Consider the following 60,948-nt stretch of genomic DNA (forward strand, 5'->3'; position numbering starts at 1 on the left):
GGATGGAGATGTGTGACAAAAACGCGTAGGCAGGTGCCTATTTAAGAGTTGCAACTTCATCTATCCATTCCCTGAAGTGAACTGAAGGCAAGTGTCCATTTAGGAGCTGCAACTCCTCTATCCATTTCTTGAAGTAAATTGCTAGCAGTGTATGCAAAAAAGTGAAAGGATGGTGCTGATCAAAGTAAAGTAGGAAGACTAGATTTTAATAGTTTGGCCCTTACGGTTCAGCTAGGAAAACAACTGGCGAGGAGTACTTCTCAAGGGCAAACAAAAGCTTGGGTAAAACATTCGCGTGACAGATATATGATTTATAGATATCAAAAGTAACTATGGGCCAAAAAAGGAATGAAATTGCGGTTAAAAAAAGATCAATTATTGTGCCATAGCTTTGTTAGTTCTAATGAGCTTAACGATTCCTAAGAAGGAAAATGAGCTGGACACAACACATGGTATTATGAAGTTCTGTACACAAACTCAATTGACACGACACAAATGGATTGATCATTGCTTATGAAGCACGTAAAGAATTCAAAAATACTGAACATGAAGATCCATTCTCTACTGAAGAGAGATGAGATACCCAGCATGCCCCATGCTGCTTGCTTCAATTTGTATAGTCGCTGCATCAAATGAATCTGAGAAACCTTCTCAACAGCTTGTGTGAAACAACTCTGGTGAACATGGCAATGACACTTGATGTAGCTCACCTGTCATAACAAACAGACAATCCAAATACTTTTATGAGCATCTGAAATGAACTTCACAAAAGGCATCAGGAAAATTCATACATAAATAAAAAAAATATCCACCTGTACTACATGCTTTTCTTCCTGACAGAGAACTGCATACAAAAATAATGACAATATGTTACCGACAATATATATATGTATGCTTACCATGTCACTGACGATATATTTACCTATGCTCAACACGAAAACGGAACACTGCAATGGAATTTACACGTGCTTTGGTGTCCAAGGAAATACTGATCGAAACCAACATATGAACACATATGGCTTATTTTCCAAGGAATTTACGCATGCTCAACAGCGTATGCAGCTTTTGCCTACGCATGGTTGGTTCTAGGAAAAATAAGTATATCTTGGTCAGGCTGCTAAATTTATAACTCTTTTCCTGCAGTTAAATGTAAATAGTATTACCCATGAGGCCATGACCGAAAAATTAAAATTGCTAAGAAGAGCTTATTGCAAGTCTGAGCCCGAAAAAAAAATCCTGCTTGGTGATACAAATACTCCCTAGAATGTTTTCTTTACAGACATATATGGCTCATGCTTCCGTAGTATCAATTCAGAAATGTCTTGCCCGTTTTCAGCTCAATGTAACTTAGGGAAAAAATATAGAACTCCAACAGTGATAGGAGACCCCAACAATGCTAGCATGCCCCTTACTTTCCCTCTTAAAGTCCGAGCATTAAACTCTTCAAACTATAATCCAGAAGCGCAATTAACTCTTGGTCCTCTTGATGTTAATAAAATGCTGGTTGCAGAACATGATTCCATTAGTTTGGCAGGTTCAGAACCCGAGCGAAAATACCTGACATAATGCATAATTACAATGCCAATGACAGAAAAGAATAAACTTGACAGCAGAACACACGCCCGACGTACAGATGTCTTGCACCTCTTTCAGATTAGTATGTACTACCTCCGAACGTAAATAATTGACGCACCCACCCGCTAATAACATGCATGCGCAGGTCTACCTTCGCGTCGATTAAATCCGACCAGATGGAGCATATCTATAGCAGAATGGTTGGTGGCAAGATGTAGGTAAAGATAAATTCATCAAAGGGAACTGGAGCAGCAGTCACGTAATGATAGCATTGTCTCACAGTTAACCCATGGAAATACCAATGAAACTAAGAGCTAAAATGATTTCTGCAAACAACACAATGTTATGAGGAAAGCATGCATATATGAAAACTTCTGCCCCAACAAAAATATGATTGAAATATAAAACACAAGGATAGCAAAAAGACTATATTTGACGGTCATATATACATTAGTTCGCGACACATTAATACCTAGCAAAAGAAGGAAGTGTAACTCCAGAACAGAAAGACAAAAAAAAGGTAGGTTAATCTTCACACAGAACAGCAGAATTCAATTTATCATGAAAATAAAAGAGAATATCATACTTATTTAGAGGCCCCAGTCAGAAAAATCTTTGAATTGGAACATGTAGCTAGACGACCCATTAAACCATATATTGAATATATATAAATTCTATAGTTATCTGCTAATTTTGCAGAAGTTGGTACCAACCTTTTGCTTATATCCACCACTACTTGGATTTTGTACAATACTTGGAAGCTTATACACAATTTAGCATGAGTTTTTATCATTTTCATGAAACTCATAAATGTTTATGCGGGGCACAGAGGTATGATACAACACATGCATAAGAATTTTGGCTAGAAAAGAAAGAATACCAAGAGTTCACTGGCAGAGGGTAAACGCTGGAGTGTATGTTGTTCTGGCATTCTTGTACCACTAAGAAAGGAAATGCATTGTAGGCAAACATAAGAAGTTTCGATTAATTAAGACGAAGCAAGTAAATGCAATCCTTACTCCAAAGGCATTGTATATCAATACATCTGGACTGGCAATGTTCTAAATATCAAATTATTTTATATGAGATAACAAATACAAAATACTTACTATTTCCTTTGTGTCATATCTAGCAATAAACCAACACCTGAATTTCTTTGTTGTCCAAGCCAGAAAACTTCAGTTCTCAAGGAGAGGTTCCTCGTGACACTCTGGAATGCACTGAACAGAAACAGATTCATCCTGTATACCAAGTATCTCAGTTTCTTTTCAAAGTTTAAACTCTTTAGTTGCATGTTAAATTAAATACAACATGACAAAAAAAACTCTTCTCTATACAATTGTCCCATCATCCAGACTATTCAACAAATTATTAGGTAAAGCACTTACCCATTTACTGCCTAGCTAAATACTGGATGATAGTTCCATGATTAGTGTACAAATCTTAGTTTGCATTTGGCATCAAAAACATTTTAAATTCTGCTTAATACGAATATCCAGCTTTTCTGCACAGCTAAATTTCGAGCAGACTGAAAATATCTAATATCTTTATTTTCTATTCTACGGGTCTTGAGTTCTGCAGAAGAGGAACACTAAGAATCCTCTGAATTCAGCCTGTATGCACATTGGGCAGCCTAATGGTGCAAATAAGAGCAGGCCGATATAGTACATCAACACCATGCCAGCCTACCACGCCACCATCTTTATTCTCTCCAGAATACAAAAACAACTGATTCAATACAACAACTGTACATCGGAGTTATGCAGCAAGAGAGGGAGGTGAGGGTGGAGAGCCTACCTGAGGCAGCAAGTTAGAGCTAGTGTGTTGCAGTGGGTAGCCTCATGCACATCTGTTGACAGGCATGGATGATGTAGCAAAAAAATTATAGCTCGCCAATCCTGAGAAATGTGATGTCCTGATGGAGATCAGAGTGAAGATAACCTGGTGTCATGGTTTATCTGTTGCAACAAATAGAAACAAAATTAACAACTCAAAGACAATTAGCAAAATGAAATCACCGTGTAGACCAAAACATTGGAGACTATTAGGCAATCACCAGCATCAACACACCGTTTCTCCTCCTGTGGAAGAGAAAAACTTACTGTATATTGATCTACATGAACAAATTAACACAAATGAAACAATTTGCAAGAACAACATGCCGTTCTAACTATACAGACACACCGATCAGCCATAGCAAAAAGAACAACCAGGACGGACCTAGAATAAGGATCGCGGAAAACTAAAAGTTCTCCGTAAGACCATAAGAAAACTGAAGTTAGTCAGTTACAGGATGGTGATAAAACATGATCGCCACACGAACAAATACGCCTCCAAACCACCCCTAGCAAAGGAAAAGAGAAACAAACCATGTGGATGCAATCAATAGATGGGATCGATAGGTCCTCAACAACAGAGCCGTCGTATGCACTATCATGGTGCAGCTAGTAGAAACAACAATCAAAAGCCTTTCAGGTATTTCTCTTACTGACTTGACCGATCTTATTCTCAGCAGCAGCAACAGTTTCTCCTCTTGACTTTTGTTATTAGGGGCAGAGATTGATCCAAGAAATTAAACCTTGTCCTGCGATGTTCCAAATCTATTATCAAGTTAAGCTGCTTCAAGAGTTGAAAAATATACAACGAAAAAAGAAAGCACTCTTAGAGCCCACACCAAGAAAGCAACCATGAGAACACTCCAAATCGCAACCTCTATGAGCATTATTGACCCATAATGTTGAGAAATACACTAGTAGAAAATGAGGCTTTAATCCCGGTTGGCAACAGCCATTAATTCCGGTTGCACAACTGGGATTAAATATGCGCGACTAAAGCCCCCCCCCACCCCCCCCCCCCCCACCCCCTTTAGTCGCGGTTGCTTACGAACCGTGACTAAACGCCCGTCCACGTGGCCGCCAGCAGTCCGTCGGGGCGGAGGACCTTTAGTCGCGGTTCTCCTGGCCAACCGCAACTAAAGGCCCCCTCCCCCCATAATAATGGGATATTTTATGATTTGCCACGCTTTTCTTTAAAGTTTCTATTATTTGCCACATGACCACCACCTGTCAGTGACACATAAAATGGCAAATAATAGAAGTGCAAAGAAAAGTGTGGCAAATTATAAAATCCCGCAATAATATGTACAGAAGCTTGATTAAGCCTTGCTAATTAGTGAAAGCTACCTGCCACTCGAGAACCGCGTGCGGAGGCATCTCCAGGCCGAAGTCGACGCGCGGGGCTGAGGCAAGGAGGGGCTTAGGCAGGGGAAGGCCTGTGCAAGAGCACGTCGAGGACCACCTGCCTGTTTCTCCCCGCCGGCGTCGCGCCTTTCCCACAGCTCTCCTCGCTGATATTAATCCCCTCTACTCCGGCGGCATGAGAAATTGAGGAGGCCGACTTCGTCGAAGTGCCCCGAGGCGCGTGGAAGCCCGAGCGACCGCCAAACCCTCCAAGGTGGATGGATCACTCGAGTGGAGGTGAGGCCCCGCCGCCTCCCTTGCCGCTGGTGGACGCCATGGTCTCCACCACCTGTCTGCCTCCCTTCCGTGCTCTCGCACGCTTGGTCGCTCTGGAGCCGCAATGCCTAGGGTCTCCCCGCCCCCGCCGCTGTCGGACCCTCTATACCCTGCCTCCACAGGCCGCCGCCAGCCGCCCCTCCGCGCCTCCAGTCGGCTTAGGATGGAGAATAGCTCCCCTCCCTGCTGCCAGCCACCATGGGAGGGAGAGGAGGGGCGTGCCACACCGATGGTAGCCTTGGTAGGAGGCACGGACGCACGGTGGCCAGGTGGAAGAGGAGGACGCCAGTAATGGGAAGAGCAGATGACCCAAAGAGCATCCCAAATCGTTCCCCAAACGACGGATTTGAGGCGCGGTAAATACAACGAGCGGACCTTATGGCGCCCGTCCCTAATCTAGACCGATCAAACTGCTGGAGATTCACGCATGCGGGCCCACGTGCGCGGCCGGTTGAACCCTACCTCCAGATAGATACGCCTAGGCCAAATATCGATACGGTAGCTCTGCCTTCTTCCGCGTCGGCGAGATACACGGCGATGGGGTTGTCCTTGACGTCCTTGCTCTCTGTCGCGAGTACGACGGCGTCATGGACCTGCCCGGGACCCCCTCACCGTCCCCTACCGAGCCCAGACCTCTCCTCTCCCACTACTCCTGTTTTCCCTTCTCTTCTCCTTCCTGCCAAGGTGAGATCTAGCCTATCCCGGAGCTCGCCTCCTCGTCCCCGCCCCTTTCCACTCCGGGACGCCTCCTCTCGTTCCAGATCCGGCATCGGGGGCTATCGAGGCGCCCTCGCCCATGTTCGTGCCGCTGCGTACCAGCGCCTCCGACATGGACGAGTCATCAGACGTCGAGGTCTGAAGCGGCAGGTACTCTGTCGACTCCTCGCCGGCCCGCTGCGGCGACCTCCCCCACGGTATCGCCATGCCCCTCTTCCCCAATATGCCGGGGCAGCAGCATAGCTACTAATCCAGCGGACGGATGCTAGGCTCTGAGCTCCTTTTAGGGAGACGGCGCTGTGAGGGCCAAGCCGCGGCCGCAGCAGGCGCCCTGTGCAGCGTACCGCGTACGTGGAGGAGGAGTACTCCGACTCTGCTGCCAGCTCCGAGTTCTCGATCCAGGCGGCGCGGGGGAGCAATGGTGTGGCCTCCAAGTGGGTGCGCATCTGAGTATTTAGGAGCTGGCCCAGCCAGAAGAGAGGTAAACAATGCTGGAACCAATATCAAATCCTCTCCTAAATTGGTTCGTTTTCTTCTGTGCCCAATTGATAAACCGTTCTCAATTTGTTTACCCCTGCTTCATTCTCTGCCATATAAAATTAGATAGGACCGTGTCCTACTCTGTTCCAATCCTTTGTTGCATATGAAAGCTCCAACGTTTTCTCTGGCTAAGCATTTGCAGGTGTGGTGTTTGCTTTCTGTGCTTCCTCCTAAGTGGCGCAGATGGTCATAAAAATATCTGTACTCATATTGTTGGGTAGATTGTGATATCCTGTAAAAAACAACTGAAAACATGACTTATATCAGCGAATTTACCTTTTTTGTTTTCCATGCATAGATAGATATAAATTAAATATTAAAAATTACAAATGGCCAGTACTTGATGATACTACTGTACTGGCCATTTTTATAACCATTTGCGTCATACTTTAAGAGTCAAGCACTAGAAATGTGAAAGTACTGCATGTGTCCTTTGTCATACTCACCTTATGTTAAAAGAATGTTAAGGTTATTCTGCCCAGCTTGCATGTAATTATAGTGTTACCTGATACTCTTATTGGCTCAGTTATCTCTAAATAATCCAAGCATCGCGACTATTGATTACTTTGGCTTTATTGATGTCTCCCCCATAGTTGCAGGGTTCGGGATCGGTGGCGCGTTCCGCGGCCCTGGATCGATCGATCCGGATCGCGGGCCGGGAACGCGAGTGGATCGACGCGATTCGTCCGTGGGTCGCGATCCCGTTCGAGCATTTTCTGTTCCCATATTAGCGCCCCTGAAATATATGGTAAGACCATTAAAAATAACGCATAAAACTGGTAATTCCCTTGATTCAGCGCCTCTTTTTTCCCTCCGTATCTTCATTCCTCGGCTCTTCGTCTGATCGTCTCTTGTCTCTGGAAGTCTGGAACTCTGGATCCAAGGATCTCATCGGTCCAAGTCTTCAAGATCATCAGGTACAAAACTACGAACTATCAAACCGTGTCATCTTGTTTGATCTGTAGATTCTATACTCCGATCAATAGCTAGCACTTACCAGTTCTTGTTTGCTTTGCAGTTTCCACTTCACTGAGATTAGATTAGAAGATACCGTTTGCGCCTAAACTGACCCGAGATGATGGCGGTTCTGGAGAAGAATATGAACATGCGGGGTCATCGATCCAAACTAAAGTGGATCGCGATCCACGATCCAACTTAGCGTACCAGAGATGTGTACCCCTGACCGATCCTTGTTCGCTGACATGTCGAACCTCGTTCCCCGATCCCGTTCCTCGATCCGAGCGATCCGGTTCGCTGGCAACTATGGTCTCCCCTAGATATACAAGTAGTAAATGAACTGATTTTTGGGCATTGGATTAGTTCTTGGGCTCCTTCTGTGGGTTCATACATACTTCAACTTTGAAGGGGCAATCCAATATTTAAAAGATACCTTTAGGCTAGTGGACAGACTGAATTTACCTTATGATTTCTAATGATGAAACTGGTTTAACGTATTGTAGGGCACACGTCTTTCAACTTCATTTTTTTATTAGATAGCATGATTTAAAACCTCGCGCTGTAACGCACTACACATTTGACCTTCTATTCTCTTGATTTTTTGATGAATTTGATGTCAATCTGATAGAAACTGCAGGGGCAGTCATTCACTAAATTTTACCTTTCCATTGCAGGACTCCTCGTATTTTATGGCATACAACATTACTCCTTTCATGTGGCAGGTGGACACATCAACAGTCATGTCCACCATGTTCATGATGCGAGGTGCGCTTCGTCCCGGTGGCCACCGCTGGACCGAACCTAGAATTTGGTACCAATAGGGTAACGGATCGACCCACAAAAATTTAGGCCGAAACGGAACCTCGTCCTTTCGGCCCTAGGGTAGAACCTCACCCAACTCTCTCGTCTCCACAGAGCAGACACACCGTGCCGCCGCAGAGCACGTTGGGATATAGCACGCCACCCCCTGCCTGCTCTCTCGCTGCCACTCCCTGATAGCCCCCCCCCCCCTAACGTGCCTCTGGAGTATCAAGACTAGACAACTTGTAGAATAATTAGCTATTGTAGTTTGCACATGGGTTGGAGGATACTTTTTTAGCTAGCTAGTCAACAGATTGCTTCGTCTCTGGTTTCAACTCTACTTGCTGAATTCAAATTGGAGTAAATTGCACGAGGTTGCATCCTGTGATTTTTTTTGCAGCTGTACAGCATATTTCTTTTCTGCATCTGCATAGATCCTGTATTTGGTGTATGTGTCAGTGGTTGCAAGCTTGATGTCGAACTTGCTCTTGTTTACAGTATGTAATGGTTCTTCAGTTCAGTATCAAAAATATACGTTCGTACTAGCCTCTGATTTCATTCAGTTACTTTACTCGTGTGAAGGCAAATAAAATTATGCCATTATTTAGAGTCCAGATAGAATGTTATTGCTTATTTAATTCTGTAGTTCTTTTCTTACATCTTTAAAGTGGGATAAGTTGCATAGTTGTTTGATAACCATTTTTATCCGGGTCTGATAATTTTGAGCTATTCTTATTTTTCTGGGATAAGTTGCATAGTTGTTTGATAACCATTTTTTTCTGGGTCTGATAATTTTGAGCTATACTTATTTTTCTGGAAACATACGTGGGCTATAATCAGTAAACACAGTATATATAATGTTGTATTCTGGAATTAATCTTGAATATTGAAAGTGTAGATGACAAGCCAAGAGCAAGGGTAGCAACATGTGCAAGAAGATGCCACCATCGGAGGCAAAGAAAGGGGTTGTCTCTAGTTTCAAGGCACCATGTGGTGGAGCCTCCCCTAGTGTTTAATTCCACAAATTTGCCTCTTCTCAGCAAAAGCTTCACATATAATTTATTTTTTAGAGAAATCATTTGCTCCACTTGATTATTCATTATTTTATAATACTTAATAGTGAATCTATGCAAGAACTTACCGCTTCATGAATGACCTTAATGTTATGAGAGTTTTTCATTATATCTCTTTCAGTATCATGCTTAAAATCGCTTTTATGATAGGTACAGTCATCCCAACGATCAACATAAGATATCTCATTAGTAGGTGATACCTTTCCATTACCTTCAGCAGAACATATAACATGTAATTGGATATAAAAACATGGTTCATCAATAGGGAGCTTAACACTCATTTTAGAAAGTTCCTTTAAATGGGAAGTTTTAATACCTTTTTCTTTGATAGACATAACTAACCCGGCAGCTTTACACCACAGCCATAATGAGTATATATGACGATGCTATATATGATTTGAAGGACTTTACCATTGAACGCAATGCCTTACAGTTTATCTGCCTCACAGTTACATATGTGTTCCACATCGAGGTGGTTACCTATATTAAAACTTTAGGATAGCGTCGCCAACATTAGAAGGACGTCATCGCGCAACTATAAGATATCAATGCATTGGGTTCATCTAATATGTGGATAAACAATGATATTAAAATGATATTACTACTGAATCATAGTTAATGATATACACCACCAATGGTTAGTTTGAGGCACATGCTTGGATGTCTTAGTAGCTCGAAAAGGAACTTCTCGGGCTCAAGATTAGGATACATATGTGTTCCATGTCGAGGTGGTTACCTACATTACAACTTTAGGATATGTTCGTCAACATTAGAATAACTTCACCGGGCAACTATAAGGTATCTGCATTGGGTTCATCTATCACATAGTTAGTTATGAGTACATAGTTAGTTATGAGTCGGTGCCCACGGTTACCTATGATACAACAATAGGATCCCTTTTTCACATATGTGGAAATGACCGAATGCATATCCACGTCAAGGTGGATATCTACACTAAAGCTTTAGGATGCCCTCACCAAATATCAAGGGGCCTAACTAACCTGGCAGCCTTACGCCACAACCATAGTAAGCATACATGGCGATGTTAAATATGTTTTGGAGGACCTCACCAATGAACACTGCGATATCAATGCCTTAGAGTTTATCTAACACACGGTTACATATGTGTTCCACATCAAGGTAGTTAACTAAATTACAACTTTAGGATACCTTCACAGACATCAGAATGACTTCATCGGGCAACCATAAGATATCAATGCATTGGATTCATTTATTACATGGATTTAACTACGATATTACTATTGAAACAATGGTTAGATATACACCACCATAGTGAGCATCTATGGCGATGTTATATATGATTTGAAGGACCTCACCATTGAACACTGTGATATCAATGCCTTAGATTTTATCTACCACATGGTTACATATGTGTTCCACATTGAGGTACTTAACTATATTACAACTTTAGGATACCTTCACAGACATCAGAATGACTTCATCGGGCAACCATAAGATATCAATGCAATGGGTTCATTTATAACATGGATTTAACAGCGATATTACTATTGAAACAATGGTTAGAGATACACAACCAACGGTTAGTTTGAGACACACGCTTCGATGTCTTATGACCTCTAAAAAGAACTGCTCGGGCTCAATATTAGGATACCAATGTGTTCCACGTCGAGGAGGTTACCTACATTACAACTTTAGGATACCCTTGCCAACATTAGAAGGACTTCACTCGGCATTTATAAGGTATCACTTCATTTGGTTCATCTGTCACGCGGTTACTTATGAGTCGGTGCCTACGGTTACCTATGATACAAAGGTAGGATCCCTTTTTCACACAAGTAGAAACGATCTTACTTGGCGCGCACGACGAATGCATATCCACGTATCTACACTAAATCTTTAGGATGCCTTGGACAAAGATCAAAGGGCCTAACTAACCGAGCAGCCTTACACCACAACCATAGTGAGCATCTATGGCGATGTTATATATGATTTGAAGGACCTCACCATTGAATACAACGATATCAATTCCTTAGAGTTTATCTACCACACGGTTACACATCGAGGTAGTTAACTATGTTACAACTTTAGGATACCTTCACAGAGATCAAAATGACTTCATCGGGAAACCATAAGATATCAACGCATTGGATTCATTTATTACATGGATTTAACTACGCTATTACTATTGAAATAATGGTTAGAAATACACCACCAATGGTTAGTTTGAGACACATGCTTCGATGTCTTATTACCTCGAAAAAGAACTTCTCGGACTCAATATTAGGATACCAATATGTTCCACGTCGAGGTAGTTACCTAAATTACAACTTTAGGATACCTTAGCCCACATTAGAAGGACTTCATCGGGCAACTATGAGATATCTCTTTCAGTATCATGCTTAAAATCGCTTTTATGATAGGTACAGTCATCCCAACGATCAACATAAGATATCTCATTAGTAGGTGATACCTTTCCATTACCTTCAGCAGAACATATAACATGTAATTGGATATAAAAACATGGTTCATCAGTAGGGAGCTTAACACTCATTTTAGAAAGTTCCTTTAAATGGGAAGTTTTAATACCTTTTTCTTTGATAGACATAACTAACCCGGCAGCTTTACACCACAGCCATAATGAGTATATATGACGATGCTATATATGATTTGAAGGACTTCACCATTGAACACAATGCCTTACAGTTTATCTGCCTCACAGTTACATATGTGTTCCACATCGAGGTGGTTACCTATATTAAAACTTTAGGATAGCGTCGCCAACATTAGAAGGACGTCATCGCGCAACTATAAGATATCAATGCATTGGGTTCATCTAATATGTGGATAAACAATGATATTAAAATGATATTACTACTGAATCATAGTTAATGATATACACCACCAACGGTTAGTTTGAGGCACATGCTTGGATGTCTTATTAGCTCGAAAAGGAACTTCTCGGGCTCAAGATTAGGATACATATGTGTTCCATGTCGAGGTGGTTACCTACATTACAACTTTAGGATATGTTCGTCAACATTAGAATAACTTCACCGGGCAACTATAAGGTATCTTCATTGGGTTCATCTATCACATAGTTAGTTATGAGTACATAGTTAGTTGTGAGTCGGTGCCCACGGTTACCTATGATACAACAATAGGATACCTTTTTCACATATGTGAAAATGACCGAATGCATATCCACGTCAAGGTGGATATCTACACTAAAGCATTAGGATGCCCTCACCAAATATCAAGGGGCCTAACTAACCTGGCAGCCTTACGCCACAACCATAGTAAGCATACATGGCGATGTTAAATATGTTTTGGAGGACCTCACCAATGAACACTGCGATATCAATGCCTTATAGTTTATCTAACACACGGTTACATATGTGTTCCACATCAAGGTAGTTAACTAAATTACAACTTTAGGATACCTTCACAGACATCAGAATGACTTCATCGGGCAACCATAAGATATCAATGCATTGGATTCATTTATTACATGGATTTAACTACGATATTACTATTGAAACAATGGTTAGATATACACCACCATAGTGAGCATCTATGGCGATGTTATATATGATTTGAAGGACCTCACCATTGAACACTATGATATCAATGCCTTAGATTTTAGCTACCACATGGTTACATATGTGTTCCACATCGAGGTACTTAACTATATTACAACTTTAGGATACCTTCACAGACATCAGAATGACTTCATCGGGCAACCATAAGATATCAATGCAATGGGTTCATTTATAACATGGATTTAACAGCGATATTACTATTGAAACAATGGTTAGAGATACACAACCAACGGTTAGTTTGAGACACACGCTTCGATGTCTTATGACCTCTAAAAAGAACTGCTCGGGCTCAATATTAGGATACCAATGTGTTCCACGTCGAGGAGGTTACCTACATTACAACTTTAGGATACCCTTGCCAACATTAGAAGGACTTCACTCGGCATTTATAAGGTATCACTGCATTTGGTTCATCTATCACGCGGTTACTTATGAGTCGGTGCCTACGGTTACCTATGATACAAAGGTAGGATCCCTTGTTCACACAAGTAGAAACGATCTTACTTGGCGCGCACGACGAATGCATATCCACGTATCTACACTAAATCTTTAGGATTCCTTGGCCAAAGATCAAAGGGCCTAACTAACCGGGCAGCCTTACACCACAACCATAGTGAGCATTTATGGCGATGTTATATATGATTTGAAGGACCTCACCATTGAATACAACGATATCAATGCCTTAGAGTTTATCTACCACACGGTTACACATCGAGGTAGTTAACTATGTTACAACTTTAGGATACCTTCACAGACATCAAAATGACTTCATCGGGCAACCATAAGATATCAACGCATTGGATTCATTTATTACATGGATTTAACTACGCTATTACTATTGAAATAATGGTTAGAAATACACCACCAATGGTTAGTTTGAGACACATGCTTCGATGTCTTATTACCTCGAAAAAGAACTTCTCGGACTCAATATTAGGATACCAATATGTTCCACGTCGAGGTAGTTACCTAAATTACAACTTTAGGATACCTTAGCCCACATTAGAAGGACTTCATCGGGCAACTATGAGATATCTCTTTCAGTATCATGCTTAAAATCGCTTTTATGATAGGTACAGTCATCCCAACGATCAACATAAGATATCTCATTAGTAGGTGATACCTTTCCATTACCTTCAGCAGAACATATAACATGTAATTGGATATAAAAACATGGTTCATCAATAGGGAGCTTAACACTCATTTTAGAAAGTTCCTTTAAATGGGAAGTTTTAATACCTTTTTCTTTGATAGACATAACTAACCCGGCAGCTTTACACCACAGCCATAATGAGTATATATGACGATGCTATATATGATTTGAAGGACTTCACCATTGAACGCAATGCCTTACAGTTTATCTGCCTCACAGTTACATATGTGTTCCACATCGAGGTGGTTACCTATATTAAAACTTTAGGATAGCGTCGCCAACATTAGAAGGACGTCATCGCGCAACTATAAGATATCAATGCATTGGGTTCATCTAATATGTGGATAAACAATGATATTAAAATGATATTACTACTGAATCATAGTTAATGATATACACCACCAATGGTTAGTTTGAGGCACATGCTTGGATGTCTTATTAGCTCGAAAAGGAACTTCTCGGGCTCAAGATTAGGATACATATGTGTTCCATGTCGAGGTGGTTACCTACATTACAACTTTAGGATATGTTCGTCAACATTAGAATAACTTCACCGGGCAACTATAAGGTATCTGCATTGGGTTCATCTATCACATAGTTAGTTATGAGTACATAGTTAGTTATGAGTCGGTGCCCACGGTTACCTATGATACAACAATAGGATCCCTTTTTCACATATGTGGAAATGACCGAATGCATATCCACGTCAAGGTGGATATCTACACTAAAGCTTTAGGATGCCCTCACCAAATATCAAGGGGCCTAACTAACCTGGCAGCCTTACGCCACAACCATAGTAAGCATACATGGCGATGTTAAATATGTTTTGGAGGACCTCACCAATGAACACTGCGATATCAATGCCTTAGAGTTTATCTAACATACGGTTACATATGTGTTCCACATCAAGGTAGTTAACTAAATTACAACTTTAGGATACCTTCACAGACATCAGAATGACTTCATCGGGCAACCATAAGATATCAATGCATTGGATTCATTTATTACATGGATTTAACTACGATATTACTATTGAAACAATGGTTAGATATACACCACCATAGTGAGCATCTATGGTGATGTTATATATGATTTGAAGGACCTCACCATTGAACACTGTGATATCAATGCCTTAGATTTTATCTACCACATGGTTACATATGTGTTCCACATCGAGGTACTTAACTATATTACAACTTTAGGATACCTTCACAGACATCAGAATGACTTCATCGGGCAACCATAAGATATCAATGCAATGGGTTCATTTATAACATGGATTTAACAACGATATTACTATTGAAACAATGGTTAGAGATACACAACCAACGGTTAGTTTGAGACACACGCTTCGATGTCTTATGACCTCTAAAAAGAACTGCTCGGGCTCAATATTAGGATACCAATGTGTTCCACATCGAGGAGGTTACCTACATTACAACTTTAGGATACCCTTGCCAACATTAGAAGGACTTCACTCGGCATTTATAAGGTATCACTGCATTTGGTTCATCTGTCACGCGGTTACTTATGAGTCGGTGCCTACGGTTACCTATGATACAAAGGTAGGATCCCTTTTTCACACAAGTAGAAACGATCTTACTTGGCGCGCACGACGAATGCATATCCACGTATCTACACTAAATCTTTAGGATGCCTTGGCCAAAGATCAAATGGCCTAACTAACCGGGCAGCCTTACACCACAACCATAGTGAGCATCTATGGCGATGTTACATATGATTTGAAGGACCTCACCATTGAATACAACGATATCAATGCCTTAGAGTTTATCTACCACACGGTTACACATCGAGGTAGTTAACTATGTTACAACTTTAGGATACCTTCACAGACATCAAAATGACTTCATCGGGCAATCATAAGATATCAACGCACTGGATTCATTTATTACATGGATTAACTACGCTATTACTATTGAAATAATGGTTAGAAATACACAACCAATGGTTAGTTTGAGACACATGCTTCGATGTCTTATTACCTTTAAAAAGAACTTCTCGGACTCAATATTAGGATACCAATATGTTCCACGTCGAGGTAGTTACCTAAATTACAACTTTAGGATACCTTAGCCCACATTAGAAGGTCTTCGTCGGGCAACTATGAGATATCACTGCATTGGGTTCATCTATCACGCGGTTACTCATGAGTCGGTGCCCACGGTTACCTATGATACAGCGGTAGGATCCTTTTTTCACACATGTAGAAATGATCTTAGTTGGCGTGCACGACGAATGCATATCCACGTCAAGGAGGATATCTACACTAAAGCTTTATGATGCCTTCGCCAAAGATCAATGGGCCTAACTAACCCGGCAGCCTTATACCACAACCATAGTGAGCATCTATGGCGATGTTATATATGATTTGAAGTACCTCACCATTGAACACCGTGATATCAATGCCTTAGATTTTATCTACCACATGGTTACATATGTGTTCCACATCGAAGTAGTTAACTATATTTCAACTTTAGGATACCTTCACACACATCAGAATGACTTCATCGGGCAACCATAAGATATCAATGCATTGGCTTCATTTATTACATGGATTTAACTACGATATTACTATTGAAACAATGGTTAGAGATACACAACCAATGGTTAGTTTGAGACACACGCTTCAATGTCTTATTACCTCTAAAAAGAACTTCTCGGTCTCATTATTAGGATACCAATGTGTTCCACATCGAGGTGGTTACCTACATTACAACTTTAGGATACCTTCACCAACATTAAAAGGACTTCACTCGGCATTTATAAGGTATCACTGCATTTGGTTCATCTATCACACGGTTACTTATGAGTCGGTTCCCACGGTTACCTATGATACAACGGTAGGATCCTTTTTTCACACAAGTAGAAATGATCTTAGTTGGCGCGCACGACGAATGCATATCCACGTCAAGAGGATATCTACACTAAAGCTTTAGGATGCCTTCGCCAAAGATCAAAGGGCCTAACTAACCCGGCAGCCTTACACCACAACAATAGTGAGCATCTATGGCGATGTTATATATGATTTGAAGGACCTAACCATTGAACACTGCGATATCAATGCCTTAGATTTTATCTACCACATGCTTACATATGTGTTCCACATCGAGGTAGTTAAACAGACATCAGAATAACTTCATCGGGAAACTATAATATATCAATGGATTGGATTCATTTATAACATGTATTTAACTACGATATTACTATTGATATAATGGTTGGAGATACAACACCAATGGTTAGTGTGAGACACATGCTTCAATGTCTTCTTACTTCAAAAAAGAACTTCTCGGGCTCAATATTAGGATACCAATGTGTTCCACGTCGAGGTAGTTATCTACATTACAACTTTATGATACGTTCGCGAACATTAGAAGGACTTCATCGGGAAACTACAAGATATCACTGCATTGGGTTCATCTATCACACGGTTACTTATGAGTCAGTGCCCACGGTTACCTATGATACAACGATAGGATCCCTTTTTCACACATGTAGAAATGATCTTAGTTGGCGCGCACGACGAATGCATATCCACGTCAAGGAGGATATCTACCCTAAAGCTTTAGGATGCCTTGGCCAAAGATCTGCGATATCAATGCCTTAGATTTTATCTACCACATGGTTACATATGTGTTCCACATTGAGGTAGTTCACTATATTACATCTTTAGGATACCTTCACAGACATCAGAATGACTTCATCGGGCAACCATAAGATATCAATGCATTGTTCATTTATTACATGGATTTAACTGCGATATTACTATTGAAACAATGGTTAGAGATACACAACCAACGGTTAGTTTGAGACATACGCTTCGATGTCTTATTACCTCTAACAAGAACTTCTCGGGCTCAATATTAGGATACTAATGTGTTCCACGTCGAGGTGGTTACCTACATTACAACTTTAGGATACCTTCGCCAACATTAGAAGGACTTCAGTGGGCATTTATAAGGTATCACTTCATTTGGTTCATCTATCACGCGGTTACTTATGAGTCGGTTCCCACAGTTACCTATGATACAATGGTAGGATCCCATTTTCACATAAGGAGAAATGATCTTAGTTGGCGCGCATGACGAATGCATATCCACATCAAGGGGGATATCTACACTAAAGCTTTAGGATGCCTTCGCCAAAATCAAAGGGCCTAACTAACCTGGCAGTCTTACACCACAACCATAGTGAGCATCGATGGCGATGGTATATATGATTTGAGGGACCTCACCATTGAACACTGCGATATCAATGCCTTAGATTTTATCTACCACACGGTTACATAAGTATTCCACATCGAGGTAGGTAAACAGACATCAGAATGACTTCATTGGGCAACCATAATATAACAATGCATTGGATTCATTTATTACATGTATTTAACTACGATATACTATTGAAATAATGGTTGGAGATACACCACCAATGGTTAGTTTGAGACACATGCTTCGATGTCTTATTACCTCGAAAAGAACTTCTCGGGCTCAATATTAGGATACTAATGTGTTGCACGTCGAGGTAGTTACCTACATTACAACTTTAGGGTACCTTCGCGAACATTACAAGGACTTCACCGGGCAACTATGAGATATCACTGCATTGGGTTCATTTATCACGCGGTTACTTATGAGTCGGTGCCCACGGTTACCCATGATACAATGGTACGATCCTTTTTTCATACATGTAGAAATGATCTTAGTTGGCTCGCACGACGAATGAATATCCACACATCAATGGAGATATCTACATTAAAGCTTTAGGATGCCTTCGCCAAAGATCAAACGGCCTAACTAACCCGGCAGCCTTACACCACAACCATAGTGAGCATATATGGCGATGATATATATGATATGAAGGACCTCACCATTGAACACTGTGATAGCAATGCCTTAGAGTTTATTAACCACACGGTTACATATGTGTTCCACATCGAGGTAGTTAACTATATTACAACTTTAGGATACGTTCACAGACATCAGAATGACTTCATCGGGAAACCATAAGATATCAATGCATTGGATTCATTTATTACATGAATTTAACTACGATATTACTATTGAAACAATGGTTAGAGATACAAAACCAACGGTTAGTTTGAGACACATGCTTCGATGTCTTATTACCTCGAAAAAGAACTTCTCGGGCTCAATATTAGGATAGCAATGTGTTCCACGTCGAGGTGGCTACCTATATTACAACTTGAGGATACCTTCGCCAACATTAGAAGGACTTCACCAGGGAACTATAGATATCATTGCATTGGGTTCATCTATCACGCGGTTACTTATGAGATGGTGCCCACGGTTACCTATGATACAACGTTAGGATCCCTTTTCACAAATATAGAAATGAACTTAGTTGGCGCGCACGAGGAATGCATATCCACGTCAAGGTGGATATCTACACTAAACCTTTAAGATGCCTTCGCAAAAATCAAAGGGCCTAACTAACCCGGCAGCGTTACACCACAACCATAATGAGCATCTATGGCGATGTTACATATGATTTGAAGGACCTCACCATTGAACACTGCGATATCAATGCCTTAGAGTCTATCTACCACACTGTTAAATATATACTCCACGTCGAGGTGGTTACCTATATACAGCTTGGGGATACCTTCACAAACATCAGAATGACTTCATAGGGTAACCATAACATATCAATGCATTGGATTCATTTATTACGTGGATTTAACTATGATATTACTATTGAAATAATGGTTAGAGATACACCACCAACGGATAGTTTGAGTAGTTTGAGACACATGCTTCGATGTCTTATTACCTGGAAAAAGAACTTCTCGGGCTCAATATTAGGATACCAATGTGTTCCACGTCGAGGTGGTTACCTACATTACAACTTTAGGATACCTTCGCTAACATTAGAAGGACTTCACCGGGCAACTATGAGATATCACTGCATTTGGTTCATATATCACGCGGTTACTTATGAGTCGGTGCCCACGGTTATTTATGATACAATGGCACATGTATAACTGATCTGCTCGCATCGTTCGAGAGCCTACCTGTGGGACGCCGGTCGCCGTCAGGCTCTGGCAGCGGAGGATGAAGCTTGCAGCAATGCGCTCACCATGAGTCTGGCGTACATGTGCTCCAAACTGGATTCAGTCATGCGGAAAGGACCGGAGTACGCGCGGGTCGACCGGGAGAACCGCGAGCTGAAAGACGCTATCACCGCTAGGGATGAAGCGGTTGCAGCATCAGCTAGGGACAGGGCCTGCTACCACTCCGACATGGCGGCGGCGGAGGTGGCGACGAAGAGAGTCCACTAGGACTCCTCTCCGGCCGAGGCCGTCGAACGCTGCAGGCGGCAGGACGAGGATTCCGATCGGCGGTGTGCGCGGCGCAAGGAGTGCGTCAGGCGGACACGCTTCAACGACGACGCCGGCCCCTCAGGCGGCCAGTAGTAGGCTGCACGACTGTGAGTAACCCCGGCAGCTGTTGGTCGCGCGACGCGAGTAGGTACGACCGTTGTAGTTTTAGGTTAACTCGACTAACCATCTCTGTAAAGATGGTCTTTTAGCCAAGTAATAGTAATAAAGAACTATTTTGCTTACCTAGTCACTACCTAGCAGGTCCGGATGCAAACAACGTGGTCACTTGGCGCGACCGCGTAACGCTCGCAGAGACGCAAATGTGCAGCATATTTGGGCCGCGTTTGCATCTCCGTGAACACCCGGTCACTATGCGTCGTCAGGCACATTTTTCGACCGCATGGACGCAAATAGTCGTTCAGCGTCCATTTGTGTCGGCCTTTTGGAGGTGCCCAAAACTGGTCTCTCAAATTATGCTAATGGTTACTCTCCACATATTTTTAAATAACTTTAATATGTAGCGGACAAAATTTACATGTATTATGTTCGAAAAAAGAAGACGGACATTTTTCATTCAGCCGAAAAAACCAAATTCTATATGAATCGAGCTGAAATCGTAAAACAATTCAAGCATCCTATTTAACATGTGCAAGTAAAAAGGGGACAGGTGGTCAGGAGTTGTGTACCCGGTTGCTTCCATGTTAGGCTAAATAGGACGGGTGGTACTACATGTGGGGCATGAGCAGGTACAGATTCTGAGCTATTGTACCACCAAACAGTGTTAATCCGTATACTAGCCTCTTGTACAATACATGGAAAGTGGGGACACTGATCAACGACAGTACACAATCTCCAACAGGAAGCAACGGCAGCAGATAAGGTGAGGGCGCCATAAGGTCCTGACCAAACCTCCTTCCTTTGAGGCGGCCCCGGACAAAAAAAATGTTCCGCCCCACAGGAGACGCTCCGGGCACGCCGAACACAATGAAAAGCGAGACGGGGAGTGATGGAGCCGACGCGTCAGCGGCACATTCAAGTTTGGACCTAACCGTCGCCTACCTCACGGCGGAAGTTATTCGGGCGCAGTGACACACGACCGAAGTGTCGCAACTTTGACTTAATGGCGACGGAGGGGCAGGCGAGACGTCTCGTTGGTGCTACGCAGCCTCCACGCGTCGCCGGCATTTGCACGCCACCACGCGTTCCCGCGCTTTCTTCCTGCCGCTTCTCGCCCCTTCCCGTGCTTTCTTCCCGACGCCGGCGTCTATAAAAGACCCTCCCGGCTCAATGGCAGACACCACAGCCACCGGCACCCCTTTCTCCGCCACAAGCACAACCCTCGCCGCTCCACTGCCGTCTCCTCCACCACTACTGCGCAATGATGAACCCACCCGGCGATGGCCAGTTCCCTCCACCGCCGTCTCCTCCACCACCACCCCCACCACCGGATTCGTAGTTCGACATTGCCGCCGCGCAGGAAGAGAGGCGGCGGCGCGGGGCCGAGCTTTGGCGTGAAGAGCGGCGGCAGCGGCGGGAGGCAATTGAGCAGCGGGCCCGTCAGCGGCGGGAGGCAATCGAGTAGCGGGCCCGTCAGCAGCGTGAGGCGTCGGCATCAGCGGGAGACCCCCGTAGCTGACGAGAACGCGATGTGGGAGGAGGAGGCGCTGGCGGACACCATTGCGGCGTTCGACGCCGCCACAGCAGAAGAGGCGCGGCAGCGCCAGATGGAGGTGTTGTGGGTATACTTTATGGGTATATCAACGGCATGGCCTAGATCCGGCAAGCCCGGGTGGCCCATAGTTGGTGGTGAGGCATGTGGCCCATCGGGCGGCCCAGTTGCTGTAGATCATGAAGGATGAAGTCCAGCCCAGGAACGAGGAGCCGGATCTTGGCCGACCTACAAAGGAGGCCGGATCCGTGGAGGCCCATGAAGTATCCGGATCCAGCACGTACTTGGAGGAAGGCGGATCCTTGACGTACACGGCAAGATATTGCACCGTAGTTAGGCAACTTGTATTCCGGCTAGGACTCTCCATGTAAACCCTAGATCCGTGCGCCTATATAAGCCGGATCCCGGGAGCCCTAGAGGCACAACCACAACTCATTGTAACAACGCGAAAGCGCCCAGATAATTCCAGACAAGCAGCAGTAGGCCCTGTCATCGTGCAGGTGTTCCGAAGCTGGATAAATCGCGTACCACCGTCCCGTGTGCACTCCGCCCTATGGCCCCTACTTCTTCTCCCCCTCGTGAGGATCCCTCCTCCGAGGTACCGTCGATTAGGCAACGACAGTTGGCGCCCACCGTGGGGCCTGTGGCGTCTGGAGGCCGGAACCGGGAGGGTTCCGCCATGGGAAGCTACGACGACACCATCGCTGTGGGGCGCGTCCTCTACGCCGGAAATCTGCCGATCGTCCCTCCGGACGAGTGCTGGATTCCGGCTAGGACAAACCCCGTCAAGCTCTCCATCGTCCCAATTGGCGGCATACACATCTTCATCGGGGAAACCGTCGATTCCGACGGAAACCCACTGGTAAGTAACGCAGACGCGACCGCCGCAGAGCTGGACGCTGTCGCGAAGATCCGATCTGAGATGCAGGAGCTTCCCAAGGAAGATTCCGCCTCGGATCTGGAATTTTCAAAGCCCACCCAATCCGCCCCTGAGCAGGAAACAACGGTGGAAGACCAATGCAGATCCGCCTGGGTCTCCCAGGTGTTAGAAAAGCAGAGGTGCCACTTCGTACACTTCTTGGCCCATACCGCCGGAACCGCCCCTCAAGAAGACGGAGCTGGCCCTGAGCAGGTAGAGGCACCGGAAAACGGCGCGGATCCGGATCAGGCTGAGCCTGTCGGAGAAAGCGAAACTCCGGCTGAAGAGTCGATTTTGGGCAATCTGAGCCCAATTTCCGGAGATACCCCCTCCATGGATACTGACGAGTTTAACCGCAAGCTAGGGGAGTACGGTTTCGGTGATCAGCACAGTCGACTCCGCCCAGCCCTAAGCAGGTTCTCGCAACCGTAGCAGCGCTGGGACAAACTGGATCTGAAGAGGCAACCAGCCAATCCGACCCTCAGCCATCCCGCCAAGGATCTCCAATGTCACGGGAGCGACCCCGCAGGGATTCTTCCTCGGAGGAACTCTTGTCAGCTGAAGAGATGGTTGCACGAGCAGTTCTTAACAAACCTATAACCCCGGGCGACGCCGCAGATCCGGAGGCTCTAGAGGCCACTAGAAAGGAAATGCTGGCCACAGCCAAGAAGCTCGCCGATGCCGCAGCCGCATTAAGGGAAGAGAGGGAAGAAGCTGCAGGTTTGGCGGACCAATTCGATAGACAGGATCGCGAAATTGCTGCCACACTCGAGCAGGTCAAGAGCATGGCGCAAGAGTGGGAAGTGAAGATGACCTATGCGCAGGCGGAGGCCGATCGAATTGTTAGAGAAGCAATTCCGCCTTGCAGAATCAACTTCGCCACGCCCGCAGAGCAGCAGCCGCTGGAAACCCCAAAGGACAACATGCTAAAAGCTGCGGAGCTATTGAAGAAGAAGGACGAAGAGGTGGATATCAACTACCTCCGCAAACTTGTCGCTTCAGCAATGCAGCAGCAAAGCAAGGCGGATACTTCGCGCAGGTTGGAATCCAATCCGGATAACTGTGTATCCACCGCGCAGAAGAACGCTTGCGCCGATCGGCATCCCGATGATGAATCACACACCGGATCCTCAGAGCGCAGAAGAAGAATCAGGGAACACCCAAATCCGATCCCCGTTCCGTCAAAGACGCCTTCGTCAGATCCAAGAAAGGGAAAGGATGCAATGTACTCTGGACGAGACAAATATCGCAATCCCTCTCCTCCGCCTAATGGTTACCCGCGACCCCCTCGCCGCCGTAGTCCAGCCGGAAACACCAGGCCCCCAGGGCATGGTGGGATTGTTATCCGCGACAACGTGCTGCCAAGAAACAGAACCAGGGAGCGCTCGCCGGAACCACGCCGGAACCAGAACAATGTTCGTGAGCCCGAGCCAGGAGGAGTCGGAATGAGGAGCGCGACCCGAGCCTCGCCGGAGCCGCGACCCGAGCCTCGCCGGGCCGCGACCGGAGCCTCGCCGGAGCCGGAACGACCAGGGCAGCCAGCGCCATGGCGAAGGCAGCCACAGGAGCCGGAGCCAGCACCGGGAAGGCCGAGGAGAATCAGATGGCGGAAGCAAGAAATCGGACCGACCACCTCGCAGGTCTCCCTCACCACCACCTAGCGGTGGCGGCGGAGGTGGAGGCGGAGGCGGCGGCCGGAGATCTCGCTCTCGCTCACAATCTCCTCGCCACGGCCCGCGCGACGCGCGGGATCGCCTTAACGAATACAGAACCGACTACATTGGTCCGAAGTGCTTTGGCAGGATGATTCGAGAGGAACCAAAGCCAAGGATGAACCTCAAGCTACCCGGAAACCTGAAGCATTATGATGGCACCGAAAGGCCGGATACCTGGATTGAGGATTACTATAATGCAGTAACCTTTGCAGGAGGAACCCCTAACATCGCTTTGCCGCATGCTCCGGTTGTACCTTGTAGGTCCAGCCCGGATGCGGCTCGGTGACCTCGAGAAGAACTCCATCTTTTGCTGGTTCGACACGAAGACCGCTTTCGAGAAACACTTGAGAGGCACCTACAAAAGACCTGCCACGACAAGCGACACCGCAAGCTTTGCATCCGAGAAGAAGGGAGAAACCTCAAGAAACTACCTCACGCGATGGTTGGCATGCAGGAACGAGTGCGAAACGTCGACCACACCACCGCCATGTACGCTTTCATTGGTGGACTGCGAGAGGGAGGATTGCCGAGGCATACGCTCACTCGTTTGGCTAACTCAACCAAGCTAACTTTGGATGAAATGATCTCCATTGCCGGTGATCATCTGCCGCCGATGATGACGCGAGGCGGTGATCTCGCAGCTTCTGACAATCCCCCCGCATCAACAAAAGAAGAACCGTGATAACAGACAACGGCAGCAGCCATAAGCGCAAGAACCACGATGACCGAGAAGAGTGGCGGATCCGAGATGGTCGCCATGGCGTTTCAACGCGGAGGTTCGGGAGGCGGAAGAGGACGCGGCCGTGGAGGCGGAGCCGGCGGGGTCGGCGACATACCACCGAGGTCACAGGTGGCGGATCCGCGCCCCGCAAACCTACGAGGAGTACAGAGACATGCCCTGCCTGGCCCACGGATCCGGTTACTGAGTGGAAGTCCACTCACACCAACCGCAGCGCAAGTGGGTCAATGATCTAAAGAACGACCCGGAGGCAGGATACAAGCGAGCCCGGAAGCACCGCCCACGCGGCAAGGGAGGCAAGGGCAAGAACAAGGACAAAGAGGAAGATAGTTCTGAGGCGATGGATGAGGATGATAACTCGCCGGATCCCAAGGCAGGATCCGCAGGTAAATCCAACCCATTCGATAAAAAGAGCGTGGGGGCTTACCACACTTTCCTCGGGACCCCAACAGTACGCGCTGCCAAGTCAGCTACCCGGATCCTGAACGCCACGATTCATTTGTGCCGCGATACGTCGGTGGTCGGAAATCCCGTGCACATTTGATAGGAAGGATCACCCTGCCATTGTGCCAAAAGAATGCTACGCCTTGGTTGTAAGTCCCCGCATAGACGGGTATGACTTCTCCAAGTGCCTCATGGATGGTGGAGCCAGCTTGAACATCATGTACCTGGAGACTCTGGAGCGGATGAACCTCACCAAGGAACAGCTCAAACACAGCAACACTGAGTTTCATGGCGTGGTTCCGGGTAAGAAGGCGAATTCCCTCGGCAGCATCACACTTCCCGTGGCTTTTGGCGATGTTCACAATTTCCGCGAAGAGAAGATCACGTTTGAAGTTGTGCCCTTCAAGAGCTCCTACCACGTCATCTTCGGCAGGCCCACCTACCACAAGTTCCACGCAAGAGCGTGCTACATCTACAACAAGCTCAAGATTCCGGGTCCCAAAGATATGATTACCGTATCCGGAGACTACAAAAAGGCTCATGAGTGCGAGTTAGGCGAAGCCGCCTTCGCAGAGTCTGTGATATCTGGAGAAGAGCTGAAAGGCTACAGAGCCGCGGTGGATCCGACTGAGATGCAGACCACCAAGAAGCAGATCTCCGAACAGAAGATGTCCTTCAAGGCCGCGATAGAAACCAAGAAGCACGACCTCATCAAAGGCGACCCTTCCAAGCAGGTTTCAGTCGGAGCCAACATGGACCCCAAATAGGAAGACGCGCTCGTCGAGTTCCTCCGCGCTAACATGGATATCTTCGCATGGCAACCTTCTGACATGTCCGGAGTACCTAGGGAACTCGCCGAGCACTACCTCAACATAAATCCGGGGGCTAAACCGGTGAAGCAAGCTATGCGATGCTTTGGAGACAAGAAGCGCCGCGCCATAGGGATGGAACTAGCTAAGTTACTAGAGGCAGGTTTTATAATAGAAGTTATCCACACCGATTGGGTCGCAAATCCCGTCCTTGTACCCAAAAAGAACACTGAAATACTAAGAATGTGCATCGATTACTCCGGCTTGAACAAGCATTGCCCGAAGGATCCGTTCCCCTTGCCGCGCATTGACCAAGTCATTGATTCGACGGCGGGGGCGGAACTTCTGTGTTTTCTTGATGCGTATTCCAGGTATCATCAGATCCGGATGAAGGAATCCGGCCAAAAGGCGACTTCATTCATTACCCCGTTTGGTACTTACTGCTATGTTACTATGCCTTTTGGTTTGAAAAATGCAGGTGCCACCTACCAACGTACGATGCAGCGGTGCCTGAAGTACCAAATTGGCCGGAACGTGCACGCTTACGTCGACGACATCGCGGTCATGACCCGGAAAGGATCCGACTTGATCAGCGACATCACAGAAACCTTCGACAACCTCCGCAGGTACAAGATGATGTTAAATCCGCTGAAGTGCGTCTTTGGCGTGCCAGCCGGAAAACTCCTTGGCTTCATAGTCTCTCACAGAGGCATTGAGGTTAACCCGGAAAAGATCAAGGCAATCCTGTGTATCAAACGGCCAACTTGTCTCAAAGATGTGCAACGACTAACTGGTTGCGTCGCAGCAATCAGTAGGTTTGTTAGCCATCTTGGCGAGAAGGCGCTACCTTTGTACAAGGTGCTGAAGAAAACAGACAAATTTATGCAGGACGATGCAGCCGACGCAGCTCTTCGGGGGTTGAAGGAAATACTCACCTCCCCACCTATCTTGGCAGCCCCAGCAGAGTCAGAGCCAATGCTCCTTTATCTGGCAGCTACCAACAAAGTCATCAGCCTCGTCATCGTGGTGGAGCGAAAGGAAGAAGGTCATGAATATGACGTCCAAAGACCTATCTACTACATTAGCGAGGTGCTGACGGAGTCAAAGCAAAGATACCCTCACTTTCAGAAGCTAGCTTATGGAGTGTTCCTAGGCAGCCGGAAGCTGAGACATTACTTCCAAGAGCACCCAGTAACAGTTGTGAGCAAGGCTCCGCTGTCAACAATTCTCAACAACGCTGACGCAACAGGGCGTACGGCTAAATGGGGCATCGAATTATCCGCCTTCGACATCGCTTACAAGCCTGGGACTGCGGTTAAATCCCAAGTCTTGGCAGATTTCGTCGCAGATTGGACAGAAGCTCCGGATGCAAGTCTGGAGCCGGAACCAGAAACATGGGTCATGCACTTCGATGGATCCAAGCAGCATCAAGGCTCAGGAGCCGGAGTCACCACGAAGTCCCTACCGGAGAAGAACTGCAGTATGTTCTGCAGATCCACTTCGAAGCTACAAACAACATGGCGGAATACGAGGCTCTACTACACGGTCTGCGCATCGCTAAGGAAATTGGGATCAAGCACATCATATGCTGTGGAGATTCCGACCTGGTGGCACAACAAGTAGCCGGAACCTGGAACGCCAGAAACTCCGTCATGGCGGCCTACAGAGACGAAGTTGACGAGATCGCCAAGTGCTTCCTCGGATACGAAGTCAAGTACGTCAGGAGAGAAGATAACGCAGCGGCAGACCTGCTATCCAAGCTCGGATCCGGCAGGAAGCAAATTCCGCCTGGCATTTTCCTGGAGCATCTCCGGATACCCTCAGTTAAGGGCGCTAACCCGGAAAACCCAGAAGTGGCAGTATCTCCGGCTAGGGAAGTGATGGCTATCATTCCGGCTTGGACACAGCCTTTCCTGGACTACCTCATCGATCAGAAGTTGCCAGAGGACGAGGTCCTCGCGCGACAGATCGTCAGACGAGCAAGATCCTACACAGTTGTTGATGGACAGCTCTACAAAAGAAGTGCAACAGGGGTATTTCTCAAATGCGTCTCCAATCAAGATGGCATTGAAATCCTCAGAGAGATCCATGCAGGGGACTGCGGGCATCATGCCGCCTCCAGGTCACTCGTCGCAAAAGCTTTTCGGCTAGGTTTTTACTGGCTCACAGCTAAAAAAGATGCTGATAAAATAGTCAAGACCTGCCGAGGTTGTCAGTACTACGCTACTCAACCAAACGCTCCAGCCCAAGAGCTGAAGACCATACCTATCACCTGGCCGTTTGCGGTCTGGGGGCTCGATATGGTTGGTAAGTTAAAAAGATCATCTCCTGGCGGTTTTGAATACCTTCTGGTCGCTGTTGACAAATTCAGCAAGTGGATCGAGGCAAAGCCAGTGAGGAAAGCCGATGGTGCTACGGCACTAAAATTTGTCTGCAGCCTCGTGATGAGATTCGGCATCCCACACAGCATAATCACAGATAATGGCACAAACTTCGCTCAAGGGGAATTGAAGGATTACTGTGAGACAGTAGGGATTCGACTGGACCTTGCCTCTGTGGCTCACCCACAATCCAATGGTCAGGTTGAAAGGGCTAACGGCCTAATATTATCAGGAATTAAACCGCGCCTAGAAGAACCGCTGCGATGAGCAGCTGGAGCTTGGGCTGACGAGTTGGAAGCTGTGTTGTGGAGTTTGCGAACCACCCCTAACAGATCAACATGGTTTACCCCATTTTTCCTGGTATACGGATCCGAAGCCGTGCTCCCTTCCGACATCATCCACGATTCACCGCGAGTTTCCGCCTACAATGAAGAAACAGCTGATGAGGCCAGACAGCTATCTGTGGACCTGATCGAGGAAGCTCGGAACTTAGCTGACCAGCGCTCCGCCATCTACCAGCAGAAGCTCCGACGCTATCACAGTCGTCGAGTCCGGAACCGCTCTTTCATGGCAGGAGACCTGGTCCTCCGCCTTCGACAGGTGAAAGACCATAAGCTGCAATCTCCGTGGGAAGGAACCTTCGTCGTTAGCAAAGTGCTTCATAACGGGTCGTACTACCTTGTTGATTTCCGTGAGCTGAAGGATAGACCTGCTAATTGGCACCGGAAACGCAAGCGTGAGGATCCGGATGACATCTACGACGAGACAGATCGCCCTTGGAACATCGCACAGCTACGTCCTTTCTACACTTAGCATATTTTTTCCGAGTTACAAACTCTGTAATAGTTATACATGATCAATGAAATAAAGCTTATGGTTCACTCTTTGAGTCTTTTACCTCCTTTACTTGTTCATTTTAGATCGTATATGTTTTTTCCGACTAAAACCGCAGAGCTGGATATTTCCGCCTAGGCGTGCATGAAAGTTGTGATTTTCAAAATCGTCCTTTAGGACGTAAGCTTAAGTTTTCTGGTGGAAAATTTTTTTCGTTGCAAACTCGCGGATTCCTGTTAGCGACTTCTGGCACCTAGGTTGGGGGCTTGTTTCCGCGGTTATGGACGGACGCCATTGGGCTTCGTCGCCGCAGGCGACCGTTTTCGGCCAAAGGTTTTCCGGCTCGTGGAAGGTCAAACGAGTAAGCCGGAAAATTAACAAACCAGCACTTGCTTTTAACAAACGAAACATGCAAATAATTCTAACGGATAGCAGGATAAGTTTTCCGCCCACGCATAATTGTTTCGTCCCTAGATACTTAAGAATTTAAAAGTTATATTACAAACCCTCGCTGGGGCCAAAATGATGCATTGTTTCTCCCGCAGGAATAAAAGTTTTCACTCCCCCTTAGCCGGAGAAGTCTTGCCCTCTGAATCTTTTTTCTCGGCGTCTTCGGCCGGAGATGACACGTCTTCGTCGCTTTCTTCTTCTTCAGAAGCTGCAGCACTGGTCTTGGGTTCCTCTTGGGGAGCGTCCTTGGAGCTGTCCAGGTAAATTGGGTTCCAGATTCCGCGGGTCGCGCCTCCGCGTCGCGCTCCTTTTGAAGCTCGGCTTCCAAGGGCTCGTCCGCAGGAAGAACGACCTTGTCGTAGAATTCATTATGCCGGATCCTGCGCGCGATACGGGTGTCGTAGCCGCTCACTGCATCCAGGAGCGCGTTAACATCCGCATCCGGAGGAACGCCCGTGGTTACCTGATCAAGATCAAGCTCCGGATTATGTGCTAGGCACATAGTTAAGGTCATTGCAGCAGCGCCTCGGGCTGATGATGCTTGCAGATCCGTCACCAACTCCGGAAGAACGTCCATTTTTCCAACAAGTTTGCGAACGTTGCAAGTGCGACTCCTCTTGATGGATAAGTTGTAGCATATCTTGCGGGAGGCGGAGATGAGATCTTTGCAATCATCGCCTGCAAGTTGAAGAAGGTCGTCTTGTGGGAACAAATTCCGACGTTTTTCCGGATACCCAAGCGGCTCTGCAAAAGATAATCAGGATATCAACATGCAATTTGAGCACAAAAGAAAAAGGTTGGAGCAAACATTTGGACAATGTTTCAGCATAATACCCAAGATATTCTCGATGAGCAAGTCCCAGTGATGTTCCGCGGTCTCCATATATTTCCGGAGTCCATTGAGCTCTTTTTGCTGCCTCTTGATGGTCTCGCTGTCAGCATTTCTTTTCAATATAAATTCGCCCGTTTCCCTGATGTGCTCGGAGTTTTTCTCCGCCAGCTGTTTCTCGGCCTGCTCCCTCTTCAGTTCCGCCTCCTTTAATTTCGTTTCCAATTCTTGGTACGAGGAGCGCAGGTTCTCAAGCTCCGACGAGGCTGTAGCAAGGGAAGACGATGCGCCTATAATAACATAAGTTAAAAGCAAGTTCAAAGTCGGAACCTGAGCTAATGACGAAAAAGACGGAAACCAACCTTGGGCGTCCGCCAGTTGTTTGTTCAGTTCCGCATTCTCATCCTTCAGAGTCCGGATATTTTCCGCCTGATTCAGAGTACCGCGGCGCTGAAGGGCAATGTTTTTGTGCAGCTCATAATGCAGCGCCTGCTGTTCCTGTAAAACATAGACAGAGCAGGAGTAAAAATTCGGCCTGTAATAGTGGTTTCCTCCAAAGCATTATTGCCGGAACCTTTCCGCCATAATGCTTGGGGGCTACTGATCCAATTTAAAAACTTTCCCGGAAGTAATCTTTCTCTAAGCATCTAAGCGCTAACTATTCTTTGAGTTTCCGCCTACATGCTTGGGGGCTACTGGGGAGTACCTTTTGCTTGCAGATGAGTTTGTCGAAGAACTGGCCGACATTCTTCTTGAAGTCCTGGATTTCCGATGTCGCGGAGTCAGGCTTCCCCCAGGCGTTGTTCAGCATGGCGTTGAGCAAGTCTTGTTCAAGATCCCATTTCTCCGCCTCGGTTAACTTGTTGAAAAACTTGATAGCATATGCCTTGGGGGTGGAAGTGGTGTCAGCCGGATCTCCAAAGTTTTTCGGAAAAACGACGATGTCGCCAGCGCCGTCTCCGGCCTTCTCAGAAGAAGTGACTTCAGCCTCTCCTTGGCCTTGTTCTTCTGCGTCTTCTTGGGCAGGGCCTTTGGCCTTAGGATCTTGTCCGCCCACTTTCTCGCTGCTAACCGGAATAATTTCCGGTGGAGTGTTTGCGGCAGGAGGGGGAGATTGATCAGCCTGAGGGGGAGATGGCCGAGGAGTAGGGTGGGAGGTACTTGGCGGAGCTGGAGTAGTAGGACCAACTGCCGGAGACTTTTTCATGTATTTAGTGATAGGCTCTTGGCCGATGGTCCGCGTGGCAGTGGTACTCGGATTCCTGCAAACAAGTGAAAGGGATCGAATAAGAAATAATTTCGCCAAGATAAAGGTGCACCATATTCGGAAACTTACGGGGCGCCGGGGATGATGGGGCGCGAGCGCTGGCCAGCTGTTGAAAGCATCTTCAAGCGTGCACGTTCCGCTTTCCTCGAGTCTAGCGGAGGTGGCTTTACGGTTTTGGACTTCTTGGCTGAGGCCTCGCCGCTAGCTCCGGCTTCAGAGCCGGAAGCTTTGGCGCGGGGACGCTTCGAAGGTCGAGGGGCCGCCTTGCGGGGTGCTTGTTCCTCTTCCTCCTCATCGTCTTCCGGAACCTCCTCCGCCGCGTCGCCGCTGACAGGGACACGAAAAATGGTGCGGAAGTTTTCCTCCGCCAAAGTGTTGAGCTGGAAGGAATATGAATAAAAGTCAGAGTTAACATCCAAAAACTTGTGAAGTTTGAAGCAACGAAAAGAACAGAGCTTACCGGAGGACACTGGTCGTTTGTGTAGATATCCTTGATCAGTTCCGGGACTTGTTGGCCCCTAGGAATCTTCACCAACGTCTTGAACCTTCTCTTGAGGGAGTCGGCCGGAAGATCATGGCGGGTGACTCGGAGGAGATCGTCCGCCCCGGTATAAGCGCACATCAGGCGTGCGTTGTAGCGCAGGGGCTGGATTCTCCGGGAAAACCAGCTGAGAGTGAGTTGGGCTCCGGTCAGTCCGTCATGGACTAGCCAGGAGATTCTCCGCGCTGCCTTCTCTAAAATGGGAGTTTGGGCGAGCGAAGGGACAAAGCTCCAGCTTGCGAGTTCTTCCGGAGGCTCGTTGATGAACTTGGGCAGGCCATCGTGTACGTCCGGAACTGAGGCGTTCTTTTCATAGAACCATCCGTCGTTCCAGTACCGGACGGATTCGTGCGAGTCGTGGGGAGGATACATGCGGCTAGGTCGGAGCATGAACGTCATACTCCCATAGTTCACCATTGCTTTGTCTTTTGTCTCCTTCTTCACGCGGAAAAAGAACTGCCATAACTTGACATCTGGTCGGATCCCAAGGTGCCCTTCGCAAAGAGTTACGAAGTTGGAGAGGAGGAGGTATGAGTTTGGGCAGATGTTGTGGGGCTGGAGCCCGTATGTGTTGAGGACGGAGAGGAAAAACTCCGAGCAAGGGAGTGATAGTCCGCATTCCACCCAAGCCTTGGTCATAACGATTTCTCCGGCTTCTGGCTTGGGGACGTCGGAATCACGTGTAAAGCTCCAGTGAGTGGAGATCATACCCTCGTTCTGGAGCTCTCTAAGCTCCACATCAGTAGTTGCGCAGGGCCACCACTGACCCCGCTCTCCTTCACGGATCCGGGCCTTGGACGCCCTCTTGTTTTCCGCCTCCTGTACTTTGGCTGCCATCCTAGCTTGTCCCTCGAGTTCTTCTTTAAGCTCTTTGAGGGAGGGGATCCGGCCTGGAGCGGTGCTGGAAGATGCGGAAAACGGTTGAGCTAGTCTAATGTCGGAAACATATGGTGGCAGGAATGATATGGGATCCGGACATATTGGTTCTAATGGATTGGGATCCGGGCTACTCGGAGAGCTACCAGTACAGTGCGATGAATCAAGTGGCATGCTTCCGGCTGCACCCATACAAATTGTTTGAGTACCCGGATCTACACTACGTTTGTCTTCTACAAGGCCGGCGCACGTACCGTTAATGGCGCGGTGGCTCGACGGAGCTCCGGTGAAGACGAGGTCGCCGGACTTGAAGGAAACCACCCCGCGTGACCACGAATCGGCGGCGGGAAGGATTTCCCGTTCAACCGAAGGGATCTTGGCGCGAGGGGAGGCTTGGACTGGCGGCGCGCGGAGTTCACCGTGGCGAAGTTCGCCGGAGTTCAAGATCCGTCGGGCGGCGCGGCGCGAGGAGGAAGATGAAGTGGTGAGGAGAGGTGAAAGAATGAGGAATTACCGTGTCGCGGGGTATTTATAGGCCGCACACGGAGATTCGGGATTCGGATCCGACGGTGGGAACGGAACGGTCACACCGTTGGATGGACGACACGTGTTTTAGGTCAAGTGCGGTAAAACGACGTGGAGGTAACTTAACCATGCACTCCCGAAAATTCCGGCTAAAGATTTGCATCTGCGAAAATTTAGCGCGGGAAATAAGGAGGTTGTGCGCGGGAAAGGCGGAATCTCTGTTGCAGTATCTCATTTGAAGACAAAGGATTTCCGAATGAATGAAGGCGGAATCATGTAAGAAGTTTTGAAGCTCTTCAAGATTCTCTTCGTTTCCGAGCTGAATGAAGTCGGAGGAATGATGAATCTCGGAGAACTTCGGGGGCTACTGTTGTGGGTATACTTTATGGGTATATCAACGGCATGGCCTAGATCCGGCAAGCCCGGGTGGCCCATAGTTGGTGGTGAGGCATGTGGCCCATCGGGTGGCCCAGTTGCTGTAGATCATGAAGGATGAAGTCCAGCCCAGGAACGAGGAGCCGGATCTTGGCCGACCTACAAAGGAGGCCGGATCCGTGGAGGCCCATGAAGTATCCGGATCCAGCACGTACTTGGAGGAAGGCGGATCCTTGACGTACACGGCAAGACATTGCACCGTAGTTAGGCAACTTGTATTCCGGCTAGGACTCTCCATGTAAACCCTAGATCCGTGCGCCTATATAAGCCGGATCCCGGGAGCCCTAGAGGCACAACCACAACTCATTGTAACAACGCGAAAGCGCCCAGATAATTCCAGACAAGCAGCAGTAGGCCCTGTCATCGTGCAGGTGTTCCGAAGCTGGGTAAATCGCGTACCACCGTCCCGTGTGCACTCCGCCCTATGGCCCCTACTTCTTCTCCCCCTCGTGAGGATCCCTCCTCCGAGGTACCGTCGATTAGGCAACGACAGGAGGAGATTGGCCAGCGGTGGGCTGATGAGCATCGGCGCCAGCGCGAGGAACGGGAGGCGCAGTACCGTGACGGCGGGAGGCGATCGAGCGCCAGCAGCGGGAGGCGATGGAGCGCCAGCATCAGCTGGCGGTGGAGGAGCGTCAGCAGCGGGAGGCGCCACTGGTGGCAACGGAGGCGGCCTGGGGGAGGCAGGCCGATGCGTTGGCAGTGGAGGCCGACACGTTGGCGGCGCGCCTAGAGGCGCGAATGAAGGAGGAGGAGGAGGAGGAGGCGGAGCAGGAGGACGACGACGAGGACGAGTTCGAGTGGTCCGACGACGACGGGCCGCACCCGGACGAGACGGCCGATCAGTAACGCGCGCTCGTCGAGTCCTTCGAGCCGGAGAAGAAGCTCCAGGGCGCCGCCCGTGCCCGCGAAGAGGCGCAGATTCGTCGCACCGTCAAGCTCTCGCTCCAGGCGGCGCAACAGGGGATGGCAGGCGACGACGCGCTGCTGGAGCAGCGGCGTCTGGCCACCGCCCTATGCATGGAGAGGCGGCGCGCAACATGAGCTGCGGCGAAGGGGAGGCGACGATGGGGCACGGGCGGTCAATAGGCTAGGATTTAGATGAAATCTAGCCGTTTTCATTTAAACTATATAATATATAATCAAATTTGAATGAAAACCTTTATTTTCGTGCACTAAATATTCATTTGGGAAGGGCGTTTGGGGATGCGACCTCCCCAAACACATCACGAATAAAATACATCCCCCAAACGTCTAATTCGGCGCCGTTTGGAGGACTTTTTAGGGAACCTGACTGGAGATGCTAAGGGCTGTCCCCAAAACGGGACAGCTAGGGCCACACGGGCGACACACCAGGGCAGCCCTACCAAGTAAAATTGCACATGTGGCAGCACCACAAGCAAACTGAGCTCACATCAAACTCTACACAGAAAAGAATCATTCAAAATCAATATAATAAGAGAGCATAGTTTTTTTTTTTTTTTGAACAGAAGAGCACAGCTTGTTGCCACCATGGTAAATTCTGAGGAGGTAAAAACAAAGCTGTTCAATATAGTAGATATGTAAGGATTTATTTCCAAAAATAATAACAACAAGTGTCAGCTGTAAGGACCCGAGCTGCTACTCTCGTCTCACTATTTCCGGTGGACACACACGCAGCTAGCTTTACACCAGTCGGCGGCGAGAACACGAGTCAGGGGAATAGAGAAGCATAGCACACGATGGATTTTAGTCCAGCCCCCTTTAGCTTTGGGAGCTACCTTTCTTTTCTGAATATTCAGAGTTGTGTTGCTACATATTGCAATCCTCTCTTTTGCATCTGCTACCCGACCAGCAGTTCACCCAGGTCGATCTGCTTCTACAGTGCACCAACCATACACACTATCAACTACACGTGCTGATCTAAGCCATGCCTCTACTAGCCTGCTGCAAGAAGCAGCACTGTAGATGACTGAATGTGTTGCCGGGTCCTGTGCTTATACAAACTGCAGCAAGTCCCGGTCAATTTAACATACACACATACAGTTTGTGTGAAATACACCATTGTACAAGGCCAGGTTCTAACATCAGCCTCAGAGCAATTCTGGATGAATTTGCACCTGCGTTTACAAGTATTTGCACCAGCTGGCCCTGAATCACAAGTTGTTGTACCTGTTTGCACGCACGGAACAAGTTCGTGTATGTGGAGTGTTATTAGCTCAAAACATAATGCAGTATGGAGGTACTAACTAATTGGTGAATTTTTAGACGATACAACAATTGGATTTTAAGCCAACACGATTTGGCAAGTTTAACTTTCCCTTATGCATACCTACTACTACAATTAAAATGCATGGCCCTGACTAGTGGATCCAAGTATAAACACTGGGTTGATTTTTCCGATAAAAGGAATATATTAATATCAAAAGATACCAATTACACCTAGCCTCTGCAACAACACAACATCCTAATGGTAGTATGGATGAACACAATTAAAAAAAAACTAAGTAACAAAAGTCCCGCGGCTTAGCAACAGCAAGACAACCACCACCAAGACAACAACTGAAATACAGAATCTCTAAAAACGACGCCTCCAAAAAGGAAACGGTGCACCAGCGCCGTCGTTGTCCAACCAAAGATCTTAGTTTTTCACCCTGAAGATAGTCCCCGCTCTCAAAACAATGCCTCCAACAAGGTCTATACTAGGTACAACCGGTTAAGGCCAGACCTTGGGTTTTCACCCTGAAAGGTACGACTATGAACTTCACATGTGCTGTCGCCCCCACTTCCATATCACTGCTGCGGAGCCCGGGACACCAAGCAAGTCCCTCAACAACGCTGAAACTTGAACCTCCCTTAGCAAGTCCTCCGCTCCGGCCTTCATGTTATTATCTTCATCTGACTGCATCATCGACCAAAATGTCTTTTGATGCCAACACAGACCAGAGCTTCGTGCCGCTCCCTCCAGAACCAATCGGCCGAAATAAAAGCATGGGTGTGCACGACCGAATACCACCGATCCAGCAAACTCCAGGAAAAAAAAAACACTGTTACATTCGCTGGCGGCCCCTTCCGGAACTCAACACTCCTGCCAGATCGAGAAGAGCAAACCTCAGGTAAGTCTTCATCTTCGCCAAGAGAGACCCTAGGACCGCCGCCTTTATTCAGGTCATGCCCCCACGCTGGCGACCATCCTAGGCTGGCCACAGATGCCGCCGCAGACACCAACCACACCCGCCCTGGGCACCGCCGCAGCCGAAAGCCAGCCCTCCAACGACGAAATCAGCCGTCTCCGGCTTCCACGCCTCTTCACCTTGCCGACGGGACACGGTGACAGATCGAAAGACCCACCACCACCATCCGCAGGCCGACCATCTCCGGCGAAGAAGAAGGCCGTCTCCACCGTCGAACCCAAGGCTGCTGCCCCGGGCGACCTCGTGCCGCGGGAGAAACCCAAGACCACCTCCACGCACCGGCGAGAGGCGGGAGGGGGGATAGTGGCACAGAGCCGCCGCCCACCACCAGCCACCACCGGCGTGCCACCACCAGCAGGGGAGGAGCCGACGAGAGACGGGAGGGCCACAGCGCCGATCAATCTGGCCGCCGCCGCCTAGCCATCCACGCGACCGGCCGCAGTGTCGAGGATGGGACACGGTCGCCGGCCCCAGCGCGGCACGAGGAATCGCCGCCGCCGCCGCCACGACCCGCGGTTTTTGCCCAGCGGCGCCACCGGCGGCGGCGGCGGGAGGCGGTTAGGTTTTGCGGGGGTGCGGGAGACAGGGTGCGGGCAAACACTGGGTTGATAGCACAAGCATGCTGCAGAATCAAATCGCACACAAGTTAAATGATTTTCTTACATACATAGTATATGGCAAGCAGTATCCTCAACACATAAATTAAGGCGTAGGCACGTTACAAGGGCACACAAGCCCTTCTTAATGCAAGCACAACCATAACCACGAACCACACTCAGACGATACGTCGCCTCACTCTCACAGGAAAGAGCTAGATAGCACCAATTTATTCTTCATAAAACGCACGACCAGAAATCTTGGCAAGCAAACACTAATAACTTGAACCACATCGTATAGGACATACGTCGCGGCCGTTATCGATCTTTCTTCGCAGCACCAAACCTACAGAACACAGCAAATGATCAATGATATGACTGATTACTGACAGCATGATCAGTCTAATAATTGGACCCGCTCACAAATTATGACACATTCTTTGAAAAAAAGTGTAGAAAACAAAGCAGACTAGATGTGTGTTTACCTGGATAGTGGCGCCGGTTCACCTGAGCACCGAGACTCTAGGTAGGGGCTTCTTGTAGTGTGAAGAGTGGTGCGGCTTGAAGAGGGAAGGGTCGTGGCCGGCCTCCAGTCCGTCCCACTCCAGCTTCTCCCACCAATTCTTCTCGCAGTCCACGACGGGCCGGCTATCTTGGGCGACAGATGGGAGGCGCCTGAGACCCCAACAGCCCCTGAGCCTGACGGTTTCAAGTTTAGGAGCAAAAATATTGGCTTCACATATATGTTGGAGCATATACAGCTCATGCATGTAGATGTGCCTCAACTTTGGGAATTCCAATACTCCTTTTCTCTGGTCGGTTGCTATTTTTGTAAGAAACATGGGCTCCACAGGGAAAACACCCTTCATATCACCACAATTGACGATGTGGAGGGTCTCTAAGTTGGGAAAATATGAACCTGGAGCATTCCACGATAATGGAAGAGCAAATCTGAGCCTCGGGCAGGAGTATAGATGTATACTCTTCAATTTCGTGAATGAAAGAGTGTCTCTAGCACTACTTATCTTTCCATTGGTCCAAATGCATTGTACCATCAGTAGATCATCAGCCCGAAAGGTCTCAATTTTATCAAAGCAATAATTACTATAGTTAGTGATGAAGACTGTCTGCATCTTCGGGCATCTCGCAACATGACACTGTTTCAAATATCTCCAATAAAGCTCCGTCTCTTCCATGGTGAGTATGTCTTCAGGGACGGTGGTGGTGATGAAAGAATTGTCGTGAACATGCATCGACTCTGCCATTCTCATCACAAAGATGATAGTCTTCATTCCTTGCAGGGTCTCCAATCTAGTGCTGCTAATTCCCTCACCAATCTGCACATGGTAGCCCAATGGCTGAAACTGAGGTGCACTTTTGTTGAGGTGATGATAAATAGCTATGTTATCAATATCAACTTCAATGTAGGTGCTATATGTACTGGGGATTAATGATATGGGTCGAGGCGGACATATTTGCCTGCTGCTGCCAGGGCCAGTCTTCTCCTTCTTATAACTTTCTTCTTCAACTCTAGCGGTATTAGAGACACATAGGGTTAAATGGAACCTATTACTCTTCCAAACAAACTCATTGATATGTTCTAATACCAAGGATTGAAGAAACCTTTTGTCCATTACAGTAGCGTATGTTTGTTGAAGCTCTATTCGGACATAGCACACCAAAGACTGAATTTGTAACACATTGAGTTTTGACAAACCATTTTTTGGCCATAGAATGGCATGGAGCTGCAAACATCCCAATAGAATGATTTTTTGGAGACTTGGGGCCAGGACCACATCATCTTTGAGCACAAGTGTTTTGACCATTGTGCCAGATAGATCTATCTCCTCAAGATTTAGAAGGGCTCCACACAACCTGAACTCCACCAATCTTGCACAACTAGCCAAACAGATACGAGAGATTTTAGCTCCCTTACTTTGATCAACTATTGGTCCCGCATCTAAGCTGAATGTTTCAAGTAATGGAGGTAGTCCTTCGGGGCCAACATGAACCAACCCAACACAACCATCTAGAACGAGAGTCTTAAGGATTGTTGCTCCTGATAAACTCGGCATGACTTGCATTATACTATTCCCAGACAGGTCGAGGAACTCCAACTTCACCATATTTGTGAATTCATCCTTTTCCCCAGTCTCCCAAGGACATGTAGGCTCAATTAATCGAAGCTTGTGAAGGTTTTGTAGTTGTCTCCATGCAAAATTGATATGCCAAAACCTTCCCTTCTTTATATGTACCTCCCTAATGTTTGCGGCCATCTGCTCTATAATCTCTGGTGTTAAATCCAATTCCCAGTTCGTGTTGTTCATGTCAAGCACCCACAAGTTCTTACAAAAATCCATTTTTGGTCTATTTTGCTTGTCAACTTCTTCTGCTCCTTGATCCTTTTTTTTTTTTTTTTTTTGCGGGTACTGCTCCTTGATCCTTGCAGCTGTCTATTCCAAGGAACCTTAAGTTACGACAACAATGGAAAGGAGGTGAAGAAAAACTAAAAGTGCGGCCCCATAACTTGAGCACACGAAGTTTGTCGGATTGATGAAACATGCCATCAGGTAATGGTCCTAATGGAGGATCAAATATGCTTGTGACTGCAGCAAGGAAACATGACGTTGCCTGTGGAGGCAAAGAAGAATTGTCTCTAGTCAATATCCATCGTTCGGGGGGAGTATCCAATTTATGACCAAAATATGGTAGTACATTAGATGAATAATCCTCCAGGTGTATTTGTTGATAGAGAGCAACTGCAAGCTTCCATGCTTCGTCAGCCTGACCTCCTTGTATTATTTCATCACAGACCACATAGCTAGAAGCATGGGTGACCCAGTTGTAGTCCATTATATCGCCTCCCTGATTATTTAGTGACAGCAGATACAAGATGCACTGTACAACTGCTTCCTCGAGCATATCTGTGCAATTTGCGATTTCTCTAGCCTCTTCTTTCATAAAAGAATTCCACCCGTAATTAATGATTTCTCTAGCTTCTTCTTTCAGCAAATAATTCCACCCTCTACTACTGTAGTTATTATATAGAAAAAGACGTGAATTATCCACCTTTTCTATAATTTCTGAGTTGAGACGAAGCCTTCCTCGAAAGGTCCATAATACTCGACTACCACTACCACCCCATATTGATAGAGGAATACCAAAATCATCCATGTCAATTGTATTATCACTCCCATTATTAAAAACCACTAAACATTTGTGTTCGCGGATGGCTTCATAGATCTCAGCCGCAACATCTCCTATCTCAGCTCGAGAACCTTCATCTACACCTCTGAAATCATCTTCCTTATCCTGTCTATCAAGGATATTCATAACCCGACAAGGAAGATTCAGTTCTTCAACGATTATCCTTTGGAGTGCTCTTCGGCTTTTCCAGCTCGAGCAATCAATGTGGATAATCTTGCTGAATTTCCTCAACAGAGATGGCGGGGGGTCTTTAGCAATTTCTCTAAGCACCGCCGAAGCAGCCAGACCACGCCAGCCATCGAAATAGATGGACTTGTGTGCAGTACTGCTCGTATCCTCCAGATAAGGGAGTATCTGTTCCACCGCTTCTTTGATTGTATTCGGAGTAATCCTCTGCATTAGTTTATGGCAACTATTTGAGGTCACTCACTTTAGCAGTATTTAGTCCGGTAAATATATTATTGAAAAGAAGCAGCCACGTTTTCAGTTATTATTACGATCAACACTAATTAAACCACATGCATGGGCACCGGCATGTTCGAACATCAAGCAAAAAAAAAAGACAGTGTCTATAGGGCCTAGACAAGAGGGGAGAACATGCAATGTGTTAGGAATGGAGCGTGGCAGAGCCTTCGGCTACAGGCGGGGATGAAGACATCTGCGGTGCAAAAGATCGACACTTGGAAGAAGAGAGAATGGTAGCGATGAGCAACCAAGTTTGGTGCAGCCGTGCAAGTATCTTGTCGCCAGAGGCGAGAGAAATGCAGCAGCGACGTGGTTCAGTTGTTAGCATAAAACCATCACATTTCTAGCAAAATTAATCAAACAGTGCCATTTTTATTTTTGGAACGAACACCTACAAGATTTTTTTCAAGTTTTAGCAATAACGCCGATTGTACATTGACAGCGAATTAACAACATTTTTAACCGGTGGGGTCTGGTTAGGCTATTGCAATTGTGTGGGAGCAGGCAGAGAAAAAGCCCAGCTAGTGTATCTATAGATCAGCCTAATACACTTTTGTTGTTGATTAACATGTTTTTCTTATATATATCTTGAACATAACATTTTTTTGTTGAATATCCAATCTGACACAAGTGAGAAAAGTACTCTAGATTGTGAGAATTGCATGCATGTAAATGTACGAAGATAAATACCTCTCGAGGCATTATGACGAATACTATTTCTTCAATAAAGGTCCGGCCAACAAAGACGAGAACCTCCGCATGAATTATTTGGCTAGTTCTCTCCTAGTTAACCTAAGAGTAGCCAAAATAAGTTGTGTTTGTGCATAGAGATAAAGAATGTCAGTCGATGGAACAAAATTAAAATGCAAGGAATCAGAGCGGAAGAAGCAGCAGTACCTTACTAGGAAGAGGGATTAAGGTATATGTTGATCTGTGTTAACAGCTACATGGTTGTGCCAGAAGAGAGGTGTTTACAGTACAGCATGAATGGGGAGATGTTGGAGAGCAAATCTGTGGCTCATTCATGTTGTTGCTGGTTAGTTCTTTGCTTGGAGCTGGAGCAAAGTAAAGAAATATGGGCTGCATCCCTTTTTCTGTTTTTCTCATGGCTCTGCTTTTCTTTTCGTCAAAAGGATGGCTCTGCTTTTTTTCTTTATCTTTTTTCCTTTGAATAAAGCGAAGCTGCAGAGCAGAGCATAGAAATCTATGGCGAAGCAAGCGTGTTGGAGAATCAATTGCTTCTCAAGATGGTACTTGCCACAAGGGAGCTCAGGGAGTTTCTCTTTGCTTTATGCAAGTGAAATTACTGCTTAATATAACAAAGCTCGGGCCACGTCTGTACTGAAAAATAGTATAATGAGTTGTTGTTTTTCGAAAAGGAGGCGTAATCATGTCTTTTGTTTTTTGTTTTTTTTCGTGTGTACCGTGCCGTTACTACTTAGCCCACTACTAGACGACATGTCCTTCTCAGCAGGCCCATAAATAAAACTGCAACCAAAACTTGGTAATATGCGTGTCACTGGGTAGAGGGGCAACGATATCTCTACTATCTAAAAATGAAGAACTGGTTCTGTTTCCTCCAATCGAAGGTTGCGTCCAACATATTTTCATCTAATTATTTTGTCCTCCCACTAAATCGCATTATATTATACGTACAGATGCTATGGTACCGATTCGTTTACATCTATACCTAATAATAAAGAAAATAAGATTTCTTGTTGGTCCGTCAGTTTTTACCCCGAATTTTCGTCTTAATTACATGCCTTGCCACCGGTAAGTCATAAATAACGTTTCGTTCAAATGTTCCGTACATTAAATCGAGTCTCCCTGTCGATCTGTCGCTTTTGATGGGCCTTCCCGTCGATCTGTCGCTTTTCATGGGCCTTAATTTCTTCAATCCGCCAGTCCTTGCCGGACCGGTCCATAATCGGTTCAGATAACGTAACCAAACAAACCATTATAAAGCGAACGCAGACCGCCTGTAACCAAAACACACTAACGAATCTCGCCGGCCTTGGGGCAGCCTGGATCACGTCGACCAGCTCGTCCGCGGGATTGTGCCGGTTGTGGTGTCGGCCACCTTGGGGAACTTGCGAGGATCCAGTCGACCTCCGCCCGATCGACCATCCTGGCGACCTTTGGGCGCGAGCTCGACCCGCCCGGAAAGTCGAAGAACTCGCTCCGTCGCGTCGGTAACCAGCTCAATGGATTTGTTTGGGGTCGCTTTCACAAGTGACGCCCTCTGTTGTGAGGTTGGTGCTGTAACTTTTTCATCTACATGGTGAGCTCCCTGCCAGCGAATCCGAGGGATGATGCACGCCTCCGCCACCGAGCCCTAAAACCTGCATCATGCCAACGGCCTCCTATGGGATACATCCCTCAGTTGATTGAGATTTATACATGTTTCTGCGCTCTGGCTCCTTATCTCCTTGCCTGGAAATTGACGGGACAATGCAGTGCACGGGTTGTTTCCATTGACATGTTCAGTTTGCATCGTGGCATGATTAGTAGTATTCTTTATTCAGGAGCAACCCATCTACTTTCTGCTTTTCCTAGAGTCGCTGCCCCAGCCCCCCGAGTCTCCAGGATGGAAATCAAAAGGCACCGATGTAATTAGGTCTGGGCGAATTCAACCAGCCACTCATCAAGGTTGCAGTGTGGAGAAAGTATTATGAATTGGTGGCACCGGGTTGACAGCGGAGAATCGAGACCTGACGAGAGCACGCTGATGGACAGCCTTGAGGACTTGAGGGTGAACCTTATGCAGGATTAATTATTCTGATATATTAGCATACCACTAATGTCAGCGTTTCAGCACAAGGGAAGTGTCAGAGCGAGAATAACAGAGGTATATCTAAGGATGTGTTTACAAGCTTCTAGAATTTGCTAGACCGACGCTGCAAAATTATTTGACCTGGATTAGTTGAGATGTGTACACTTAGAAGATATCCTGTGTTGGTTCTTTTACATTTGTTATTAATTGCTAAACATAACATCTGCTCGACATGGGCATGGTCGAACTTTACATTTGTGAATTTTGTAATGAGCTGTATGAGAACAAAAGTTCACATGATAAGTTTGTTCGCCTACCTTATCCATCTAAATTCACAATATTAGAATTAAACTATGGAGGTAAAAATATAGAAGGTAGACGTTGCAGGTGAAGGAGGATGTTCATCAGCGCGCCTTTGCACACAACAGGATCCGAAAGACATTGTCCTACACTTTTAGGCCTTTTACTTTTTTTTTGGTTGTGATTCATTCGCACTACAAGGATTCCAGTCTATTGCAACAAAATTTATTACTACGGCTGTCTTTCGTTGCAATAAAATGCGATATTACCACAAAAATCCTGGTCATGGTAATAGGTTCTACATATTGCCACAATTTAACTTTGTTGTGCTAAGTACCCTTTTTGTTGCAATAGAAGTCATGTATTGCCACAAGCTAAATCGGCGTTGTAATATGGTAGCAATATTGCAACAGCTACATCGTGTTGCGTGAACTAGTCATTTTGTTGCAATATAGACTAGGTATTGCAACAAAGTAAATCTATGTGGTAATATTCGGACATATATTGCAAAACTTTTGGCACGTGCTGTTAGGCGCATAGATTGTTGCAAAAGGTTGGCTACATGCTGCGACAATATACATATTCGTTGTAGTAGGGCATATTTTGTTCCCTCAACTTCTAATATGTACAATATATTGCCACAATTTCCTACCGTCTAAAAAGTAACAAGATATTGCAAGGATATTCTCTACAGTGTCCTATTCACTGGAAGAGATCTCATATACCATGACGAAAATCCACATGATGGTGGTTTGTAACACCATGGCATATCATGACCAGGTGGGTCGGTTCGAAGGGAACCTAAAAAGAAAAATGACATTTCGATACTAAAAAGTACCTTGCATAGAAGGAGAAGAAATAAAAAAGCATAAGATGGTGGAGAGCTAGTATTTAAAATGAACTTGTCAAAAGTTCGCAATTAGCGTAAGATTGGCGAGCTACGTAAGAAGGAGAAGAAATAAGAAAGTTTTGCTACATGCCAAACTTTGTATTGACACATGTCAATTGCAATCCACATTTCTGTGTGATTTCGTTCCAATCAGTAAGTATAATATCTAGGAGTAACAAATTTACTCCCTCTGCTTCTTGATATATAAGGAGTATTGTTTTCTTACACTAATATTAAGGCACGAGTAGAGAGGGATAATTCCGTTGCTGCTGCAAATTTGTACCCCTGGTGATCAACGTGAGGCTAGTATAGAAAGAAAATAGGAAAATACTGGCGTCCTCAGGCCTGCTGAAATCTTGGATGTTATTGCTGCTTCCTTGTATGAGTAACTACCAAATAAGAGTGAACATATCCCAGAAATCTCTCTAGGACTTAATCACCCCGATCGGTATCCCCTCCCTTCCACGAGCAAGTTTTCCGCGAGTGAATGTCCCGCGCTTCTTTCTCTCTCCCACGCGGCATCTAGTCAAAACCTTGGCCAATTTCAAGAACGCGAAAGATCTCCGTCTCCTCGAAAATTTTCAGCAAAAGAGGGAATCATATTGGCGGCAATGACCGAAATTTTTCGTTTTCAGATTACCGACGATGGAGCTATAAATTCATCCCCTCCCACTCGACATCTCAACAGTATCCCGCTCCAGAACTCTCTCCACTGCTCGTGGCTTGTTCTCTCCGGATTGCCCATCTCTCATTCTGATCGCCATCTCCTTGACTGGTCGCCGCTCAGGGTGGATCAACTCGGATGCCATCGTCGATGAGGCGGAGGAGGATGCAGGCGAGTTGAATTACGAGTACGAGTGGATCGTATCCAAACCAGGTTTATCAACATTGATTCATTAGTTTTCGCATTCGTTTTCTCAATCCATATATGATTCGATTCTCTGCCTTGTTGCATGGTAGACGAAGAAGCGCCCGAGAGTTCCGATCAGCGTCCTATAGGAAGGCTCGGCGTGGCAGGTGGCGTGAGAGCTCCGGGTGCATTCAATTGTGGACCGAGCAGTCGCGGGTGGAAACGGATCGAGACCTAGCACTCGGCAGCAGTGATCAGCCACGCGGTCGTTGACGTCTTGGACTATCAGGTTCAAGGCGTGGCCCTAATCTGTGACAAGGTGGCCTGCACTACCTCCAACTCAAGGTAACCTAAGCTCATGTGTCGTTCATCATTTGTAGTCTCAGGCAGTAGTTCATCACGTATTCCATGGAGTAGCTGCGTTGGTGATGGCATGGTATCTGTTAAGCCTCATCTATTTTGCATGTGATGAATATACATCCATGTCGATAGTTTTGTACGCATCTTATTTTTAACTTCTCAACTTGTACTACGGAGTACGTACATGCAGCATGGTGCTCTTTCCTCATTTTTTTTTCCGGATTGACAGTGATGCAGCTTGCCTCTCTGCTAAACAATTACTCGGCTCCCCAGTCTCCGGGATTTTGCACACGGAAGGGATTTGTGTGCGGAAAGGGATCTACGATGGCAAAAATTTCGGTACTAGCATAAGATCGTGATTGTTTCTCTCCCATATTTCAGTTTGCATTTTCATCCGTATGTAACCACTATGATTTGTATGTCTGACAAGCTATTTAAAATGCATAGGATGGCAAAAATTTCTTGAGTGCTGACATAGATTTAGCGTGCGACCAAATTGAGTATACGCATTACATAGTAGAATTCACTGTACCACTGCCTTTGAACACTTTTTTTCTGAACACTTTGACATCGATAACGATTTTTTTTGCAGGTCCCATAGATCAGCAAGACTTGCTATATTCGGGTATCAGCTCTGGACATGTTGGACAAAATATTGCAAGGAATACATAGGATTAGGTAGAATATTATATTTTCACGCAAGATTGTAAATTATCTATTGTTCAAAACAATTTACATGTATCGGATGGTATTCCAGTAATAAATACTGAATTATTTATCACTACATTCATATTGTATTCTATCATTTGTGTGTACTGCGCTATGGTTCTCTCGCAAAGAAAAATATTCGAATTATCCTGCCACAAGCGTAGTGGTTCGTGGCAAAATGACTAGTGCCACAAAAATAAAGATTGTTGCCATAGTTTCTTGCCACGATTGACTATTGCCACGGAAGAGTATGGACCACAAAATGAGCGTTGTTGGCATAGGTTATTGCCACACATGTCTATCGCAATGAGCTATTAGTTGCAACGATTCGTTACATATTGCATTAAGCTATTTCTACAAACTAAACTGTGGCATCAAGTGAGTTCTGCAACGAGAAAAAATGTGGCAACTTCCCGCATAATTGTTGCAATAGCACTCTTTATTGCCACAATTGTTGTTTTGTGGCAATAACCTATTACCATGTGTCTAGTTGCAACGACTGCCAACAAATGTCATTTTGTGGTAATAGACATATATTGCCACGATTCATCACGTATTGCAACGAATGATTTCGTTGCAATAGACCTGAATCCTTGTAGTGTCGACCTTGGCGGCACCTAGCCTATAGGCCAAACTATACCTTTGCAGATCTCGACTGCCCGTTCCTCAAAAAAATAGAAGGTATAATATCCTTATCACAATTCATAACTAAATGTATCACATTATGTTTCTATTTTTTTAGCAATAATAATTCAAGAAAGAATATTGCATAATATAGAAGAGAATTTCTTTAATTCCTAACAAAACATAGTACATTTATAAATGGACGACTAATTTACTTTGTCGTTGCACGATCAAGTGGCTCTCATTAGAATTTTTCAGATTTGCAATGTAACAAAAACTTAGAGAACCGTGGCAACGCACGAGCAAATTTACTAGTCTACTCGTAAAACATTTTCTGCCAGTAGCTAGGTCGCCTCCTTGGCCGCGCTCAGCGCTCGACCGCTTTTCGCCTGTCCATCGTCGTGCCCTGCCCCCTCCCGCACCCTCCTCCAGCATCCAGCCGCTACCCTACCCCGCATCCAGTGCCACACAGCCTCCACAGCGCGGATCTGGTTATCAACGCATCCTCAACGGCCGTCACAGCCTCCACATCGCGGATCCGGCATCGAGCATACGAATCCGGCCGACACCACCTGTCCCTCGACTGTCCATGTCCTCCGCCGCACGGATCTGGCATACAGCGCACGAATCCGGCCGACACCACCTCTCCCCCGATGCCCTGCCCAGATCGCGAGCAGAAGGAGCAGCTCGAGGCATGGAGACATGGATCAAGGCATATATATGTGCCCGAGATCTGGGCATGGAGACCCCGATCTGAACTCCTTGCTTGGTTCAGAGTATTGCCTTGTACTGTAATGCAACTTGGTTGTACCTGTGAATTGTTGTATTTTGTCCCTTTTGTTTTTGACTCCCTGGTACCAAATGCCAATATCTCTTGTATCTGATTTGCACGGTCTATTTGAGATTCTTCAGCTGACTGACTCGTTCACAATGGCCGAGGAAGGCCGGAGGAGGACTGGCGGGCTCAGTGTCTCACTTGCTGGCCCGGATGGCCGTGTCGTTGGTACTGTAATGCAACTTGGCTGTACAGGTCATGGTGCATTCTTGCCCTTCTTTAGTATGGATTGGATGCAAAAAATTGTTACTTGTTCAATTTTTTGTTTGACTGGTGTACGCACTGGACAACTAAAAGCACTATCTATGGCACGAATGGAACAAATAAAAGGGGTTACACATTACAATTTAACTCACTAAGCGTTGTAGTGACAAATGCTTATGCAAATAAGAACGTATGTGTGCATGCCTTCACATTTATTTACAATATGTTAGGACGAGGCTTGTTGGATTTATGTCAGATAGGTCATTACCAGGTGCAAGGATGTGACTTGACATTCAAGATTAAACAGTAAAAGTTAGCTAAGTAGCTAACGTCACAAGGCATCCGTTTTGGTGCCTGCGACAATTAATTAGTTGTTAGGACCTTGTTTGTAATTTGGACTAATTTTTATTTTGAGTTTCTGAATAGAATTTCTCCTTCAAGAAAATGCAGTTTCAACCTAAGTTCCAAGTATGAATCTTGACAATCTCTTCAGAAAAGAGTAAAACATGTTTTGTATTCGAGGACCATGAAAAGGTAAAATTTGAAAACATGTTTTCCATGATTCATTATTGTGTGTATTAAAATCATATACCTGATTATTGTTTTCCTTATTTGCCCCAGGAGTATGCCGGCATTTCGATGTCCACTGTCATACTCAAAAAATCTCAGGTCGTATAAAGTTGCAACCATTTTTTAGCAAATTGCTTCTTTTTATTTGTTCAGTCAATACATGTTTTGCACTATATCATGTCTGTTAAATAAATTATTTTTTCTATACTTCCAGATCAACTATAAAATCTGGTATAGCATGAATTGTACGAGTTGTCAGAGCCTTTCGAGGAATCATGGGGCAACACTCATTTGAGCTATCAACACAGGTTTGCTTCTTTGAATGGTGATTGATGTCCATTCATACAGTTTCCACCAAAAAAACGTAGGCAGTCCATGCCACGTGATTGAGTTTAATTCTAACCATGACATTCTTGCAATGAAGTATTTTATAACGTTTATAAGGGGTAGAATTTCTATGTTGGTTACTGCTCTTATTAGATTTTCTTCCATGTGTCGCTTAATTATCGAGATGCAAGTGTTTGGTTCTTATATCATTTGGTGAGACGCAATCAATTCTTAGCTGACCACATTTTGGTTCAGATTCAGAAAACATGTAAGGTGCTTTCGTGTTTTGGCTAAACCTTGGATCAGATTCAGAAGATACATACCTTAGTTTTTGTTTTTTGCAATATATCGACTAACTTTGCTGTCTCTTGTTGTAATGATCACTACAGAAGTTTTTATGTGATAACATTTGTCTTAGCATCTAACGATGGCACCATATATTATTGTCAGATTACACGTTCAGGCTCAAGAGATGTTATATGCTGCTTTAATATATATTTTTTCACTTTTTTTAATATGACTGGTTCTGAAATTTTCCATTCTTGAACAGTTATCACCAAAATAAGGCATGTTTTGTTTTTGCAAACATTTTATATTATTTATGAAGGACTTGATTGAAAGGAAAAGATGGTGGGCGATCAGCTCAAACCTGCTTGGGCATCTCCAACTGGCGGTCTTCTGTGGATATGTCCAGCATGATTTGTGTGGTCAGTCCATTTTGGTCGTGTTGGAATGGATCTTGGTTTGTTTTATTTTACCTTGTTCTGTTACCTTGAGACAAGTGTTTTATCCTTGGATTGTTCTATTTTACCACCCGCGCTTCTACCGCTTCTACTACTTCAGGAAGGTCGAGGACTGGAATGGCACAATGGTATTATGTTCAACTAACAAGGGGAGTTGGCAGTGCGTGGAGCAGGTTGGCACTGTTGCGGAGCAGCTGCCCTGTTTCTCTTCCCGGGTGCCGAATTCAGGCATATGTGGGCCACCTAACGGCTCATCATTATTCCTCTGGTAATTTTCTCTCCACAATTTTTTTCAGTTGGTTAGTTTTCAATATAGCAGCAAAATCTGGCAAGCTTGAGTGTTGTCTGTTCTCATTTACATTCTTTTTATCTATAGAGGCTAAAGTCAAATGACTGTAAAGAGAAAGGAAATGACGATGAAAGATAGTTGTATGACAAGAAAAAAACATCCTTCGTTGTCACAATTAGTATTGGCATTACAGAGTAGAGTGATGCACATCATGCTTTTGCCAGAATTAGTATTGGCGTTTTTCTTTGGTGAGTTGCATATTTCATTTTCTTATTGCACTTCTGCTAGCTTTCACAAGCTGAAAGTATAGAGATGGTAAACCTAGAGGGGGGGGGGGGGTGAATAGGTTTCTACAAGTTTTAATTCTTTCTTTGCAATATTAGGCTTTGCGGAATATAAAGATGAGCCTAATGCAAACTAGGTGAAGCAACCTATATGAAGATACAACTATCTCGAGCACGAAGGCTCTCTCAGGCAGTTTAAATCACAAGTAAGAAGTTCGGTTAGAGATAACCGATAGCACGCGGAGACGAGGATGTATTCCCGTGTTCCCTTGCTTTGCAACAAGGTACGTCACGTTTGGAGGGGTGGAGGTCCCACGAAGGATTCCCCACGCCACGAAGGCTCACCCTATTCTCCGGAGCCTATCCCACGAAGGAATAGCTCACTCACTTGTGGTAGACTTTGAGGTAGCCTCCAAACCGTCACAATCTTGCCCGGAGCGAATCCACAACCCGGATGCTTCCGGACTCCTCTTGCCCACCTAGGGTTTCCAAGGAACCCTAGGAAGCAAGCTTCTCGATGAATACAAGGGGGAATGAGATTTGGCTTGGTAGAACAGTAGATCGGGTCCTCCTCTAGTGATTCCCCGGAGGGATTTGAGTTTGGGTGGAGGAGGAGGGAGATCGGATGCTTTTGGTGATTCTAACAATGGAGTAAGAGAGAGAGCTCAAGAACAGCTTGTAGTATGTTGCCTAACTGTTCAGAGGTAGGAGAAGGCCTATTTATAGTGTTCTTCGAAAAATGGCCGTTGGTCAACTTGCCACATCAGATTTTCTTCGAGGAATCCGGTTGACCGGGTTTGGCGCTGGGCCGGCCGGCGCACAGGCCGGTCAAACCGGGCTCTCGACCGGGCCGGCCGGTTTCAACCGGAGCAGGGACCGGAACTTGACCGGAGGAGCTTCTGGGCATACTGGAATGCGCCCGGATGGCACAAGCGCGAAATCCGGTTGGCGCCGGGGCGGCCGGTCGGTAGCCCGGTTCAACCGGGCCTGTGACCGGATGGGCCAGTTCTAACCGGGCTGGAGACCGGGCTGCGACCGGAGGGCTTGCCCCCTTTACTGGATCCAGCCCGGATGGCACGAGCGCCGGAGCCGGTCCTGACCGGGCTGGCCGGTGCCAGGGCCGGTCCGACCGGGCCAGTGACCGGCCAGACACAGGAAAATCCTGTTGATTCTTTCGTCGAATTGGGGGGGTCTCCATTGCCTTCTTCTTCCATTGATACACCTTTATACCTCTTTGGCTAATACCTGGGAATCATCTTGTAGCCATGTATTAGTCCAAATACACTAGCACGGTGTCATTGTTACCAAAATAATGGATAAGGGTAAAATACCCTTACACAAGCCTCGTGGATATAATTGTGATGTCTGTGTCAAAGAGAAACATTGTGCTATACTAATATACAAGCACTTTTCACATGTAGATGGTGGAGGCAAGTCAAGATTTTAGACCGACTACGTTACCGAGCGTCACAACTGGTCATGCTCTTGATGTGACCGGCTTGTTCCAGGATCACGGGAATCATTATCCACAAGATCTATGGTTTTTTTTTTGTTACAGAGCGTAAACATGACATTTCAGAGTTATTGTTCGTTTTTGTTTAGGAGGATATTGCTTGCACATAACCTCTCTGGATTGTCTTTTTCTATGTTGTTTGAATTTAAATATTTAAAGAAATAAGAAATTAAATATTGTTCATTCAGTCAGATAGTCTATTGATCATTTTAGCAAGCACTAATGAAAACGACCAGGAGTTGAGACCTGGAACATTCCACCAGCTAAAGAAGTGAAGCGGAGGAGATAACTCATGGTCAGTAGAGAAGATGACGGGAAACACGGATTAAGGGAGAGGCACGCCAATGATAGAGGTGGGTGCCCAACTTCTCGATCTCCGTGTGCATGGAAACATCTTTGGCAAGAGCTGCTAGCAAGGGGATGCATTTTGTACCATCCATCCACTACATATAAATTTTGTACAACGATGTGTAGAACACAATGAAAGTGGATAAGTGTAAGGAATGTGACAATTTAGTTAATTGAGGAGTATTTTTTATTTTACTTACATCAGTTGTATAAAATATTTATTTTTCTTTAAGAAAAATGGACAAATATTGTGATTGGCTCATTGTTTCGTGTGTCTTCATTTTTGTACATAAGTAATTAGTGTGCCATCATCTAAAACGGTAGATGAGAACACTCGAATACAATACACATCATCTCTAGCAATCCGTCAGGACCATTTTATAGACTCGATATGAATGAAATCGCATGCCCTCGAACAATTTTAAAGTTAGAACACCTATTTGACCAGTATATATTTATTATTCGTTGTCAACTTGGTTGGTTCTTGCATGTTATTTTCCTTATAGTATATCTTCTGTGCATCCATTCCAAAGTTACTCAAACTGAATTTCAGATGTCAGTAGTGGTATTTTCTTGTATGACATTGTAGTTGTGCATCCATTCCAAAAGTTACTCAAACTGAATTTCAGATGTTAGTAGTGGTGTTTTCTTGTACTAGTTAGTGTGTACATGCAACGCACGTCTTCATCAATGTAATGATGTACCTGAAATTTGCAGAAAATATTGTTATCGAGGATATTATAACTTTCCCTTACTCAACTCTGAACCTAATATTACTCTGTACTCATGATAGCATATATGTGCAATGCCCCATGTCAAGAAATCTAATCATTCTACTGATGCCTTACATATCACATTTAAAATTTTGAGCCTGCAAATGATGTAGCACTATGAAAATTCATCATAACCAGGGTGACCTCTGTGTACTTGTTGCATCCCTCTTGGCTCTTGCTTCATCTTTCCACCAGCGACTACAACAGCCCTGTCCATTGTGAGTGCTTTTTTCATGAACCAAGCCACTCGCCGACCAGCATGTATTCTAGCAGCTTGAAGCAAATAGTTAAATCCTGATTGGCGACCTACCTTGTAGTCAGTATCATTAGTCAATAGTCAGACACACGAGCTCAAGTGGACATGAAGATGGCGATGACTGCAACTTGAAGAGTGAAATATAAACGATAGTGCTAATAATCAATATGCGCAGGTCATTGCAGGTATTATTTAACATGAGCAATAAAATTCTAAGGAATGCATATCAAAAGGAAAAATCATTCTTTCGTTCTACATATGAAGACAATAAACTAACAAATGATCTACCTGATCTGTAAAAGAGGTATATAAAATGTTTAAAATAAATAATGATGCTACATATAAAATCCAATCGATCTGTACAAGCGTTGTATTTACAGATTTCAATTTATTATGTGTGCCAAAATATTTAACAGGCAAGGCCTCTTGTCTGTCAAGCTTCACCTCCAGTGCCTCTTGGTGTTATCACACGAAAGTATGCAGGCATGTTCCTTGCTGGATCATGAGCAAAGTATTTTCAATTGTAAATCAGTATGAACATAGTTTCATTGTGGCCAAACCAAGCATGTAGATAATAATAGAATTATGTTGCTTAAATTTTAGTCCAGTACACTTGTAAATTTCCCTCTCCTCTGATAAGAAGATATGTAGATAGTTGGATGGATGGATGAATGAAGCTAGTACCATGGTACAAAATGTATGTACCTCGTCGTCTTGCAGTTCCTTGAGAATGCTTATAAGATAGATCTGCCATGATGTCAAGCAATACTTTAAACAAGAAAAGATAAACAGAACCACACCTTAGTGTCGGGTTCAGGAGATCCAGCCTGGCGAAGTTGAGCGCAATTCAGAACTTCAGATCCTCGGATGCTCCAGGATTGAGCCCAGGTAGCTGAAGAGGCCGCTCAGCCTGCCGCTTGCGACGAGCGCGAAGATGCGGTCCGGATCGACATGGCTTTGGGATCATAGCATTAGCCCGAGTAGCCCATGCCCATCTGCACAAGATCGAGCGGTAAGAAAGAACCAAAAATAAGCAACTTTGCCGAGAAATTTAGGCAGTGAATCGACCTGACTGTTGCTCACCCGCGAGGCGCATCGATCTGGCTTGACTTGGGTCCCCCTGCCCTCCCTCCCAGAGGTGGTGGCGCGACGTGCGTCTCCGCCTATGCTCACTGCAACTGGGGCGGCACCGTGGAGGAGGCGTGTGGGTAGACGATAACGAAGGTGGTCGGGATGCGCGCGGTGGAGGGCGGATGGGGCGCGATGGCAGGATTCTTCGAAACCTGTAAAACTTGCATGGAAGAGGCTGACTTATCGGAACCGTTTCCGCGTTGTTCCTTAATTTAGGGATGATTTTTTTTTGGATAATAGGCGCGGGGAGATGGTGGAGCGGAAATTGTGGGTAGGGAGAATAGATCATTTTGCACCGTATGATATGAGTGGACGAAGGGTCAAGATTCAATTTTCCAACACCATTTCGTGCCTTTATAAGTAGTAGAGATGACATTGTAGTTTTTACGTGATCTTCTGATCTTTATCTCCTGTAAATCATCTGCTATTGTACTAAATTAATTCTTTAGGAAACTGAACCTAATTTTACCTTTGGTATTTATTTCAGTATTACAATAACACATGTATAACCTAATCAGTACAATACATTCAGTACTATTTTCTTCACGAAAACAATAGTATATTTTAGTATTATAAAATAACACATATATTACAGGCTCAAAATGAATTACGCAAACTCTGATGGCACACCTCACTACATAGGTTTAGTTTTAGTGAATGGTAACCAAGTTTTCCGCTTTGCTGAAAATATAAATTTAAAATAGCGAAATTTACTTAAGTTTCGGTGTTATGTTTGCAGCACCGGCAGGACGCTGAGCTGAGTTCTAGCATGAGGGAGATGGATCCCAGGTACCATCATGGTAGATATTTTGTTGCCCAGATACCATTCATTTTCAGGGTGCAAGCCATCCACCCTAACCCCCATGAAGACAAGTAGGCTACTAAATCATGTTGGAGCCTGTATAAACTGAAGCTCCTTACTTGCACAGGCTGCAACTGCTAGCTCGCATTTCCTTCACGAACCTCAAATGTATCTTCCTTTTTCATATCTTGCTTGGTGAACATTCAAAGTGTGAGTCATTTCCTGGCGCATTGCTTTAGCTAGGAAAGTTGTTGCCCATGGTAAGATGTTCTTCAGATCAAGCATCTTTGTCCGAATGTTCTATTATATTAAATGTGTGGCGGAATAGGAAGAGTAACAACAATGTTGTCTTGTTATTGCGTTCGGTATTATCATGATGTAGTACATTATGATACCCCTAATTTGTTTTGAGTTTTCATTGTGAGTTGTGAGTTATATATGTGCATTGAGAAATGAAATTTGAGTACCCGTGGTTTGTACTAGTTACTTAAATAAAACAATTAATCTTCTTGCAAACGCTGCACTCTCAGCGTTCCACCGCGCGCACGCATAGGTATTTGTCGCCTCTCACGCTGTAGGGCCCTTGCTCCTGTACAACTCCAACTAGATCGTCCCCAACCTGATCGTCGTCTCTCTGCCCCATCCACAAAAACACCACCGCGAGCTCCTCACCCAGATCCACAGAGCTGCTCCGGGCGCAGGCGAGACAAGCGCCGCGTTATTTACCCAAAACTTCACCAGCCTTGGATCATCTACCCAAAGTTTATTGTACATTGGCAAAATACCCAGTAGGGACTTCAGAGTAAAAAAAGAAATACAGCAGGACCCCAATTAGAGCTAGTCACTAAACGTATTCCTGCATTGGATCAAAACCACCTGAGTAAAAAAAAGTTCGCACCTGACGCTCTTGTTCTCCTCCATCCTCCAAAAATATAATCTACAAGGACAATCTGCCTAGCTATCTAGCTAAAGAAATTGTTCAGTTGGATGCTCCTTGGAGAGGTACATATAGCTCAGATCGATTGGACCTTGATTAACTAGCATGGATTTTGGTCGTCACGGTGCTTGTCCAAACTGAATGTTCTCATAAATTTGAAGGGTTTGCTTATGTCTCAGGTGACTGAGATTTTCTTAAGTCTCAGTCACCTCAGAAAAGTGCAACTGCAGTTCAAAAAAATATGCAACTGAAATGAGTTGTACTTTTCTGGCAGAAATGTGCAATTGCACTTTTTAGCCAGAAATGTGTAACTCATGTACATTTTTTTGGGTGACTGAGACTTAAAAAATTCTCATCACCTGAGACTTAGCAAAACCGAAATTTGAAAGCTAACGTCTTGTCTGATGGCTGGCATGCCCGACCGTTCTGATGAAGTTAAGATGAAATCAGAGACATATAAGTGCATGGCGGCGGGACGCTACGGTCATGGCACACGGCAGCGGGATGTACAGGCGGACAACGACAACAGCGGTGATCACGAGCGGACGATGTTGATGAAGGTCGACGGCGTCGGGATGGCTGCGAGACGTCAGCGGCCAAGGTGATTGATCCTCCGCCGCGAACGGCGCTACTCGAGGCGAACGTATGCGGTATGGTGAACTGGTGGCATTCGATCTGATCGATCCTATTCTTACGCAGTTACGTGCATCATGAGCAGCACTAGTTGGTCTTTCTGTAATAGTTATTTTTCTTTCAAGTCCTTGTTGGGTTATTTACCAATGTACAATGAACTTTGGGTAGATGATCCAAGGTTGCTGAAGTTTTGGGTAAATAACCAATTTTCCCCACGGATATTCGAGGGGCGGCAAAGGAGCACCGTTCGGGTAGCTGGGCCTCTTCCGGGGATGCACCGGCCGGCGAGCTGCTCGGGTCGCGGCTCGAGTGGGGATGCACGAGGAGGACGGACCTTGTAGCCCGGACGGCGGTGATACGGTGGGGGCAGGGACACAGGAAGAGGCCAGTCGATCAGGTGCGCACTGCTAACCCTAACCCCCAACACACACTCTCTCTCATTGGCGGGAGGGTTGATCGAGCATGCTGCGGGAGATGGCTACACAGGCGGCCGGTAGAATATTGAGTTGCTAGGGCTCGCCGGTGGTTGGCTCCGTCAAAGGGAGGCTCTGGCACGGGAGGCGGCCATGAAGTTCGGATGTCGACATAGCCGCGGCTGCGGCGACCAGAGACCATATCGAGGGGGGCGAGGAGGACTGGAGGAGTCGGATTGAAGTGGATCTCGGACGGAAAAGGCTGCAGCGTTTTTTGTAACATCCCAAGTTTCAACAATAATAAACAAGAGAGAGATAATTTCCCCAAACCCAAAGTTTGCAACTAACAAAAACTTTTTCTATACATATAGTGCCACATATAGATATATGCATTTGAGTGATATTCTTTTGTGCAATTGCCATGATGAGTGTTAGTATGTGTAAACCTTGCTATGTGAATCCTAAGCAAGATCACTAAACCCTAAATTGAGGGGAATTAGAGAAAATGGGAAAAACCCATTTCCCACTCACATACACCTTATGCAAAATTTCAAATCCTCAACCAAGGCCAAGATTGCTTGCTCCCTTGCTTCTAAAATACTTCAAAGTGATAAACTAACACAATTGCACCCTTGAACCAAGAATCAAATGCAAAGAAATCAAAAATCCTACATACATGTGATATTGGTCACTTGACCCAAAAATATTTTCTTCACCTCTTTACCCCCCTGTTTTTCTATTTTCTTGAAATAAACTTGGTCAACCAAAGCCATGTCATCCAAGACCATGTCAAGGTGAGCAACTTTGATGTTGACCATCATGGCTAGAGTTGACTAGGTTGACCAGGATAAAAGTGACAAGAGGGGATGCTGAATTAAAGAGAAGATTATGTCACTTTTGACATTTTGCAAAACAACTCCAAATTGAGTGCCACCACCACCAATACTTCACATTAATTATATAAATGAGATACACCAAAAAGAATTTCAAAATTCAAAAGAAAAGTTCATGCGGCCATATGATCGAACACCTTGCAGGCAGCTTTTCCAAATTGAGACACACCCTTTTACACACTGGTTTCTTCCCTAAACCCCTTTAATTCTTGATCATCACACTCTCTTACAACCCCTGCTTCACCCTAGTACCTGCCCTGGTCGATTAAAGTGAGAGGAGGAAGAAGAAAAACCCTAAAACTATGCCGTGCCATGTACCCCGGCCACCTTTGGGCATCCCTCTCTCTGGCCTCCCTCTCAACCTTTCCTCTTGTCTTTGAGCATCTCTGGAGCACAAGGATCACGCCCGTACCGCTCGATCGATCGCCAACGCACCCCATTGGCCGGAACGCCCGCGTCCAGAACCTTGCCAGCACGCGCCCGTGCGCGCGGTGAGCGTGCACTGGCCGCGCCAGGACGCCGTGCACTCGATCGCTACCGTCCTCCTCCTGCATCCCTATCACTGCGTCGAGCATCGCCTCTGCACCCTCTACACGCTAGACGAACGCCCATGCCTGCCCTGCACCGTCGCCGTCGTCCTCGTCGACTTTCGGCCGCACGCCCCGTGACAGACATTGCAAGCGCTCGAGCTCTCCCATCACCCTTTTCTCTGTCTCGATACAGGTTGAGCATCTCCAGTACACCGGCTAGCCGTAGCAGTCCTTGCCTTGCCCCTTCGAGCACCCCAAGCACCGCGCCATGGCCGTTCCTTCTCAACCCTCCGCGGCCAACCCTCGACACTATAAATAGGGGCGATCGGCTCCTCCCTTCTGCACACAATCCACTCCCCTCACCTCACTGAGTCTCCTCCACCCCTCAATTTCACAAGACCTCGCCGGAGCAGAAGCAATCGGGAGCTGAGGTCCGCCGGAGCCCGCGGAAGCTCTGCTTCGATTGGCGCTTCCCCGAGCGCCGCCGCTGCTCCCAAGCTCTTCCCCATCTACTACACCTTCACCGCGCATACTGCCTGAGACCTGCACCGGCCTGGTAGGCTCTCCCACCCCCTAGGCTCGCCGCCAGTGAGCCCGTCGCTCGCCGGAGACGACGATGCTCCAGCACCGTCGGATCATGTTCTAATCCTACGGCCTAACGCGCGCGTACCGCTTCGCTGAGTTAAGAGGCGCCGACAGGTGGCCCCCACCTTGTCAGCGCGGCCCGAGCGCGCCAGACGCGTGTTGGGCTGCGAAGTGCTGTTAAAATTCGTTTCGGCCCAGTAACGCTTCCCGCCTAGCCCACAAATTCAAATC

At 46.0% G+C, this 60,948-nt stretch overlaps 2 protein-coding genes and 1 long non-coding RNA gene across 6 annotated transcripts; 1 reads left to right on the forward strand and 2 right to left on the reverse strand.

Moving 5' to 3' along the window:
- The first annotated feature begins 5,562 nt into the window (after positions 1-5,562).
- Positions 5,563-8,719, forward strand: LOC127316396 (uncharacterized). Of its 4 annotated transcripts, none has more exons than XR_007860311.2 (4): positions 5,563-6,004; positions 6,077-6,288; positions 6,941-7,264; positions 7,366-8,719. It is a non-coding gene; the product is annotated as an uncharacterized lncRNA (long non-coding RNA). The 4 variants fall into 4 exon arrangements; XR_007860312.2 differs by having other exon boundaries at positions 5,565-6,288; positions 6,941-7,095; positions 7,212-7,264; XR_007860309.2 differs by having other exon boundaries at positions 5,564-6,288.
- Positions 8,720-38,511: 29,792 nt separating this feature from the next.
- Positions 38,512-40,835, reverse strand: LOC127316394 (uncharacterized). Its single transcript, XM_051346786.2, has 2 exons — positions 38,961-40,835; positions 38,512-38,821 (listed from the first exon to the last, which is right to left on the reverse strand). The coding sequence occupies exon 1, from the start codon at positions 40,833-40,835 to the stop codon at positions 38,979-38,981; it is 1,857 nt and encodes a 618-aa protein (XP_051202746.1). The 3' UTR covers positions 38,512-38,821; positions 38,961-38,978.
- A 19-nt stretch (positions 40,836-40,854) lies between these two features.
- Positions 40,855-43,219, reverse strand: LOC127316395 (uncharacterized). Its single transcript, XM_051346787.2, has 3 exons — positions 43,045-43,219; positions 42,838-42,939; positions 40,855-42,075 (listed from the first exon to the last, which is right to left on the reverse strand). Exons 2-3 carry the CDS (start codon positions 42,847-42,849, stop codon positions 40,855-40,857), a joined length of 1,233 nt encoding a protein of 410 aa, XP_051202747.1. The 5' UTR covers positions 42,850-42,939; positions 43,045-43,219.
- Positions 43,220-60,948: the final 17,729 nt, after the last annotated feature.

Source organism: Lolium perenne, chromosome 7 (assembly GCF_019359855.2).
Source record: "Lolium perenne isolate Kyuss_39 chromosome 7, Kyuss_2.0, whole genome shotgun sequence".
Classification (NCBI taxonomy): Eukaryota; Viridiplantae; Streptophyta; class Magnoliopsida; order Poales; family Poaceae; genus Lolium; species Lolium perenne.

Coding starts and splice junctions, on each gene's coding strand:
- LOC127316394 (XM_051346786.2), bottom strand. CDS start 40,835: ATGGATTTTTGTAAGAACTTGTGGGTGCTTGACATGAACAACACGAAC.